This window comes from Nerophis ophidion, linkage group LG03 (assembly GCF_033978795.1).
Source record: "Nerophis ophidion isolate RoL-2023_Sa linkage group LG03, RoL_Noph_v1.0, whole genome shotgun sequence".
In the NCBI taxonomy this organism is placed as follows: domain Eukaryota; kingdom Metazoa; phylum Chordata; class Actinopteri; order Syngnathiformes; family Syngnathidae; genus Nerophis; species Nerophis ophidion.
The window spans coordinates 52,437,117-52,509,205 of NC_084613.1; the positions used below are offsets into that span (position 1 = coordinate 52,437,117).

Below are 72,089 nucleotides of genomic sequence, written 5' to 3' on the forward strand. Positions count from 1 at the left end.
ATTAATGTAGGTTATAGTTTTATTTAGCATGCTGATTGAGTGTTCATTTTTTCATCTAGCCTAGTTCTATTCATTTGTCCATCAGTAAAATATTTTTGAAGACTACTCCAATTGTTTAGCTGACAATATCTGTGTGTGTTGTTACGTTTGTGCGGCATCGCGGATGCGCGGGGAGTGTCGCCTCTCGATGCGCAGGATCCCAGCAGGCAGGAATGTAGGTATGAACAGCTTTTAATGTGAAGTTACAAAAGAACACTGGTACAAAGAGCAAATCAAAGGCGTGTCGTAGCACAAAAAACTAAATGCTAATATAAACAGAAGACAGAGTTAGAAGTCCATAAAGCGCGAGCCAAGCGCGCGGATGCAAGCTACATTCAGCAAGCAGAAAAATAAACAGAGACTACTCACGTAACGGTTGCAGGTGCAAATAAACTGGCGAGACTGAACTAAGGTAGCAGAAGGGCTTAAATACAGAAAACATCATTACAAACCGGTGTGTGAACGAGCCGTGCAGGAGGAGCAAACTAGGTAGTCAATGGTGACGAATGTAAACAAGGAAGTGCGCTATGAAATGGGATCGATAGAGTCCAAAACATGATCAAAACATAATAGGAAAATACCAAAAGGGGACCAAACATACTAGATGTATGATCCGGAAGCCGAATCACAACATTACACCCCCCCTTAAGGGGCAGATCCCAGATGCCCCCCCCAAAAAAACAGCAATGAAGAGAACCCCCTCCCACAAAGAGACAGTCTGAAAATGAAGGGAGGGTGGAGGGAGGACCTGGTGGAGGGTCGATAAGTCCTGTGTCCCCGGACCCACCGAGGACACGCTAGGTGGCGGCCGTGGGTGGATCGTCGCTGCCACAACAGTCCAGGCGGGCGGGCCCGCAGAGGCCACCTTAGTGGCTGACAAAGACCCGGAGGCGTCATATGGGGAGGACGCCCGGGGTAGGGCCACAGCCGTGGTCGTCGTGGAGATGGACGCGCCCGTTGCGGGGGACGCCCGGGGTAGGGCCACAGCCGTGGTCGTCGTGGAGATGGACGCGCCCGTTGCGGGGGACGCCCGTGGTACGGCCATTCCCGTGGCCGACGTGGAGGAGGCTTGACCGCTGCTGGTGCAGAGGCCGGCAGCGGATCAGGAGCTGCAGGTGTCGGCGTCAGCCGCGGGGCAGGAGTCGGCGTCAGCCGCGGGGCAGGAGTCGGCGTCAGCCGCGGGGCAGGAGTCGGCGTCAGCCGCGGGGCAGGAGTCGGCGTCAGCCGCGGGGCAGGAGTCGGCGTCAGCCGCGGGGCAGGTGTCGGCGTCAGCCGCGGGGCAGGTGTCGGCGTCAGCCGCGGGGCAGGAGTCGGCGTCAGCCGCGGGGCAGGAGTCGGCGTCAGCCGCGGGGCAGGAGTCGGCGTCAGCCGCGGGGCAGGAGTCGGCGTCAGCCGCGGGGCAGGAGTCGGCGTCAGCCGCGGGGCAGGAGTCGGCGTCAGCCGCGGGGCAGGAGTCGGCGTCAGCCGCGGGGCAGGAGTCGGCGTCAGCCGCGGGGCAGGAGTCGGCGTCAGCCGCGGGGCAGGAGTCGGCGACAGCCGCGGGGCAGGAGTCGGCGACAGCCGCGGGGCAGGAGTCGGCGACAGCCGCGGGGCAGGAGTCGGCGACAGCCGCGGGGCAGGAGTCGGCGACAGCCGCGGGGCAGGAGTCGGCGTCAGCATCAGCCGAAGGGCAGGAGTCGGCTTCAGCCGAGGGGCAAGAGTCGGCTTCAGCCGAGGGGCAGGCACAGGGGCCTGCCGAGGAGAACTAAGAGACTGGCTGGGAGGAGGACTAGGACTACTCTGAGGATTTAGACTAACACTAGGACTTGGGCAAGGGTTTGTGTAAGGACCAGGACTTACAATCAAACTAGTGCTTTTATAAGGACTTAGGCAAGGACCAGGACTTACAGTCGAACCAGCGCTTGGGCAAGAACTGGGACTATAGGTCAACCTAGGGCTTGGGCAAGGACTGGGACTTATAATCATACTGGTGCTCGGGCAAGGACTAGGACAAAGACTAGGACTTACAGTAACACTGGGGATCGGACAAGGACTTGGGCAAGGACTAGGGTTATTGTGAGGACTAAGACCACGAGGGGAATTAGGACAAGAAAAACGATCAAGACTACACGAAGGTACATATCTGGGACCGGGACTTGGACTACCATTCAGTCTACAAGTGGGTCTAAGACTAGATTTAAGGCTATGAGAAGCTAAAGAACTCAGACTGGGACTTGGACTCCGAATCAGTCTACAAGTGGGTCTGCGAGTGTGACTAGAGTAAATACGAGAACTACGAGAAGACAAGGAACTAGAACCGGGACTTGGACTACGACTTAGTAGGCAAGTGGGTCTAGAATAGAGACTATGGGAAGCTCGACAACTCGGACCGAAACTTGGACTACGCATCAGTCTACAAGCGGGTCCACGAGTGTGACTAGAATTATGGCTACAAGAAAGGCTAGGACTTGAACTCTGAACAGAAGCAGGACTAAAACTAGAACTAGGGCACGGACGGAACACAGGTGGAGGAGGTCTAGGAGGGCGTGACTTGACCGGGGAGAACACCGGTGGAGGAGGTCTAGGAGGCCGTAGTGGCTTAACAGGACGGAAGACTGGAGAAGGAGGTCTAAGTGGCTGTGGTGGCTTAACACGTTGACAGGCAGGTGGTGGAGAACTAGAGGGAAGTGCAGACTTAACCGGGGGAAACTCCGGTGGAGGAGGTCTAATAGGTAGAAGTTTGTTGTGCTGGCAAAAAGGAGGAAGAGGCTGGACCGGATGTCGAGGTGGCTTAGTAGTTGGCCGCTGTGCTACTTTGGTAGCACAGCTGCTAATACTAGCCCTCCCCTCAAGACCCGGATTCCAGACGGGGCCCAGTTGGACAGAGGCTGACTGTAAGGGCGGGCGGTCGGAGGTTTGGAGGAGGGCAGGCTCCTCCCCTCTAAAATGTTCAAAATCTTCACTAAATGAGGTGGAAAAAGGCACGGATTTAGGAGGAGAACGAGACTTGAGAGGCGGGGAAGCAGGTGTGGGGGGTGAAGACGGAGTAGAGTCATAGTAGTGGCGGAAAATGTCCTGGTAATAATTAATTGTATTATTAAAGTCATTGTTGGGAGTGTGACTGGGCTTGGAGGTGCTATAATTACCCTTGAAAATTGTCTTGTATAAAATTAGGTCCTTGGGTGGAATGTGAGAAAATTAATTTTCAAAAAACTCCTTGTCACTACTGTCATAGGAACAACTAGCAGGGGAATCAACTAAGGGGTTAATGGTGACATCATAGAGGGGCGTGAACGGAGTGACGTCACCGTGAGTTACAGGGGAGGCGGAAGCTAGTGGAGTAATGACAGAGTGGTGACTAGAAGTAGGGGAAGTAAACAAACTACCAACCCAAATTTAGGAGTCCTGGGCTGTCGTGGTGGAGTACTTGGTCGGGTATGCTGCTTGTTGGGGACGGAGTCCTGGAGGATCCAGCGCGAGGTGACGCGTTTCTGCTCGCCAGTTTCTGTTACGTTTGCGCGGCATCGCGGATGCGCGGGGAGTGTCGCCTCTCGATGCGCAGGATCCCAGCAGGCAGGAATGAAGGTATGTACAGCTTTTAATGTTCTATGTTGAATCCCATTCATTTATGCTAACAATGTTAGCGATCCAAATATACCTTTTTTGTGATCTGTAAAGTTCTACTAGCAAACACTAAATCAAAACGTGTAGTTTCCTCTGCCTTCTTTTCTGCTACCCATTCTGTTACCCATTCTGTTGTCATACATTAATGTAGGTTATAGTTTTATTTAGCATGCTGATTGAGTGTTCATTTTTTCATCTAGCCTAGTTCTATTCATTTGTCCATCAGTAAAATATTTTTGAAGACTACTCCAATTGTTTAGCTGACTATATCTGTGTGTGTTGTTACGTGTGTGCGGCATCGCGGATGCGCGGGGAGTGTCGCCTCTCGATGCGCAGGATCCCAGCAGGCAGGAATGTAGGTATGAACAGCTTTTAATGTGAAGTTACAAAAGAACACTGGTACAAAGAGCAAATCAAAGGTGTGTCTGAGCACAGAAAACTAAATGCTAATATAAACAGAAGACAGAGTTCGAAGTCCATAAAGCGCGAGCCAAGCGCGCGGAGGCAAGCTACATTCAGCAAGCAGAAAAATAAACAGAGACTACTCACGTAACGGTTGCAGGTGCAAACAAACTGGCGAGACTGAACTAAGGTAGCAGAAGGGCTTAAATACAGAAAACATAATTACAAACCGGTGTGTGAATGAGCCGTGCAGGAGGAGCAAACTAGGTAGTCAATGGTGACGAATGTAAACAAGGAAGTGCGCTATGAAATGGGATCGATAGAGTCCAAAACATGATCAAACATAATAGGAAAATACCAAAAGGGGACAAAACATACTAGATGTGTGATCCGGAAGCCGGATCACAACACTGTGTGTTACGTTCCCTGGTGGCTCAGAGTCTAGGGATCTTAGGGGAATGCAACATAAAAGTGTATAAACCAAATTAGTTGTAAATTAATGATACTGAAGCCAAGAATTGAAAACAAAAACTACTGTTATTGAAAAGTAACCATGAGGGGGGTACAACAAGACACACTAGCCTAGCTTGGGAATACAGGTGCTGTCAAATAAATTAACAAAACATACCAAAAAACACCTCTAGAAAAGAAAGGTAAGCTGACTAACTAAAGCTATTTAATTAGCTCAAACCAAAAACCTACCTACCTACTCCAAACAAAGAGGGGGTCCAAAATCTACGAGGGTGACAGCCACCACTAAGTCTGGTGTCTCTATACACAAACAAATCCCACATGTGTAGTGTATGGAGGCCTCTGTCTAACCTTTCCCAAGATTAAGCTGCAGATACTTACAAAAGTTGAAAGGTAAGGAAGACCAAAAAAACAGGTGGCACAAGTTTAGAAAAGAGCTTAACAAAAATGATTACAAAGACAAAGTAGCGTCTACCAAAGCTACACACAGCATGTCAGAAAAAGAATCCACCCCACCCAGTGGTGAGCAGGTGGTTTTAAGCAGGACAGGAGGATGAATGGTGGACCGGGATTGGCTGGCTGATTAACAGGTGAAACGAGGAACAGCTGGAAACAGGAACCATCCATCCATCCATTTTCTGCCGCTTATTCCCTTTCGGGGTCGCTGGCGCCTATCTCTGCTACAATCGGGCGGAAGGCGGGGTACTCCCTGGACAAGTCGCCACCTCATCGCAGGGCCAACACAGATAGACAGACAACATTCACACTCACATTCACACACTAGGGCCAATTTAGTGTTGCCAATCAACCTATCCCCAGGTGCATGTCTTTGGAAGTGGGAGGAAGCCGGAGTACCCGGAGGAAACCCACGCATTCACGGGGAGAACATGCAAACTCCACACAGAAAGATCCTCAGCCTGGAATTGAACCCAGGACTGCAGGACCTTCGTATTGTGAGGCAGACGCACTAACCCCTCTGCCACCGTGAAGGAACATGAACCAGTTGATTGGCAGTAGAGGTCGTGATTGAGTGTAACCTGTTCAAACAAAAGAAGAAGAAACACAAAAACAAACCACCACTAAGTGGAACGTAACAGTGTGGCATTGCATTAGTGTTTTACAATCTTCTCATCTTATTCTACTGAATAGGATGGACGGTGTCCAACTTTGAATAATCAAAAAATGGTAAAAAATTTCCAAACTTCCCGAGCTTTACTTCCCGTGGTAAATTTCCGGAAAGTTGCCAGTAAATTTCCGGAAACATTTACCTTAATCCGTATCAATCAATCATCATTATTAATCTCATAAAAAATTGTAACATAATTAACCTACTCAAAACTTTTTTGGCATTGAAATTCTACCCCGAATTTCCACTGAATGCGTAACGGCAGCAAAACGTTCTGTCGCGGCGCTGCCGTGCAGTGAAAAAGCACAGACCTTTATGAGATCTTGCTAATTCATGCATGATCACGTGACGAGGGGAGTTGTAGTAAAACAAACCACAAACAGTTCATTCTCTCTTTCTAGAGGAGCAGAAGTAAATGAACTCGGATTTGTCATTCAAGATACAAAACGGCAACACTTCGAGCTTTGCCGTCCATGGCACTGACTTCACTTGAATCGTGGAAAAGACACCTGTTTTGACTTGCAGAACGACAACTTTATTATTTCATTTGTAGCAAACAACTGTAACATCCCTGGCAACTGTTTGATTGTTTTAACTCCTGGTAACCCGGTATCAGCTGGTATTTGACACAGGCCCCCATAGCCCCATGTTGCCCAGGCAATGGCTGTATCCATCCATCCTTTTTTCTACCACTTGTCCCTTTTGGGGTCACGGGGGTGCTGAAGCCTATCTCACCTGCATTTGGATGGAAGGCGGTGTACACCCTGGATAAGTCGCCTCCTCATCGCAGGGCCAACACAGATAGACAGACAACATTCACACTCTCATTCACACACTAGGGCCAATTTAGTGTTGCTAATCAACCTATTCCCAGGTGCATGTCTTTGGAGGTGGGAGTAAGTCAGAGTACCCGGAGGGAACCCACACAGTCACGGGGAGAAAATGCAAACTCCACACAGAAAGATCCCGAGCCCAGGATCCAACCCAGGACCTTCGTATTGTGAGGCACACGTCCAAACTCCTGTTCCACCATGCTGCCCCAATGGCTGTATATAATTCTTTAATTTTGGAGCCCCAGAATCAGCATGTCTTTGTCCACTTGTGTCAATGAGGGGAGATTACGTCTGAAAATCTTTGACAGGTTGACTTCATGTCCATCCTCGCCTATTAGGGTGTTTTAAAGTCTAAAATACGATCCGCCTTGAAAAGGGAATATTTTATATTGAAAGTAAACCAGATAATTTATTTCGTGTTTGTGCATGACTTCTTGCGGTGATCGGCAGATATAGAAGCGCTGCATATATTTAATGCAGGAATACGCAGCGGAAACTGACACACTGACCTGAATAAAAAAGTAAAGAGTGCGCCGCCAGGGGAAATCCGGGGTAAGCATGATACTGCATCCACAAATGTGCTGTCAATATGAAGACGATAAGCAGTACATTTTCCATGGTGAATCTGATTAAAATTGTGGATTGTTTGACAGCACTAAGAAATATAAATAAAGGCTCTAGACCAGGAGTGTCAAACTAATTTTAGATCGAGGGCCACAAGGAAAAAAATCTATTCCCAAGAGGGCTGAACTGGTAAAATCACAGTACGATAACTTAAAAATAAAGACAACTTCAGATTGTTTTTTGTTGAAAAAAAAAAATGTTGTTTTTGTTTTTTTTACACTTACATGTTGCGGTTAATAGTCTCCTATCTTTGTCGTTATTTATACTTTCTGAATAAATTATGTGATAATGTTCATCAGTCAACTCTTTGGTGTTAATTTTGAATCTATCTAGATAAAAAAATTATATCAAGATCAAATTACAGGATGTTTTTTATGTAGCTTGCTCATTTTCCTCGATTGGTGCACTAACATCATGCGGTTTATTTTTTTATTTTTTTACATATGTAGCATCATTTACAAAAATACAAAGAATTGCTCGTGCGACATCTACTGGACACATTTAGAACAGCAGTTTCTTTCATTCAAAAATTTTGGCTCATCCCGTGGGTCGGATAAAACCTGTCCGCCGCCCTGATCCGGTCCACGGGCCGTACGTTTGATACCCCTGCTCTAGACCATGTGAAACGCCACAGCAAATTTTCCTGAAGGAACTCTCCTGAAGGAATCAATAAAGTACTATCCATCTAAATGTATATGTTTCATAAAGATAAAGTTGTTGTGGCACATGCGCAGTCTGCGTCTCCCTCCGCTGCGGGACCACCCAGAGAACCCGCTGACAGCGCACCGGGACGCGCCTCCGCTCACACTGAGCGCAGCACGCTGAAAACAGCATGCCCAAACAGCGACAAGCCTGCACTCATTTACCAATCTGCTCACCTGGTACTGATGAGGGCATGCTCAATAAAGGACCAGTGGACCCAAAGATTGGGCGGGAACTTAGAACTAAGTGAATCGTAAGCAAAGCTCTCTGCACTATTCTTGTTTCCTCTCCGTGGCTTGACTTTTCTCTTGTCTTCTCCGGTGTCCCCGCACTACCCTCCGTCGCCTGCAAAGTGAGCTGTGCGTCTCACTTTCCTCCGGATCTCCTTCTTACTCTGATTGCCTCCTTCGTTCCTCGACTCCTCGCTCGCCCCCGGACAACGACGACTCGCTCCTGCCTTTTGACCCTGCTTCTGCCCCTGAACAATCCTGTCTGCCTCGTCCTTGTCTGACAGCATTGCGTTTTCAACACTTATGGTAAAACGCTTCAATTAAATACTTCACATAGTCTTACACCATACATACTCTTGGGTTTTTTTGTCACACTCCATTATATACTTCAATATTATTGTTTATTATTGTTATATAAACATTGGCTATATACTAGAGATGCGCGGTTTGCGGTCTCATCCGTGTAGTCCGCGGTTTTGCGGGTCGGGCGGTAGACATGACGAAAAAATTGATTTTAATTAGATTTGGGCGGGTGGCGGTTGAACCATCCAGAAATATTTGATATGCATCGTTCTGTGATCGGTATTCTTTACCATTCAAAGTGCCATTTAAGACCCGTGTCATAAAGCAAAGAAGACAATAAGAGACGCTATTTTTCTATTGAATGACCGCCGGTAATCACCCAGAAAATAAGTATTAGGGCGGGCTATGAAGCCATTGGCTTTGTCGCCTACTACAACATGTACGATCTGTTTGTCAGTCCAGCATCATGTTGTGTGTGGCTTCCGCAGCCCAACACGCACACCACTGCAAAGCATACTGGGTGACACAGAGTACACTAATGGTTGTGATATAAACAATTTTAACACTCTTAGTAATATGCGCCACGCTGTGAAGCCACACCAATTAAGAACGACAAACACATTTCGGGAGAACATCCTCACGGTAACACAACATAAACGCAACACAACAAATACCCATAATCCTTTGTATTCATGACACCTCCTAACTATTTTATACACCCCGCTTTCAGCAAACCCCGCCACCTCCCCCCGTGCGTCGGTAAGGTGGGCGGGGTTGGGGTCGCGGGGGTGTAAAATATATTCAGGAAGTGTCATGAATACAAAGGAGTATGGGTATTTGTTGTGTTACTGTGAGGATGTTCTCCCGAAATGTGTTTGTCAATCTTGTTGGGTGTGGCTTCACAGCGTGGTGCATATTAGTAAGTGTTAAAGTTGTTTATATCACAACCATCAGTGTACTCTGTATCACCCAGTATGCCTTTCAATCTTGAACGTGTAATTGCGGAAGCTGCACACAACATGTTGCCGTACCAACAATCGGTTCGTACATGTTGTTGAAGGTGTCTAAGGCAATGGCTTCACAACACGCCCTTATTCTTGTAATCAGGATGAACGCTATTGGATAGCCGCAGGAACGTTAGCGGCTCCAATTGTTATCGTTACTCTGTGAAACGGGTTTAATTAGCTCTGTGAGTTTTAAAGGCGGACAACCTCTGATGTATTACAGCGGGTGGTTGGCGGGCGGGTACGGTCCTGATAAGATGTTGGTTCGGGTGGACGGCGGGTGGATGACGACTTCGGAGATGCGGATGCGGATGATATAATTGCCTATCCGCTCATCTCTACTATATACATATAATACATTTATGAACATTACTGCCATCTGGTGTCCGTTTGCCGTCACTCCCTTTGTTAAACCATAACAAAAGTAAAGTTAAAGTTAAAGTGTTATTCTCTTAACACCACAGTGTGCAGTAGGAGAATATGTGCCAGTCCAAATTAAACACGGAGACCAGTCTCACAAATATTGTTACGGCACTCCATGAGCGCATGCAGAGGGAATATATTGGGCTAATTGTCAAAACAGCTCTTTCAGACAAGGATTGCTAGACTTGAGGGCACTCGTTTGCCTCTTGTGCTTGTATGATCTAATAAGGCCCAACAAATTTACTGGAATGATGGCTCTCATTGCGTGAATTCCATTGGTCACACCGACATGTGCAAAAATGCCAAAGTACAACTGCATCCTAATAGGACTTAAGGACATTTGTACGGTGTCTCAGAAGTAGCAACAAAACAATAAAACGGAATTGAAAAAAGGTGAACTGCTTTGGTTACAGCTTCTCAAAGGAGCCAAACAGGATTGTGCAAATCAAAACTTTTTTGGCAGTTAGCACATGTTGTGCATTTAGGATCACCGTAAGTGCTGAAAATCCATCCATCCATCCATTTCTTACCGCTTGTCCCTTTTTGGGGTGGCGGGGGGGTCGCTGAAGCCTATCTCAGCTGCATTTGGGCAGTAGGCGGGGGGCACCCTGGACAATTCGCCACCTCATCGCAGGGCCAACACGAAAAAGAAAGACAACATTCACACTCACATTCACACACTAGGGCCAATTTAGTGTTGCCAATCAACCTATCCCCAGGCGCATGTTTTTGGAGGTGGGAGGAAGCCGGAGTACCCGGAGGGAACCCACGTAGTCACGTGGAGAACATGCAAACTCTACACAGAAAGATCCCGAGCCCGGGATTGAACTCAGGACTACTTAGGGCCTTCGTTTTGTGAGGCAGATGCACCAACCCCAGTTCCACCGTGCTGCCCAGGTGCTGAAAATGTGAGTTCCAAACATGGAGTCATTGCAGAGATATTTAAAAAAAAAATGTTTGCTTTGTTCCAAGAGTGCAAATTGAGATTTGCCATTATTTGTGACGTGAGTTAAATTGTTGTCAGAAGATATTCCCCATACATGGTAAATATTTTCCGGTTTACACTTTTAAAAGAACGCAATTTTGATTTCCCATACTGGTGTTTCTTCACAGTCCGCTCACTTATGGTCAGCCTTTGGCTTGTACATGTGCGGTTGGATGCTAAAATCCCCTGCTGTTGCCCTTCCTAATAAAAAATAAAAAAAAGTCGCTTATAATTGTATTTTAATTGAATGTTCTTAATTTAATTTTATTCCAAACAAAACATTTAAAAAAATACAAATGAACTAAAAGCAGTCGTTTTTCTCACAATGTGTCAACGTTGTTCTTATAAAATTGGGAACGATATCTCATATTCTTTCTGTTTTTGTAACATTGCAATATTTTCTCGTAATATTATTACTTTTTTAAGTAACGTTATTACTTTTTTTCAAGTAACATTATTACTTTTTAATGCAAAATAGTGACATTAGTCATATACAATTCTGACAATATTGCTAACTTTTTTGTTCTTCTTGTAAAATAGTGAGTTTTTTAGTAAAATTATGGCTTTGGTCATAATTTTCCCAACTAAAATTCAGATTATTATTATAATATTGCCCACATTTTAAAGTTTTCTTATAAACATGTGACTTGTGTCAAGGAAAATTACAACTATTTTCAAAAAACTGCCAAAATTTTAAGGTCTTTATGTATATTTGCGACTGTTTTTTGAGTAAAATTCCAACTTTTATCATAATATTGCAAAAATGTTCCGTTTTTTGTTTTTTTGTAAATTTTTTACCTGCATTGAGTAGAATGACTTTCAAATTCAAATGTTATACACATTACTTAATGTAATATTTAAGTAACATTTTAAACTCACTTAACTGTCCATACGCCACTTAATCGATACTTTTACACTCAGAATTTCCATTCTTCCAATTGTTTACATTTCTAATTTGCAATTATTATTCAAATATATTCAAAGCAAATAGTTGTCTATCGATAACTCATAGTTGTTTTGATTGCCATCTCTCCTTATTTATTCTATGTTATGTTATTATCTTATCTTAGCTCAACACCTAGATGTATGGTGTACTGCAAATGTCTAAAACATAATTTAACCTAAGAATGTTATACTACAGTTTCAAAGTTGAACCTAATTTAAACTAACATGTAATACATTCATTTTCCCACCTCCCCCAATGCACCACAAACACACATGCACACAAAGTTGCATGTGTTGCACAGATAGACAGACCATTATTTAAAAAAAAAAAAAAAAAAAAAAATATATACATATATATATATATATATATATATATATATATATATATATATATATATATATATATATATATATATATAAAATAAAAATAGGTTAATATAAAATAAAAATAGGAGAAAATCTCAAAGTGCTAAAGTGAGATAAAAGTAAAAATAGATGAAGAAATCAATAAGAATTCATGCAAAATGGAATAAACTAATGCGTTTGGCAGAGATAATGTGGGGGTATTGAAATAAGAAATGAAGAAAATATAGACTGAAGATATACTTGTATGTTTTGGTATATAAATAGCGCTTTTATATATACTAGTATATATATATATATATATATATATATATATATATACTAGTACATATAAAAGCGCTATTATATATATATATATATATATATATATATATATATATATATATATATATATATATATATATATATATATATACTAGTATATATAAAAGCGCTATTTATATACCCAAACATACAAGTATATCTTCAGTCTATATTTTCTTCATATCTTATTTCAATACCCCCACATTATCTCCATCCATCCATCCATCCATCATCTTCCGCTTATCCGAGGTCGGGTCGCGGGGGCAGCAGCCTAAGCAGGGAAGCCCAGACTTCCCTATCTCCAGCCACTTCGTCTAGCTCTTCCCGGGGGATCCCGAGGCGTTCCCAGGCCAGCCGGGAGACATAGTCTTTCCAACGTGTCCTGGGTCTTCCCCGTGGCCTCCTACCAGCTGGACGTGCCCTAAACACATCCCTAGGGAGGCGTTCGGGTGGCATCCTGACCAGATGTCCGAACCACCTCATCTGGCTCCTCTCGATGTGGAGGAGCAGCGGCTTTACGTTGAGCTCCTCCCGGATGGCAGAGCTTCTCACCCTATCTCTAAGGGAGAGCCCCGCCACCCGGCGGAGGAAACTCATTTCGGCCGCTTGTACCCGTGATCTTATCCTTTCGGTCATGACCCAAAGCTCATGACCATAGGTGAGGATGGGAACGTAGATCGACCGGTAAATTGAGAGCTTTGCCTTCCGGCTCAGCTCCTTCTTCACCACAACGGATCGATACAACGTCCGCATTACTGAAGACGCCGCACCGATCCGCCTGTCGATCTCACGATCCACTCTTCCCCCACTCGTGAAAAAGACTCCTAGGTACTTGAACTCCTCCACTTGGGGAAGGGTCTCCTCCCCAACCCGGAGATGGCACTCCACCCTTTTCCGGGCGAGAACCATGGACTCGGACTTGGAGGTGCTGATTCTCATTCCGGTCGCTTCACACTCGGCTGCGAACCGATCCAGTGAGAGCTGAAGATCCCGGCCAGATGAAGCCATCAGGACTACATCATCTGCAAAAAGCAGAGACCTAATCCCGTGGCCACCAAACCGGAACCCCTCAACGCCTTGACTGCGCCTAGAAATTCTGTCCATAAAAGTTATGAACAGAATCGGTGACAAAGGACAGCCTTGGCGGAGTCCAACCTTCACTGGAAACGTGTCCGACTTACTGCCAGCAATGCGGACCAAGCTCTGACACTGATCATACAGGGAGCGGACTGCCACAATAAGACATTCCGATACCCCATACTCTCTGAGCACTCCCCACAGGACTTCCCGAGGGACACGGTCGAATGCCTTCTCCAAGTCCACAAAGCACATGTAGACTGGTTGGGCAAACTCCCATGCACCCTCAAGAACCCTGCCGAGAGTATAGAGCTGGTCCACAGTTCCACGACCAGGACGAAAACCACACTGTTCCTCCTGAATCCGAGGTTCGACTATCCGGCGAAGCCTCCTCTCCAGTACACCTGAATAAACCTTACCGGGAAGGCTGAGGAGTGTGATCCCACGATAGTTGGAACACACCCTCCGGTCCCCCTTCTTAAAGAGAGGGAACACCACCCCGGTCTGCCAATCCAGAGGTACCGCCCCCGATGTCCACGCGATGCTGCAGAGTCTTGTCAACCAAGACAGCCCCACAGCATCCAGAGCCTTAAGGAACTCCGGGCGGATCTCATCCACCCCCGGGGCCTTGCCGCCGAGGAGCTTTTTAACTACCTCAGCGACCTCAGCCCCAGAAATAGGAGAGTCCACTACAGATTCCCCAGGCACCGCTTCCTCAAAGAAAGACGTGTTGGTGGGATTGAGGAGGTCTTCGAAGTATTCCCTCCACCGATCCACAACATCCGCAGTCGAAGTCAGCAGAACACCATCCGCACCATACACGGTGTTGATAGTGCACTGCTTCCCCTTCCTGAGGCTCCGTATGGTGGTCCAGAATCGCTTCGAAGCCGTCCGGAAGTCGTTTTCCATGGCTTCCCCGAACTCTTCCCATGTCCGAGTTTTTGCCTCTGCGACCGCTAAAGCTGCACACCGCTTGGCCCGTCGGTACCCGTCCACTGCCTCCGGAGTCCTATGAGCCAAAAGAACCCGATAGGACTCCTTCTTCAGCTTGACGGCATCCCTCACTGCTGGTGTCCACCAACGGGTTCTGGGATTACCGCCACGACAGGCACCAACAACCTTGCGGCCACAGCTCCAATCAGCCGCCTCGACAATAGAGGTTCGGAACATGGTCCACTCGGACTCAATGTCCCGCACCTCCCTCGTGACATGTTCAAAGTTCTCCCGGAGGTGTGAATTGAAACTCTCTCTGACAGGAGACTCTGCCAGACGTTCCCAGCAGACCCTCACAATGCGCTTGGGCCTGCCAGGTCTGTCCGGCATCCTCCCGCACCATCGCAGCCAACTCACCACCAGGTGGTGATCGGTAGAAAGCTCCGCCCCTCTCTTCACCCGAGTGTCCAAAACATAAGGCCGCAGATCCGATGACACAACTACAAAGTCGATCATGGAACTGCGGCCTAGGGTGTCCTGGTGCCAACTGCACATATGGACACCCTTATGTTTGAACATGGTGTTTGTTATCGACAAACTGTGACGAGCATAAAAGTCCAATAACAAAACACCACTCGGGTTTAGATCCGGGCGACCATTCTTCCCAATCACGCCTCTCCAGGTTTCACTGTCGTTGCCAACATGAGCGTTGAAGTCTCCCAGTAGGACAAGGGAATCACCCGGAGGAGCACTTTCCAGTACTCCCTCGAGTGTACCCAAAAAGGGTGGGTATTCTGAACTGCTGTTTGGTGCGTAAGCACAAACAACAGTCAGGACCCGTCCCCCCACCCGAAGGCGAAGGGAAGCTACCCTCTCGTCCACTGGGTTGAACTCAAACGTACAGGCTTTGAGCCGGGGGGCAACCAGAATTGCCACCCCAGCCCGTCGCCTCTCACTGCCGGCAACGCCAGAGTGGAAGAGGGTCCAGTCCCTCTCGAGAGAACTGGTTCCAGAGCCCTTGCTGTGCGTCGAGGTGAGTCCGATTATATCCAGCCGGAACTTCTCTACCTCACGCACTAGCTCAGGCTCCTTCCCCCCCAGTGAGGTGACGTTCCACGTCCCAAGAGCTAGCTTCTGTAGCCGAGGATCGGACCGCCAAGTGCCCTGCCTTCGGCTGCCGCCCAGCTCACAATGCACCCGACCTCTATGGCCCCTCCTATGAGTGGTGAGCCCATTGGAGGGATGACCCACGTTGCCTCTTCGGGCTGTGCCCGGCCGGGCCCCATGGGAACAGGCCCGACCACCAGGCGCTCGCCATCGTGCCCCAACTCCGGGCCTGGCTCCAGAGCGGGGCCCCGGTGACCCACGTCCGGGCGAGGGAAATCTGGGTTCATTTCGTTGTAATTCCATAGAAGTCTTTGAGCTGCTCTTTGTCTGATCACTCACCTAGGACCTGTTTGTCTTGGGAGACCCTACCAGGGGGCATGAAAACCCCCAGACAACATAGCTCCTAGGATCATTGGGACACGCAAACTCCTCTACCACGGTAAGGTAGCAGCTCAGAGAGGAGCCACATTATCTCTGCCAAACGCATTAGTTTATTCCATTTTGCATTAATTCTTATTGATTTCTTCATCTATTTTTACTTTTATCTCACTTTAGCACTTTGAGATTTTCTCCTATTTTTATTTTATATTAACCTATTTTTATTTTTAACCTATTTTTATTTTTATTTGAACCTCTGGGGTTTTTACACAATTTGTACCTGGAAAGATACACACTTAAACACACACTAACAAACAAACAAACAAGTTTGCAGCGATCTTACCACCAATGGCATAAGCTGACAACATGACTAATTGGTGTCGTCTTTTATCAGTCATGCTGAGTTACTTTGATCATTTTTTTCTCTCAGGACAGTCTCTCGCAAAATGTCCTTCTCTGCCACAACGCCAACAAGCAGTAGGGTGTAACTGCTGTTGTTATTGCTGTCTTCTATTTTCTTTTTCCTTTTCACTACTTTTTCCGCATGGAGTGCATGGTTTATATATTCTTCTAATGTACCTTGTTTAACCATCTTATATCTACTTTTGACCTTCTTTTTGCCTTCTGTTACCTCCTTGTTACCTTCTTTTTACCTTTTTATAATCATCTAAAATCTACTTTTTCCCTCTGTCTCTCTCTTCTGCCTGTTGCAGTGCCCTGTCTCATCATCTTCCTTTCTGCAATATAACATCTTCTCACCCCCCTGACTCTCTCTCTCTCCCTTCTCTCTGGCCCTGGCCACTTTTAGCCAAAATTGTAGATCCTCATCTCCTTCTTCCTTCATCTTTTTAAGATTGCCTTTTGTTTTTGCTTTTATGGCGCCTCTAAGTTCTACTAATTTGGTTGTTTTTAATTGTCCCTCAAATTTGTAATCTTTTATCCATTTATTTAAACATTTGATTCTATCAGGATCCTGTTTTTGATTACTGTATTTCCTTGAATTGCCGCCGGGTTTGCTAATTAATTTAAAACCTCTTCTCACTCCTGCGCTTACCAAAGGCATGCGGTAAAATTAAGCATGCGCTATTTATTTTAAAACCTCTTCTCACTCCGGCGCTTACCTAAGGCATGCGGTAAATTTAGGCCTGCGCCTATAAATTTGAGTGTAATGTAAGGATACCATCATGGAAAGCACATTTAATAATAAATGATAATAAATGATGTATAGGTTGTACTTGTATAGAGCTTTTCTACCTTCAAGGTACTCAAAACGCATTGACACTACTTCCACATTTACCCATTCACACACACATTCACATACTGATGGAGGGAGCTGCCATGCAAGGCGCTAACCAGCACCCATCAGGAGCAAGGGTGAAGTGTCTTGCTCAGGATACAACAGACGTGACGAGGTTGGTACTAGGTGGGGATTGAACCAAGGACTCTCGGGTTGCGCACGGCCACTCTTCCACTGCGCCACGCCGCCCCTAATAATAATAATATAATAATATAATATAGTAATATAATAATAATAATAATAATAATACAAACGTTAATGTAGCCTGTAAAGGACTGTATTTTACCTTGGGGGGGATGCTCCAATTATTCACTATTCACCCAATAAATCTAGTCTAAGCGAGAATGAGAGGAGACGGCTTACATAGTTGAACAATTTATTATATGCACCACATAAACATACAATAACCAGACAATAATAAACACACATTAATTACACTCATACACTTGTCCCCACTCACACGTTACCTCCCCAATAGAACCTCCCGCTTTAAACCAATCACACAACACACACACACAGTCCAAACTGGCCCATTGGCTGGGCCAGAAGATTGTCCTTTGTGGTCCTGCTGAATTGGTGGTGCACGTAGGGCTGGGTGAGTTGAAACTGCTGGATACAAAGGGGGCGTTGGAGAGGGGGGACACCTCCCGTTGTAGAAAAGAGAAGTGGGGGCGGGTGGGCTCGGCAGATCTTCCGTTAGCTGCCTCACGAGTCCAGTCTGGAGCGGGAGTAGAACCAGCCTCTTCCTGGGTCACCTCTCTGTCAACTAGTCCGTGAGCGCGTGCAATTAACACTCCAAACTCACGCTGTACACTTCCCTCGCAGCAATGTAGCCACAATAGCACACAACTAAACTCTTTATAATGTTCCACTCTCGCTCTCCGAATAGTAAACATTCACAGCGGAGAGGGTGTCTTTGACTAAACTTAACTAATACGTGACTAAACCTGCTGTTCGTGAAGTCACTGTGCAGCAAACAAACACACGTGCGAGCTGCGGTTAGCACACCCGTCCCATCTGCTGGCATTTTGAGTGCCCAAACATCCTAAACTTTAACGAGTGCAACTTATAAACTGTCACTTATAACACACTGAAATAGGAAGCTTACTGTGGTTATTTCTCTGAACTGCAACCGTGGTGAACTATCTCCCGTGTAATATTACTGACGCTACGTTGCTTGTTAATGCCGCAGCTCTTTCAACACTTTAACTTGCCGGCGGAAACAGAACTGCCCATAACCACAGCAACCGGAAACCATAGCAACTGAAGCCATAGCAACGGTTAAACAACTTAAAGAAACACATTTTACCTTTCCAAAAGATACATAATAAAACAAATAGTAATAATTGAACCCTTAACAGAAACGTTGTATTTGTGGAACTAAAGGAACAATTACATAAATATGCAAATCTTTAGAACAGTTAATGTGTAGCATAAAAAATGCAGATGGCCTTAAAACGCCACAACACTCAGTCAATGTATGTAAGTACCCAAAATAAAGACTCGACATAAATATAAATTCAATCTCATCAGAAACATTGGAGGAAACGGGATTAAAACCCGATGCTAACCGCCCATAGAAAATGCATGGGTACGGCTAGTAGCTACTATTAGCAAACAAATTCACTTACCAACTCGGCTTAATATCTTAACATCGCCACACTCTCTTATCGCAACTCGGCCCTGATGGTCGGCACCTATAAGTTTACAGTTAGTTGTAAAATGTTGGACAGTTGTTTATACCATTTGCAGGCAAACGACAACTTTAAAATGTCCCCAGGCTTAGCCACCGCATCTGGCAACCATCTTGGAACGCTGGATTATATAGAGCACGATAGGCTGCAGCGGGTCACGTGAGTGCCTGTGTTAAACTCGCGAGATTAAACGTGGCAACACCGCAGGTAATATGAGGGGATGCCATGACAGGAAATATGGCTTATTTCCCACCCGTGTTACACACTCGTGACGTGACGAGTTTGACCCAGCGGTAAACCGAGGCATGCGCTAATTATTTTGCTAAACAAGTTTGACCCGGCAATAATTCTAGGCATGCACTAATTCTAAGCATGCCCAAATTATTTTGCAAAATGAGTTTGATCCGGCGGTAAAACGAGGCATGCGGATAACATATACCCAGCGGCAATTCGAAGAAAAACAGTACTTTCCAAACTTTACATTTTAGTTGAGGTCGAAGTTTATTTTTACTCCGTCCTTTTCCCATTTTAATCAAATTGGAGTAATCAGTCATCCCATATATGGCCCCACTTATTAGGTTTACTTTTGTTTTTGTTGTAAGATGGTGGTTTAATTTATTATTGTGGTACACGTCGCTTCTACTTGAGATTGTTCCACAGTGGAGGTGTCTTGAATAATGCTTCCACAATAACCCACTATTTACTTCTCACAACTTTAATATGGAGTGATAGCCTAAAGGCGATTAATCCCACACACTCTCAGAAGTGGGCAACCCCCACCCCCCACCCCCCTCTAGGGGACCGAAAGCAATGGATGTCGAGCGGGTCTAACATGATACTGTGAAAGTTCAATCCATAGTGGCTCCAATACAGATAAACACGCCAAGACAGAATGGCCCAAAGCATCAGAGAAGTTGCAGTAAGGTTGTGTTATGCAGTGATGGCAGAAGTGCAGCACAATCTGGCTAAATGTATGTATTTTCACTGTCATATGTGTACCGATATGAATTTAAAGGGTTCCGTGTTTCAATCATTTGGCCACTTCTGAGGTTTGCATTCTTCGTACGGAGTGCAATCAAATGTTTAAAAAATAAATATGAACGTAGTCACAGTTTGTGTTATTCCCAAGAACAACCTCAGCAGTAAATAAACTCTGGCAGTGAGTAGATTCACGTTGATCCCTTGAATCAATGCTAATGGCTGACCCCGTATTCCCCTGTGAGGGCCAGTGAGCGTGCCACATCCTAGATAACAGCCAGTGTTAATGACAGGGGGGGATATAACCAATCCCCCAGCTGTGTCTTGGGCTAATACGCTTTGATCACCTTTTGTTAACATCTCTATCATCAACAGATTGCATCCATCAACAGTGCATTACATTAATGCCCCTTCCTGTGACTCAGCTACACCGAGCGTCGCTGTGTTTTCTCCCGAGAGGGAAGTGGAAGAAGAGAAACATTTGCAAAAAAACAATAAATTAGGTTTTGTCCTCATTTCCATGACTCGGAAATAGAGTAGAACATGACCGAACCTCCGCAGATAGAGCCCCGACAGCATCAACTCCCTCAGATCATTTAACATTATTTGTACATTCAGGGGAAGATGCAGAGCAGAAAATCTGTGGATGTGTTGCAGGCGGGCACAGACACGTCTCTAGTGGCTGTGGGAGAGCGTACCATGAATAAATTGTAGCGCTGTCCCCAGGAGATTGCCTCCAATCACAAGGCATAAGGTGTCAATGCTGCACCTTGCATGCACGGAGCAGCAAATTATCCTCCACTACACGGCTGAGTTGGAGCAGCTAGGATGGAGAACAGGCAGAAGAGGAGGGACTGCTCATTAATCAGGCCCACATCAAAACCTGGTTCTGCTGACAACTGGCCAAGTTGAAACCAAAGATAGATGTGCTGCCAAATGGACTCAATATACACTGAAAGCATGCAGAAAACATCTTTAGCTGTGACTTGATTGAATCTGGTTGAATTCCTAATTTGGGGCCATTGGTCATGTAGTGTTTCTCATGAATTACTTTTGTACTTAACTTTTTGGCCTCCTCCACTCCACAGTTCATACCTGCCTTGGCCCAAACCTCCAGCCCGCTAAAGTTGGTACCGCTCATGTCCATCCATCCATCCATCCATCATCTTCCGCTTATCCGAGGTCGGGTCGCGGGGGCAACAGCCTAAGCAGGGAAACCCAGACTTCCCTCTCCCCAGCCACTTCGTCTAGCTCTTCCCGGGGGATCCCGAGGCGTTCCCAGGCCAGCCGGGAGACATAGTCTTCCCAACGTGTCCTGGGTCTTCCCCGTGGCCTCCTATCGGTTGGACGTGCCCTAAACACCTCCCTAGGGAGGCGTTCGGGTGGCATCCTGACCAGATGCCCGAACCACCTCATCTGGCTCCTCTCGATGTGAAGGAGCAGCGGCTTTACTTTGAGTTCCTCCCGGATGGCAGAGCTTCTCACCCTATCTCTAATGGAGAGCCCCGCCACACGGCGGAGGAAACTAATTTCGGCCGCTTGTACCCGTGATCTTATCCTTTCGGTCATGACCCAAAGCTCATGACCATAGGTGAGGATGGGAACGTAGATCGACCGGTAAATTGAGAGCTTTGCCTTCCGGCTCAGCTCCTTCTTCACCACAACGGACCGGTACAACGTCCGCATTACTGAAGACGCCGCACCAATCCGCCTGTCGATCTCACGATCCACTCTTCCCTCACTCGTGAACAAGACTCCTAGGTACTTGAACTCCTCCACTTGGGGCAGGGTCTCCTCCCCAACCCGGAGATGGCACTCCACCCTTTTCCGGGCGAGAACCATGGACTCGGACTTGGAGGTGCTGATTCTCATTCCGGTCGCTTCACACTCGGCTGCGAAACGATCCAGCGAGAGCTGAAGATCCCGGTCAGATGAAGCCATCAGGACCACATCATCTGCAAAAAGCTCATTTCAGCAAGTAAATTATCATTAAAAAGTGCCCACTTAAGTTACAGTAAACTCAAATTTAATTTACAAGTTAAATTTCTATGCTGAAGCTCTTAAGTCAAAACACTTGTATCAAATCAACGTCTCCACATTGAAATGTCTTAAAATTAGGGCTGCCAATGTTAATGCAATAAAAATGCGTCAACTACCATATTTTTCGGACTATAAGTCGCAGTTTTTTTCATAGTTTGGCCAGGGGTGCGACTTATATTCAGGAGCGACTTATGTGTGAAATTATTAACACATTACCGTAAAATATCAAATAATATTATTTAGCTCATTCACGTAAGAGACTAGACGTATAAGATTTCATGGGATTTAGCGATTAGGAGCGACAGATTGTTTGGTAAACGTAGCATGTTCTATATGTTATAGTTATTTGAATGACTCTTACCATAATATGTTACGTTAACATAATAGGCATGTTCTCAGTTGGTTATTTATGCCTCATATAACGTACACTTATTCAGCCTGTTTTTCACTATTTTTTATATATTTTATATTGCCTTATAAATGTCTATTCTTGGTGTTGGGTTTTATCAAATTAATTTCCCCAAAAAATACGACTTATACTCCAGTGTGACTTATATATGTTGTTTTCCTTCTTTATTGTGCATTTTCGGCAGGTGCGACTTATACTCCGGAGCGACTTGTACTCCGAAAAATACGGTGTAAATTTTAACAAAGGCACACTGTTTTTTCAAACGGGCGATAAACAACAACAAACTTCAGCCGTGGGAACTTGGTTGAAGTTTGCCTACTACTGGTGAGTCACACACGGTAAAGAAACTGACAGAGAAAAGGGCACATTGTGGGAATATCAGCTTCAAAGCCATGGCAAGTTGTTCTCCTGACAAGAAAGGACAATTGTTTTCCCGTAAGCCAGTACAACATCTCTGCAGCAAACACCTGCTGCGCGCGTCGTTCTAATGGTGGGTGGTGCTTCACTTCCATGTTCAGATTGCGATTAAGGTGCAGTGTTAACATAACATTTAGATTGTTACTGTGACTGATAAGTAAGATGACATAAAATGAGACTTTTGTTTTTTATGTCCAACAGTGGATCAGACATCAAAACATGTGGAGACATTTTCTCAAGGCATACCCAAACTTCTGGCTTCAAAATAAAAGCGCTACGCTATACATCCTGTTTAACTGCATTGATACAATTAAAATGTCTGTTATTCTGAGATATTTGCACCTAAAACAATGCAAGTAAATCTGTTGAGGATTAAGGGGAAGGAACCTTTTTTCGCTGGTTGAAGTATTGTGTACATTTTATTATAATCTGTTCTGGTCGAGTTCTCAATTGCAGAATGTTTAGCGGGCTAAATAGAGAATGTTAAAACACTGTTATGCAATAATATGAAGACTGTTAACTTGTACAACATGTAATGCTCAGAATATCAGAAGCATTTATTCAGATATGAATATCACATTTTACATTACCAAGCATCTTTGACAATCAAAGCTTGATCATAACAATCCACATGTTGTGTTATCAATATGTGAAACTGGTTTCTAAACATGGTGTAGCTCCTCTGAATGCAAGTGTTCTTAAAGCATGAATACAAATGATGTATTTCTACAAAATAGTCAACTCAGACACCAACACATGGAATGTTTATTGTCATGAAATGCGTGTTTGTTCTTTTTGTGTTGACCTGTTTGAAAAAAAAACATAATTTCAGTAAAGCTAATACCTGTCCATTCATAGTGTTAAAACTTAAAAATTGTCTGTGTAGGGTACACCTAATAATTATGTAAAATGATATCTACCTGCGATTAATCACAATATTTTTAGTTAACTATGAAAAAAAATTGATTAATCGTGATGTAATATTTTAATCGTTTGACAGCCCTAAATAAAATCGTTATAATTACACAAACAAAAATATTGTACAAAAACAATACAATACAAACAAGTACAAACAACTACAATAGTTTTATGAAAAAATGTAATAATAATGTATATATACCATAGAGAATTGACTTCTACGATATCTCCTTCGAGGTACAAATATTTTCATCACTAATTGTCCGCTGTTCAGATATTATTTTAATATTCTTGGCCGCCATTAGACTCATTCTGCTTCACTATGGAGCAGACTAGCAGTGATACGCTCAAATTGCTTCGCCAAGTTGACAACATGCTCAGTCATGTATTTGAAGATATCTTTCTTAATTCAATGAACGTCATCCTATTCTTCTTCTCAGCACTGTCCTTCACACTCACTTTCTACCCCCCAATGGTTGGAGAACAGAGTTGTATCGATCTCTAGCTATAAGCTAATGCCAGCAAGTCAGACCAGGGCTCCCACCACAATCCTGGCCATTTGGGCTGGAGCCTATCCATAGCAGGGTTTCACCTTAATGTACATTTTACTATCTGGCATTTTTATTACCACCATACCTTGAAAATAATTGTGGATACTTGAACATGAATTAAAGTAATATAATATACTGTAGCCCCCAGAAGAAATCACACAAAGTTTGATGCTATTTTTAAATTATATTGCCAATCTTATGATAACAAACAACGGCACAATTCCAACTGGTTTTACCCCCCGTGAAATCACTTTCGACTCCTTGATTCTTTGCTTGCCATGGTCACATTATAACCTCTCAATGCAGAATAGTGGGGCAGAGCAGAAAAGAGAAACAGCAGATCAACTAGTCTAAAAGAGGATCTATTTAAAGGCTAGAGTATTCAAATGACTTTTAAGATGGCACTTACCTGCTTCTACTAAGGTAGCATCTTTAACATTAGCATCTCTAATGTAATTAAAATGAGGCAAGATGAGGGTTCACAAATCATCCTTTAATTTCTGTATACTGTGTACTTTACACTGTAAGATAGGCTACACAAGATATGTGTATGCAATTATTTTGACTCGGGGGCCACATTGGTTGGTTAAAACAAATTATACTGGGGCCGTTGTGCGTGTGTGTGTGTTGTGTGTATGTGTGTGTGTACACACACACATATATATATATATATATATATATATATATATATATATATATATATATATATATATATATACTGTATATATATATATGTGTGTGTGTGTGTACACACATATATATATATATATATATATATATATATATATATATATATATATATATATATATATATATTAGGGCTGCGAATCTTTGGGTGTCCCACGATTCGACTCAATATCGATTCTTGGGGTCGCGATTCGATAATATATCGATTTTTTTGATTCAACGCGATTTTCGATTCAAAAATAATATTTTTTCGATTCAAAACGATTCTGTATTCATTCAATACATAGGATTTCAGCAAGATCTACCCCAGTCTGCTGACATGCTAGCAGAGTAGAACATTTTTTTTCAAAAGCTTTTATAATTGTAAAGGACAATGTTTTATCAACTGATTGCAAAAATGTAAATTTGTTTTAACTATTAAATGAACCCAAAATATGACTTTTTTTATCTTTGTGAAAACATTGGACACAGTGTGTTGTCAAGCTTTTGAGATGCAATGCAAGTGTAATCCACTGTGACACTACTGTTCTTTTTTTTTTCTTTTTATAAATGTCTAATGTTAATGTAAATGAGGGATTTTTAATCACTGCTATGCTGAAATTTTAACTAATATTGATACTGTTGTTGATAGTATTAATTTTTTTTTCACTACTTTTGGTTTGTTCTGTGTCGTGTTTGTGTCTTCTCTCAATTGCTCTGTTTATTGCAGTGGGTCAGGTTTGGTTTTGGAATTGGATTGCATTCTTATGGTATTGCTGTGTAGTGGTTTGTTGGATTGATATAAAAAAAAACCATAATAATAATAATAATAAAAACAATTAAAATAGTTTTTTTAAAATGAGAATCGATTCTGAATCGCCACATATTCGATTCGATTCATATTCGAATCGATTTTTCCCCACACTCCTAATATATATCTATATATTTTGTCTGTCAAGCGATTAAAATATTTAAACGCGATTAATCGCATCTTGTTCATAGTTAATGCTACATGTCTGCGATTAATTGGAAATAGGTATAATTTTTCATCATTGATAAGTGAACCCTATATATTTTTTGGGGTGGGGAGAGCTATCCGAGCTGTGATCTGTCATATTTCTACCTCAATAAATGTTTCTGAAATTCTGTACATTACATGTACAAGTTAATGGCCTTTAATGTTTTAACCTTCTCTATTAATTATTAAAATGCAATATTCAGCCTGCTAATCCCTCTGTAATTGAGGTCTCAACATGAACATGTTGAAAAACTAATTACACAATATTTCAGCCAGCCAGAATCCCCACTCCCACATCTCACCTGCCCACATGTTCCTCGACTGATGTACAAGCATTTCTTTAGGTGCAAATGTCACAGAATAACATTACAACACATCTCTGATAAAGCATGATTGTCATGTAAGACATTTTTATTTAGTTTATGTCAGGGTTTCCCCTAATTTGCCAAAATTCCTGTGGCGGTGGGGGTGTGGTCAATATGACATAATTGCATGATTTGCATGATTTGATCTGTTCATAACTTTTATGGACAGAATTTCTAGGCGCAGCAAAGGCGTTGAGGGGTTCCGGTTTGGTGACCGCAGGATTAGGTCTCTGCTTTTTGCAGATGATGTGGTCCTGATGGCTTCATCTAAACGGGATCTTCAGCTCTCACTGGATCGGTTCGCAGCCGAGTGTGAAGCGACTGGAATGAGAATCAGCACCTCCAAGTCCGAGTCCATGGTTCTCGCCCGGAAAAGGGTGGAATGCCATCTCCGGGTTGGGGAGGAGACCCGGCCACAAGTGGAGGAGTTCAAGTACCTAGGAGTCTTGTTCACGAGTGAGGGAAGAGTGGATCGTGAGATCGACAGGCGGATCGGTGCGGCGTCTTCAGTAATGCGGATGTTGTATCGATCCGTTGTGGTGAAGAAGGAGCTGAGCCGGAAGGCAAAGGTCTCAATTTACCGGTCGATCTACGTTCCCATCCTCACCTATGGTCATGAGCTTTGGGTCATGACCGAAAGGATAAGATCACGGGTACAAGCGGCCGAAATGAGTTTCCTCCGCCGTGTGGCGGGGCTCTCCCTTAGAGATAGGGTGAGAAGGTCTGCCATCCGGCAGGAGCTCAAAGTAAAGCCGCTGCTCCTCCACATCAAGAGCAGCCAGATGAGGTGGTTCGGGCATCTGGTCAGGATGCCACCCGAACGCCTCCCTAGGGAGGTGTTTAGGGCACGTCCAACCGGTAGGAGGCCACGGGGAAGACCCAGGATACGTTGGGAAGACTATGTCTCCCGGCTGGCCTGGGAACGCCTCGGGATCCCCCGGGAAGAGCTAGACGAAGTGGCTGGGGAGAGGGAAGTCTGGGTTTCCCTGCTTAGGCTGTTGCCCCCGCGACCCGACCTCGGATAAACGGAAGAAGATGGATGGATGGATGGATGCATGATTTGCTATGATGCATATATTCTTTAAAAAGGAAAAACATGTCCGCATACATTTAAAAAAAGCTGTTATTATTAAGTATAGTATTATGAACAAATACACGTTTTCTTGCAAAATATTGTTTTGTTCAATTTTGAAATTGTTGCTGCTTTTTTTTTTAATGAAAAGGACTGCCAACAAATCTAGTATCTATTTCTGGTGTTATTGGAGACTGTACTCGTGTTAACAGAATCTGTTTGAATACATCTGTCGCACCATGTCCGTGATTGCTGGGAGCCTTTGTCTCATTAAAAGCCACCATTGTCCTCCGCTCAGACAACCCTGTGCGTATGCTACAACATCGGTTTCAGGAGCTCTGAAACACAGATAGACAGACAACATTCACACTCACATTCACACACTAGGGCCAATTTAGTGTTGCTAATCAACCTATCCCCAGGTGCATGTCTTTGGAAGTGGGAGGAAGCCGGAGTACCCAGAGGGAACCCACGCATTCATGGGGAGAACATGCAAACTCCACACAGAAAGATCCCGAGCCTGGATTTGAACCCAGGACTGCAGGACCTTCGTATTGTGAGGCAGACGCACTAACCCCTCTGTCACCGTGAAGCCCATCATTAGTCAATAGTGCGCAAATAATAAACTATGTATAGCCATTTATAGTGTAACTTCTTGCTGGTGTTAATGTGTGTTTTAGTGTGTTATCGTGGTCATTTTTCCCATGGTCTGTGAACACACCGCGTCGACAGAGAATGAACAAGTGTGTCTTGAAGCGAAGTACAGAGGCAGACGTGGGTGCACGCAGGAAATACTTGTTGGAATTGAGCCCTTTGTTGTCTTAAAATAAAAGCTAAAAAGAAGGTCAGACTTTCATTGTTTTCTCCTGGTCGCTACAATACATTTTATTACTTTATTTTGTTAGGTGTGGCGGCTATTATGAAGCCGTATATTAAGGATAAATCCCTAAATGTAGTTAAACCGGATGTATGGCATGGCGCTTTTATTTTGAAGCCGGGAAAGTGTGTGATTGTTTTGAGAATGTGTGTGGACATGTTTTAATGTTGGATCGATTGTTTGTAATAAAAAAAAGTCTCCTTTTGACGGTCGTCTTCCATTTTTGTTGATTTTTTATGTTGTCTTACTTACTAAATCAGTCACAGTAACAATATAAATGTTATGTTATTGCTACACATTAACCGTAATCTGAACACGGAAATGAAGCACATCCACCTCTGAATGACGCGCGCAGCAGGTGTTTGGTGCAAGGATGTTGGTTCTTCTCACGCGAAAAAGTAATAATTTCTTGTTAGGAGAATAACTTGCTTTGTCTTTGAACCTGATATTTCCATAAGGTAAACTTTCCTTTGTCCTTTTCTGCTCGCTTGTGGCTCATCAGTAGCAAGTAAACTAAAGCCTTTTTGCTGAATAAAAGTACATACATTTAAATAAATCATGTGGGATATGCACTATGAAGAATAAAACACTGAATTTTAAGAACATATTGATATCTCTCTTCTTTACTTGCCAGATGACCGTCTCGAGATTGCTCTTATAAAGCAACATGCGGCAATGTCAGGGTCAAACACTGATGATATCTATTAACCAGACAAGAAGCAAGGAATCATGCAGAGACAGAGTTCAATTTGGCTCAATGAGGAGAGATATTTTGGGCGGTATTCTTAGTTACAGATCCAACCTACGCTCTAAGGTACAGCTCACGTGCTTTTGTTACATCACTGAGGCTGCTTCTGAAGGAAGGGGGTAATTTTAGCATCCCCAGTTATACGATTATTCAGAAATGCAAATGTGCTGACACTCGTGATATCGCCCTGTCTCTGCTTTATCTGCGTCACGGTACTCAATGTTCGGCCTTGGCAGTCAGCAGGTTGGGTCTGGACACAAACACTAGTACGAGACGACTTGCAATCTTTGGATTGCAAGTTGTCCCTTTGCGCGCGTAGAAAAGTACAACTTCAGCACAATTGATAATAACTTTAGCAACAGCCTTTAAGCATAAGAGTTGTGTGATATCTTACACATAATTATTCTAGCAGGCAAATATGCAAAAACCAGGGCGAAACACAAAGGACAAAAAAAAACAACCAAAGATACATGTAGTAATCCATCCATTCATGTTTACTGTTCGTCCCTTTCAAGATCATGAGGGTGGCTGGAGCCTATCCCAGCTGCATTCGGGTGGACAAGGCGAACAAAGATGGACAAAAAACATTCACATTTACACACGAGAGACAATTTAGTGTAGCCAATCAACCTATCCCCAGGTGCATGTTTTCGGAAGTGGGAGGAAGCCGGAGAACCCAGAGGGAACCCACGCAATCACGGGGAGAACATGCAAACTACACACAGAACGGCCCTCAGCCCAGGGATCGAACCCAGGACCTTCTTTTTGGTAGTCACTGGCACTAAACCCTGTTGCACTGTGATAGCCCATATAATAATAATCAATATAATTCCATTTTTCTACAGAATAAAACTTTGTTGTAGAACTCTGCTTCTGTGTCCCTCCCTGACACTCACGTCGGTAAAAAAAAAAAAAACACCAATTCCGCTTCCTGCCTAGTCTGCTTGGAGTTGCTGGGATGTAGATTTCCGTAATAACTTCTATATTACTCAAAAGTGTAGATCCCATTCATTGTAATATTGTCTATAGTTCAAGATTTATGCAAATTCGAAAAATGCACCGCACATCATAATGGCAGCTCCATTTTTGATGGTAGAAATAAAAAAAATATCTGGAGATTTCCGCCGGGCCTGTTTGAAAAGCTTAATTGGCCGCATACAGGCCGGCCGCAAGCCATAACTTGTCCATGTCCAAGCTATACAGGCGGCAACGATTAATCGATCAATTCTATCAGAACAAATATTGAATTGGTATTCTGTTGCTTCATTTAATGAATGTAACTATACGCATGGATACAATCCAGACCACATGAAGTGCCTTTAAACACGCGACCATAGTTACAGGGGCGGTATGGCGTAGTGGGTAGAGCGGCCGTGCCAGAAACCTGAGGGTTGCAGGTTCACTCCCTGCCTCTTGACATCCAAATTCTGCCGTTGTGTCCTTGGGCAGGACACTTCACCCTTGCCCCCAGTGCTGCTCACACTGGTGAATGAATGAGAGGTGGTGTTCGGAGGGTTCGTAGGCGCAAACTGGCAGCCTCGCTTCCGTCAGTCGACCCCAGGGCAGCTGTAGCTACGAATGTAACTTACCACCAACAGGTGTGAATGAATGATGGGTTCCCACTTCTCTGTGAGCGCTTTGAGTATCTAATAATAGAAAAGCACGATATAAAATGTAATCTATTTTTATTATTATTATTATTATTATTATTATTACAGCACGACCACTGAAATACAGCGCACATGAGAGCGGTGGTGTGTTGGTGCTCTGATCTCTGTGGCGCCAAACAGCTGAGTGTTTTTTGTTTTTAAAATTTTGTTAATGCAAACATGTTAAAAGTGCAATTTTAATGCTCATTATATACATTTATTCGGAAAAAAAAAGAATGAAGGTTATGGTAAGCAGTAACATTTTTAAATAGTTTTGCTATTTTCCCTAATATAGGCACTGCTACCAAAAAGTGTTTTATCCAGGTACATTTAAATCAAACAAAACTAATCAATAGATTACTGACTTTTTAAAGTAATCAATAGCTGCAGCCCATCTATACAGCGTCTATGTTATGTCGGGGTCACATTTCGCGGTGGTTGTTCCCCAAGATGCAGATGGATGTCTGGAAGCAGTGTGCAGGTAAAAAAGATTATAATTTTTTTCCGTAGTGAAGCCCAAATACAAAATGGTGCTAATAGTACGGGAAGCTAAGGTAAAGCTTACCAACATATTCTCAAATCAAAACAGGAGCAAGAAGAACCAATGTAACTGTTGCGTGTCACAAATTAAACTGCCAGGCAGAGTGTGGCTTGAGGCAGGAATAAATAGCTCTCTGATAATAGTGACCGAGAGCAGGTGAACGTCCCGACCACTAATAAGAGGCAGGTGACGATAATCAGCACCCATGGCAACATAGAAAACAAACAAGGTTGCTGAAGCAGAACTAAACAAGTAAGGAAATAACAAGCTGAACATGACCAGGGCAACGGATCATGACATTCTGGTGCGAATCTTGCTATAATCATTCCACACTTCAACGCCTGAACTTGCAGGCCAATGCTGCTGACGTGCGGTCAGAGTTAGAAAGAGAAAGCAGCACCTCGGAAAAAAATAAAAAGAACAACAATGACATAGAATAAATACTAATATTCAGTCATTGTCACTGTTTTATGAATGTATTTACGCCATGAATACAATTTTTGTCATACTTAATTTTGGATGATATTAAAGCTTTCTATTCTATCTTACAGTTTGTATATATAAATAATTTTTACTAACAGGAAAATAAACAACAAAGAAACGATTTACGGTGAGGCGCACTGTATCCAGTACTCTGGAATGCCCTCCCGGTAACAGTTCGAGATGCTACCTCAGTACAAGCATTTAAGTCTCATATTAAAACTCATTTGTATACTCTAGCCTTTAAAAAGACCCCCTTTTTAGACCAGTTTATCTGCCATTTATTTTCTTTTTCTCCTCTGTCCCCCTTTCCCTTGTGGAGGGGAGGCGGGGGACACACAGGTCCGGTGGCCATGGATGAAGTACTGGCTGTCCAGAGTCGGAACCCAGGGTGGACCGCTCGTCCAGAGTCGGGAACCAGAATGAACCGCTTGCTTGTGTATCGGTTGGGGACATCTCTCCGCTGCTGCTCCGCCTCCGCTTGGGATTGTTTCCTGCTGGCTCCACTATGGACGGAAATCACGCTGCTATATTGGATCCACTTTGGACTGGACTCTCACCATTGGGGCGGCATGGCGTAGTGGGTAGAGCGGCCGTGCCAGAAACCTGAGGGTTGCAGGTTCGCTTCCCACCTATGGACATCAAAGTCGCTGACGTTGTGTCCTTGGGCAGGACACTTCACCCTTTGCCCCCGGTGCCGCTCACACCGGTGAATGAATAATGAATGAATGATTGGTGGTGGTCGGAGGGGCCGTAGGCGCAAACTGGCAGCCACGCTTCCGTCAGTCTACCCCAGGGCAGCTGTGGCTACAGATGTAGCTTACCACCACCAGGTGTGAATGAATGATGGGTTCCCACTTCTCTGTGAGCGCTTTGAGTATATAACAATAGAAAAGCGCGATATAAATCTAATCCATTGTTATTATTATTATCATTATTATTATTATTATTATGTTTGATCCACTATGGATTGAACTTTCACAATATCATGTTAGACCCGCTCGACATCCATTGCTTTTGGTCCCCTGGGGAGGGGGGGGTTGCCCACATATACATTCCTCTCCAAGGTTTCTCATAGTCATTATTGTCACTGTCACCGATGTCCCACTGGGTGTGAGTTTTTCCTTGCCCTTATGTGGGCTCCGTACCGAGGATATCGTTGTGGTTTGTGCAGCCCTTTGAGACACTTGTGATTTAGGGCTGTATAAATAAACATTGATTGATTGATTGATAATGAGCAAGGGTTTGTCGCTGTCATATTTTTACAGAGAGGTAACCACAAATAAAATAAGATACTGTTGAGCATGTAGCGTAAAAGCAAGACAACTTTAAGTATCGTTGACACACAAAAACGTGTGTGTCCTTTATTCACTCAGAACAAATGAGAATGAACCCTTAAACACACAAAAATGGCGGGAACAACATACCCCATCTTTGGGAGAATCTCCTGACGGCCACTTAAAGGGGCCGCACCGAATTACCCACTCTTAACTGCATACATGTATGCGCAACAGAACAACATTGTCATGTGCATAATCGAACGGTACAGTGGATAATAATAACAGTCAAGTAACAGGTGTGGTGAATTATGTCCGTATATCAACAGCTGCACATGTCCCCCCAGAATTCGCCATCACAAAGAAAAATGAACAGTCAATGGACAGGGGCACGAACAGGCCGACCAGACCGAGTGCCCCGTACTGGTACTCACACCGGGGAGTCAGCAGGGGGAACCGGTAGGGTATCTGCACAGTCTAAGGTACACAAGGACTGCTTAGAAGGATGCAAAAACGAATCATGGGGCCTAGGTACAGCGGGCGGACGACCCCGGCGAAGGGGTACAGCGGTGGTAACCGGCTGACTGAGATCCAAGTGGGCCGCTTTCAGCCGGTCCACCGTGATTTTTTCAGACCGACTACCGATATCCAAGAGAAAATGTTTGTCCCCGCTCTCTAGGACGCGATATGGCCCATCGTAAGGAGGCTGAAAGGGGCCGCGGTGGGCGTCGTGGCAGACAAAAACAAATGCTGCTCTCCTTAAATAAGTGGGGATGGGGACAAATCCCTTGGCGGCATCAAGGAGCGCAGCTCGCTTCTCACCAGCGCACCAAGGTGCCGTCGTGCTAGGAATGAAGTCACCTGGCACTCGCAGGGGCTGACCATACACCAACTCTGCCGAAGAAGATTGTAGGTCTTCCTTGGGGGCAGTCCGAAAGTCCAGCATCACCCAAGGGAGCTTGTCTACCCAGGCGCTGTCTTTCAGGGACGCCCTAAGCGCTGCCTTCATGGATCCGTGAAATCGCTCACACATACCATTGGCCTGTGGGTGATACGTCGTTGTGTGGTGGAGTTTCACTCCCAAGCTCTCGGCCACAGCGGCCCAGAGCTCAGAATTGAACTGAGAGCCCCGGTCGGATGATATGTCCGACGGGTTACCAAAACGGGCAACCCACGTACCAATAAATGCGCATGCCACCTCTGCGGAGGTGGCGGACGTCAGAGGTACCACCTCCGGCCAGCGGGTGGTCCTGTCGACCATCGTGAGGAGGTATATGCAGCTGCGTGAGAATTGGAGAAGCCCGACCAAGTCCACATTGACATGGTCAAAACGGCGCTCCAGAACTGTAAAAGATGCCAGTGGAGCCAGCATGTGGCAGTGCACTTTTGAGCGCTGGCATGCCACACAGGTGGAAACCCAGTCCCTAACGTCTTTTTTCAGTCCACGCCAGACAAATTTTACAGCTACTAACTGCTGGGAAGGTTTCCTCCCAGGGTGAGAAAGGCCGTGGTTGGAGTCGAACACGCGCCGCCTCCAACTGGCGGGCACAAAGGGCCGTGGCCGACCGGTAGCGACGTCACAAAGAAGCGTAACCCCTGTGTCCTCAAATGGGACCTCAGACAACCGTAACCCTGTGGCTGCAGCCTTCAGAGCTTTGATGTCTGGGTCGTCGGCCTGGTCAACTGCCATTTGAGCAAAATCGAGCCCCACATGGACAGCGCCAGCGACGGCTCGGGAAAGGCAGTCAGCAACGACATTGCTCTTACCAGCAAGGTGTTGGATGTCCGTCGTGAACTCTGAGACATAGGAGAGGTGCCTCTTTTGCCGAGCCGACCACGGTTCAGCCATTTTGGCCATCGCAAAAGTGAGGGGTTTGTGGTCCACAAAAGCTGTAAAAGGCCGGGCTTCAAGCAACGAACAGAGATGGCGTATGGCCAGATAGAGGCCGAGGAGCTCACGGTCAAATGTGCTATATTTCCGCTCGCAGGGGCGCAACTGCCTGCTAAAGAAAGCCAAAGGTTGCTCATGCACTGCATCTACAGCATAGTCTGACGGGTCCGTGGTTATTGCGATAGGAGCATCGGGTAATGGGTGTGCCACCAGTATAGCGTTAGCGAGAGCAGACTTGACCCCCACAAAAGCACTGTGCTGCGTGTCAGACCAGTCCACCATGTGCTTGGGAGCAGCTCCTTTAAGAGCATCATACTGTACAGCGGCCGCATGAGGTCAGCTGCCCGGGGAATGAAACGATGGTAAAAAATTACCATGCCAAGGAACTCCTGAAGAGCCTTATCCGTGACTGGGCGGGGGAAGTTTGCGATGGCAGCAACCTTCGCTGGGAGGGGAACTGCCCCGCACTCCGTCACACGATGTTCAAGGAAGTCGATTACAGACATCCCGAATTGGCACTTAGCCGGGTTAACAATGAGCCCGTGTTGGCTAAGGCGCTGAAAAAGAGTCCTGAGGTGGGTCACATGCTTGGCTTGAGAGGTGCTCGCTACCAGTGTATCGTCCAAGTAGACAAACAAAAAAGGTAAGTCATATAAAACAGAGTCCATCAACTGCTGGAAAGTCTGTGCGGCACTCATAAGGCCAAAAGGCATACGTAAAAATTCCGAACAGTCCAAATGGGGTGATGACCGCTGTCTTCGGAATATCAGAGGGGTGGACCGGCACTTGATGATAGCCCCGGACGAGATCTACCTTAGAAAACACAGTTTTACCAGCCAGGTTGGCGGGAAAATCTTGTATGTGGGGGACCGGAAAACGGTCCGGGGTAGTCGCCTCTTTGAGTCTGCGGTAATCCCCGCACGGCCGCCAACCACCTCCGGGCTTCTCCACGATGTGGAGCGGCGACGCCCACGGGCTGTCTGAGCGGCGAATTATCCAGAGGCGTTCCATGGTCTCGAATTCAGCTCTAGCGATGGAGAGCTTAGTAGGGTCCAGGCGCCGGGCTTATGCGTGCACAGGGGGGCCCGTGGTGGCGATGTGGTGTTCCACACCATGTTTGGCGGAAGCTGACGAGAACGTAGGCTGCACCAGGGTGGGGAAATCAGCGAGGTGGCGCAGAAAAACGTCTGCGGTGGGTAGCATGCTGGAAAGTTTGATTGAGTCTGTCACGCTGAGACTGCACTTGTACGAGCAGAACCTTATCGTATCCACCAAACGCCTGTTTTTTACATCCACAAGGAGGCCGAAAGCACAGAGAAAATCTGCACCGATTAGCAGCATTGTCACTTTAGCAGTCACAAAGTTACAACTGAAACGCTGTCCACCATAACACAGTTCCACGTACCGTATTCCATAAGTGCGGATAGGGCTGCCGTTCGGGGGGGCCATGTGACTCAGACAGCATGTCCAACGTTGATGCTGGCAGGACGCTCCTGTGCGCGCACGTGTCACACAGGAACCGTCATCCACAGAGGGAGTCTTGGATGAAGAGCAGCCTGCTAGTACTGCCGTCACTCATGGCTACTGCTGAGCGCCGGCCCCGGCGTTTCCCGGCGGCAGGCCAAGAAAACTGCACGGGGGGGCGGCACCGCCTGGCTTTTGTCCTGAACTTTGCATGGAAAAAACATAGTCCAGAATCCGGTTGCCGCCTGGGGGGCGCTGTAGCAGCAGCGGCAGCAGGGATAGTGGCAGAATCTGTCTTAGCCGGAAGTAATGCAGCAACAAAGGTCGGTTGGGAGGCTACAGAGAACTTATCCACTTCCGCAGCTAGTTTGCGGCAGTCCAAAATGGCGGTGTTAGCTGAAGCAGCCCGCACCTGAGAAGGCAGGAGTGTCAGTAAAGGTGCACGAAAAGGAATCCTGGTCTGTGCTCACCTAAGAGGCTTAGCATTTTGTCCATGAGTTCAGAGGGCTTGCAATCGCCAAGCCCCTGCAACAGAAAAAGACGGCGAGCTCGCTCCGCGTCGGAAAGTCCAAATGTCTTTAAGAGGTGAGCCTTCAACGTGAGGTACTTGTTCCTCTCCGGTGGGTGCGTAAGGACGCTAGCCACCCTGGTCTCCGTTTCGCTCCCGAGGGAGGACACGACATAATGAAACTTAGTGTCGTCCTCGGTGATACCTGTGACTCGGCCTGGGCAAACCATACAGTCGCGGAAGATTTCCAGAACTCGGGCAGCTTCAGAGAAACCGCATTCGCCGTCATGGTCGATAAATTTCACTGAATCTGTTCAATGAAGCGTCGGAGTCACCAGTTTTGAAGTGGAAAACAGAAAAGAGGGGCCAAGCCGAGCTGCAAAACAGCATTCCAAGTAAACTGGGATAGGCTCCAGCCCCTGTGTTGACTCCGAATAAATAAACTGGTTTGATAGATGGAATTCTAAAAATAATACAACATTGTGAACAAGAAAACTGTTCAGTAATGTATATTCAAACAAGCACCGGTGCATGTTTTTGATGCAGTTAAATACATAAAACCTTTAAAATGATGTGCAAACACATTAAAGCTGCAATTTTATGCAATATGATGCCCTAAAATGCAGTGTGACCCATAACAATAAAGTCCATATGCAGAATCCAGGTCAGTACAGGCGAACATTTTAACATCTCAATTTACATTCATATTCCTATGCATCTAAAAGCAAAAAGGGCATTTGCGCATTTACAATAATAGGTGTTTTTTCTGAGACTCGATTGATTGACTAAACAGAGACCGGCGCATTAAAGCAATTGTTTATTGCCACTGAATCATGGTAACAAAAAAAGTATAATGCTGCGAAAACATGTGCTTGTACAACAAATGGACTGGGATAGGCTCCAACCCCTGCAAGTTTCAAGAATGTAGATTATGGTATTGAGCAGGTCACTGAAATGTATTTACTTGGGCTGAGTATTTTTTAAAGCATGGCTGTGATGGCATTCTGCTCATATCACCAGGAACGAGCGTGTGCATGTCTGCCCAATCTATAACCTGGTCCCGGTGGGGAGGAATGACTTGCAACAGAAAACCTGCATGAATACTAATTTGCCTACTTGGCTTTAACAGCTTTTGCATGCCTGTCTCATAGGAATATGTAGAACATGATCTCTTTCCGTCTTCTCATATTAATTACCCCAAATGAAAACTGGGACATCAAAAAGATGTGTGTGTGTGTGTGTGTGTGTGTGTGTGTGTGTGTGTGTGTGTGTGTGTGTGTGTGTGTGTGTGTGTGTGTGTGTGTGTGTGTGTGAAGAGAGAGAATTGTGGGAATAGCTCCAACCAGGGACTCTTGGCTCTCCTTTCTAAATGTGGTTAATTATAATGTGATTTGAAGAAAGAATCTGCCACTCTACATTTTGGAGCTCTGTGACCAGAGCACTCTTCATTATGGCTCAGCCTTGTGGCCTCCTTCACCCTCTCACAGAAATGTGGGAATAACAGACAAATATTGACTTATTAGTGTGTCAAACCACCATTTTTGTGTGTAAAAAGATGAGGTTGTGGGACGATCACACATTTCCTTATTCAGTTATTTACTACACTTCTGTGTTGTTTGGACTGTCGAAGGATCATCAGGAGTAAACCCAAACAAGCACTACCTGGCTAATGTGCTAACCACACCTCATTGTCCTGCTCGTAATACAGTGGTACCTCAATTTATGAATACCCTTGACTTACCAGCAGAGGTGGGTAGAGTAGCCAGAAATTGTACTCAAGTATGATTACTGTTACTTTAGAGTTTTGTTACTCAAGTAAAAGTAAAGAGCATTTACCCAAAAATTTACTCGAGTAAAAGTAAAAAGTATGTTGTGAAAAAACTACTGATGAGTAACCTGTTCGTTTAATGATGACTTTGATTGATTGATTGATTGATACTGTTATTAGTAGATTGCACAGTTCAGTCCATATTCCGTACAGTGTAACGGAGTAAATGTAGTGCATTACTACCCACCTTTGCTTACCAGTAATTTGAAATGTGAGCTGTTTCATAGCTTTTTGGTATGGTATGGGCTTTATTGTCATTGCACAAGTACAAAAAACTTTGTTTTCAGCACAAACTCGTTCAAGATTAGACAAACAGTGTACAGGGTTACAGAACAGGAACACTGTTGGGTCGCCACAAGAGGCCCCGTAAAAGATGGGAAAAAGTTAGACACTAGGGGTGGATGAGTAAAAAAAATACAATCTAAAATGGGCTCCTGAGTGGGACCAGTCTGGAGTGGGAATAAAAACTCCTTAGCAAAGCACATATGTTGTATGTTGCAATATGTATATAGCAAAGCACACATTTATATTACAACATACAACTCGAGACTTGCAACAGAGGGGAGGGAGTGGGAGCTACGTTGGAGAACTGCAGCTATTCAAGTGCTGCCCAGCGGTCCATCACCCCTAAAGGATTCAAGCATCAAGGGCGTGGGATAGGGGGTGGGGTATGTGTGTGTGGCGTATTTTTTTTCGTAGAATGTATGTGTGTGCATAAGCCTGAAGCTAGTCTCTTTTCTGCGGCCTTGGTGTTCTGCAGCCGCTAGTCAGTCCAAAGTCAACAACAGTTGTGTGTTAATGAGAGACAAGAAAGGAGTTTGTTGTGTCTTCGCTGCACTGTCCTTCGGGAGAGTCTCGAAGCCAGGGAAATAATCCAAGTTAGAATGTTTTGTATGCGAGTGCAAATAAAATATGCTTTTCAATCTAAATTGTCTAATACTGGTCCTCCAATTCAACCCGCAGGCAGATAAATTTGTCCACTTTATCCTACTCAGTGGACGGTCCTATATATCCTACTGGTTAGAGTGTCTGTCCTGAGATCTATAGGTTGTGAGTTCAAACCCTGGCCGAGTCATACCAAAGACTATAAAAATGGGACCCATTACCCCCCTGCTTTACATTCAGCATCAGGGGTTGGAATTGGGGGTTAAATCTCCATAAATGATTCTAGGGCCGCGGCCACCGCTGCTGCCCACTGCTGCCCTCACCTCCCAGGGGGTGAACAAGGGGATGGGTCAAATGCAGAAGAGAAATGTAACCACACCCAGTGTGTGTGTGACAATCATTGGTACTTTAACTTTTAACTTAACTTATGTTATCCAAATCACAAAGTGTCCACAGTTCTGCCTGCATCCTCCAATCACTTGTGGCAGCTTTGGGTTAGTTTGAAGACTGCCAGCAACTTCCAATTTGGCGAAAAACCAGAGCAACGCTTACTCCAATCAGCAGATGTCCTGTTGTCATAATTCCAAATAGGTGGATATCTCTGCGTCTTCAACTTAAAAGGTCGCCAGGCACGCCGCACTCTTTCTTCTCCTAAGAGTCCGCCGTGTGTCAGCAACAACCGCTTCATCAAGACAAGCAGGTTGCCCCAAACACAAGATCTAGTCAATTTTTTTGAGAGGCCGGTTAATTTGTTCCGATGTTTAGATTTGGAGAGCAGTGCAAAAAGACGAAACAAGAAAGTTAAGACAAGACAAAGAAGCAAGCAGAAGAGATAAGGGAGAGGAAAGGGGCGCATCTGCCCTTGATGAATGCCAGTGAGAAAGTGCCAGTCCTATGCTTTGGGTTACGAGCGTACCTTGAGTTACAAGCATTTTCACTATATGTTGACGTAATATTTGTCACATGGTTGTGTCGTTCCAGCAATAAAAAGTTAACATGTTGTTATGCACTGTTGTTCCTGCTTCGTTTTCACAAGAAACAAACATGCATTTTGATTTAACAGTTGACGACTACTCAGGAATCGACAAAATCCTGCCCACCAACCATCGGAGCTGAAACGTTAGTAGTGTGCAGGAAAACCCATGGATTAAATTGATTTGAGTTCATTTCAATGGTTTAAAAGACGAGTGTTTGGTGTTACGAGCTCGATCGTGGAAGGCAATGTGCTCGTAAGTTGAAGTACAATGTATATGCACATCATCAGCCTCAACTTTTGGTCACGTGTGAATCACGGCCCTAACCTCCATGGGGAACCGCACTTTTTGGAGGGAATTTTGCCTATCATTCACAATCCCTAGGTAAAACCAACATACATATTTTTCTTGTTTTAATGCATTCTAACTCGTAAAAACGTTAAAAAAATATCAGCTAACAAAAGAGCCAATGGGAGTCGTTGTATTACACCTGTAAAGTGCTCTAAAAACATCTAAACTCCCCCATCAACGTTTTATATACACACTGTAGGTATATACTGTATGATAAATTCCGGAATATAAGCCGCTATTTAAAATTTACGCCTCGAACCTTGCAGCTTATAAAACGGTGCGGCTAAATTACGGATATTTTTTGTGATGCGAATAGTTTAAAATGAAAAAAAAAAAAAAAAGAAAATCCAATGAACAGGTGTCTTATTGTTTGGATTATGGCGGCATCTTTTGGATGAGTTTGCTCACTGCAGGTGCTGCAGTGCCCTTCTTTTTGGCGCGTTCAACCGGAAGTAGAAGTGCTGCTCAGTCTTCTTGTCATCCAAAATACCAGTAGAGTGGAAAAATAAGTTGACTTGATATGCTTAATTGTGTTTCATTGTATCAATTAAACCATATCCAATTGTATTTACAGTCGGCAAAGTTTGTGACAAAAAAAGAAAAAGTCAGCTAACAATGGGGTCAATAATGGCTCTCTATATACCACTCCAAAACCCGCAAACAATACTCTATTTACATCTTGTGACCTGAATATTAACCAAATATTAGAAATGTTATTACAAGCGCTAAAAGAGACAAAGTATTTTTAGCATGGAAAACCGAGAGCTAACTATAGATTGTGCAGCACTTTAATGTAATTATAAAATGAAATGGAAGATTGAGTAGTAAGGATCATGAATTGTGCAATCACCCTGTTCTTGGCCAAGTGTTTTCTTCTGAAACCTGTTCCGTAATGAGTCCTCTGCACATGCAAGATGCTTTCAGATTAGGTCATGTATGCACTTATCTCTGCCGCACTGTACAGGTGTGTGTCAAGGACGCAGGGGCAAGCTCCACCTCTCGCGGACAGCCCCATGCTAGGAAACTAATTAGAAAGCCTCGAAACGGATACACCACCCAAGGCCGACCTCCGCACAGACCTCGACTACGATTTAGCGAAAATAAACTGGAAATCCTTGAATTGAACATCCGAGAATTACGCACAAACATTGGGGTCGTCTTCAACCTCAGCTCAGAGAAAAAGCCAGCGATTGTCATCTTAATGGAGACATTCCTGGACTCCACTATTCCAGACGGGGCAAATGAGATACGTATTCCTGGCTACTCACACTCCATTGGGCCGGCCGGAGGCAGTAAAGCAGTATACTGTTTAGAATGTGTTTCCATCTACCACAAAACATCCAAAGACCCTGGAGATTTCGAGCTTATGTGGTTCACTGTTGCATTGAATACAGAATGCTGCTGATGGGTGCTGTTTACCACACACCAAAGTGCCTCTAATGAAGTCTTAGACTATCTCGACAGAAACACCTTCTCTGTGATGGACGAGATCGGGAGCAATGTCACAGATTCTGCTGGACGACAAACCCTGCAACCTGCCAACTGCCTGGGACTGGAGCAGACTGTCACTAAACCAACTAGACACAACAGCATTCTAGATTTTTTTCGATCAGACACTCCAGCAACTACAAAGATCCTTGCAAATGTCAGCTCCTCAGACCATAACCATGTACGTATACAGGTAAAACTACTAGTCTTTAGAGATAAGCCATACAATCGCAGAGTCTGAAGATATGACAAAGCTCAGTTCTGGAAAAAGAGAGAGTACCTTACTTCCATGAATCAGTCCAGTTTTTCAAGGAAGAAACACCTGAGACTATCTGCACCAATCCCACTAAATTATTGCAAAATGTTCTGGTTGCATTTATACCAAGCAAGATCATAACCAAAAAGCCTGGGGATAAAGTTTGGTTTGACGAAAATTGCAGAAGAGCAGCCAAGAAAAAGTGACAGCTCTACCACAGGATGCGGACATCCAGCGACCTGGAATCAATGCAAACGTTTCTGGAAGCAAAGGCAATGTTAAATCAAACGGGGAAACATGCAAAGAGACAATATAACAACTAGTTGAAAAAAGATCAATCGGACAAAGCACCCAGCTAAGAAAAAAATGGTGGGCATTGTGAATTCACTCTCTGGAAAAAGTTGTTCTACAGACATAACCCTCATCGAACATCAGGTTATCCCCCATATCTCAGCAAGTAAAAAGGCTAACATCTTCTGCCAAACCATTGCGGACAAGACACTGCCTGGGGCTGTAGCACAACCTTAGCTTCATAGCCCACCACTATCCACTCACATTGGCGATGTCCACTTCGAACACAAAAGTCCTATGCAACGTAGACCCAGGTAGGGCCTCAGGGCCAGATTAAATCACTACGAGGGTCCTTAAAAGAGTTCGCTGCAGAACTGGCCAGTCCTCTCAGCCATCTCTTTAAACTCCCCTTTTTTCGTGGCTTGTTTCCTGACCAATGGAAAACTGCAAGAGTGATCCCAATTCACAAAAGGGTCTCTAAAGCAGATCCATCCAAGTACTGTCCATATCCCTGCTCAGCGTCATCAGTAGAGTGATAGAATCCCCTGTCAGAGATATCTCCTCCGCCATGACCTTATCTCCATTATACAATATGGTTTCAGAACCAAACCACAGCACAGCAGACCTCCTTACAGTTTTGTCACAGACATGGAATATCATCTTCTACAAAGGTGGCAAAGTGTACGCCGTTGTCCTTATGCTCCCGCATCATCGTGTCTTGGCTTGTCAACGTTATATTAGATTATGCCCCTCATCTGGATATTAGGAGGATATAGCCTGGTATCTAGCAGTTTTTCATCCGTGACATTCAGTTAATACCCGGAGATGGCAACAAACACATTACAACAGAAGACAGTGTCTGACTCAGCAGCAACTTCTTCATGTAAACAAGAAGATATTTATATCCATCACATCAGTCCTCATCACAGTGAGAGAAGACATTGCACAGTAAGCAATCGTTTTATTATGTTTGTAATTTGTATTTCTTGTTTCGCAATTAGCAATGCTGCTACATGATGCTTAGTGTTTCACTAAAGCTGGATTTGTTTAGTAGAGTTTCTAAAACTTGTAGCCCACCCTCTTTATAGTCAAGATAAAAAAATAATATTCTGGACCATAATTTGTTCCAAAGTAATTGTTATTTTGTCCCACAATATCTGCATGATTAGCATTGTTGTTAATGGGGCAGGGATCTGTGATCTCTACCTCTATGTCACGTGACTGGCGAGCTTATTATCTCTCAAAATGGGTCAGGAATCTCTGTGAGATTGATACTAATTTGGTCATATCTATTTTTTTGCAAGTTTTGGGAGTCATTCGGTGTCATAAATCAGATATATATGATAAAAGCTTCAATATAGAGGCATCTTGTTTTTCCAGGACACTGGTACTTTAAAATGTAAACAACCACTTAAAATGTCAGGCTCCACCTCCACAATTGCCAAGTAGATTGCATTTGAATTTCATTTTGTGATATGCAAACTTTTTGTTATTTAGTGTTTTTTTCAATTATTTTAACCCTGCTGAGTCATTCGAGAAAACAGCACAAAGGAATCTATAGTAATCACATAAATAAAGTTTTTTTTTACTTAATCACCTTTAACCAATAAACAATTGTATTCATTGTTGAATATTATTATTTTTTTAGAATTATTTTTACAATTTTGGCTTAATAGTAACACATTTGATTTTTTATTAAACACAATATATATCATGAGGTTCATTGGAGTCGATGAAATAAAAAAATGTCAAAAACCTACACTTACATAATAATAACTTCAATGAATATTATTTTCCGAAGTTCAAATATTTTAATTAGCTCGAACAATGATCAGAATTAGACAAACTTTAATGATCCACAAGGGAAATTGTTCCACACAGTAGCTCAGTTACAAGTGTATCATATTTATGTAGCACTTTTCTCTAGTGACTCAAAGCACTTCACATACTGAAACCCATTATCTAAGTTACATTGAAACCAGTGTGGGTGGCACTGGGAGCAGGTGGGTAAAGTGTCTTGCCTAGTGACTAGGATGGCAGAAGCAGGGATCAAACCCCAAGCCCTTAAGTTGCTGGCATTGCCGCTCTACCGACCGAGCTACAAAAACAGGGCGAAAACAAAAGGTAAAAAGTAGACTAAAAATTGACCATAGAAGCAATAAAAAGTATAACATATATGTAATATTTACATATTACATATATAATAAATAAATGATAAATGGGTTGTACTTGTATAGCGCTTTTCTACCTTCAAGGTACTCAAAGCGCTTTGACGCTACTTCTACATTTACCCATTCACACACACATTCACACACTGATGGAGGGAGCTGCCATGCAAGGCGCTAACCAGCACCCATCAGGAGCAAGGGTGAAGTGTCATGCTCAGGACACAAGGGACGTGACGAGGTTGGTACTAAAAAACAAATCCCAATGACAATTTACAAGATTGCAGCAAAAAAGGGGCAGCATAAAAATGAAGAGTAGATATAGCAAAAAATATCCATTATAAACAAAAAAAGGTTGCTAACTTACAAGCGGCCTGGTAATAGAAATAATAATACAGTTGTGACGTATGTTTTAGAAAGTAAATCTGTCTAGTGATTAAATAAGAAAGTTAATAATTTTCAGTGACAGTTACACAAATAAATGTATGGTAACATGTTTACAGTAAATATTCTACAAAGATTTCTATACTTTTTTTATACACTTGTATCTGTGTCAAGGTGTATAAAAAGAAGTTTACCATCTGTAGAGAGACCTTTTCTATACATCCGTTGAGTCTGTTCCTATAGCATCTACATAATAAGGCTCCATGCTGAACACATTTTCCCCTGGCCTTTTGTTCACCAAAATCTCACCTGGTTTTTAGAGTGGGGGCAGAGAGGAGCCAACCTTCCTGGCCCGACTATGGAGACACAGCCGTCCTCTGTAACCCACTCTCATTCACAGACATCATTCATATGCTAATCATCCTTGGACCTATTGTTCACCCTCTGCACTTTCAGATACTTGCTGAATTAAGTAATAAATGCAATGGCACCATATACCAAATATGCTCCATGCAATGAATAATAGAATAGGACCCGGAACATTCACTAAACAGCAAACACCAACCACCTTACCCAATATACAGTTTTTGTACATCTCAATAAAAGAACAAAACACGTTGACTGATAGATAATCCAAAATGAATAGTTTAAAGTTAGAGACTAGACAGTCAATTTTAAATGGGATCTAGTGTAAGTTATTTCCACACAACCACCACATTAGCTACATCTGATACAATACAAGTTGGTGAGAATTAATAATCAAAAATATCTAAGAATTGCAATGAGAGTAGGAGTAGATATGTTTTGTTTCTTTCCTTTTGCAATCATGCCATGTTCTTTGACGGAGGAACCTAGGATGATTTTATTCATAAACACTTACTTGTGGTTGAGATAATACTGTACGTAATAAATATGCCTTAGTGTAAATGTTGCATACATTTTGCTCTGCAGTCAAATTGCTCTGCTGGGCGCTCCGCAGGACACGCCACTGGTATTCCCTTCCATGGTCGCTCCTCTGCGCAGCTGCAGACAATCAAGAATCAACACATTTGCCCGTGATGAGAGACCTGCTTTCATAAGCCAGCACATCCTGAGATCAAGTGCCAGAACGTAGCTACTCGTACCAGTACAGTAAGCCTACTACGTCTCCAGCTTTCATTACATGTACTTCTTCGCTCTCTGTGTTCTGCCCCGTCGTTCTCATTTTGTTCTGTGTTGTGTCGTCATCCAGCTTCCCGTCTTCCTGACCCGTTGTAGAGCTGTGTGTCTCGTCTTCCCGGATCCCCTCTGGACTCTCTGCTGCCTCTCTGGATCTCGACCTCACACATGCCCTTTGACCATGACACCTCACTCCAGCCCTTGACCTTCCAGCTCAATTCCAACCCGCACTTTCAACACCCTCTTGTAACAATCCACATATACTTACCTCACATAGTCATATTACATTCATTTGGATTACACACCTCACATACATTCTCTTCTGACAATAAACACACTGAAAGCTAATGACGTCATTGTCTCTCTGCCGTCTCTGACCGTACTGTAACGGTATGTTACAGTACGCTCTGGCCATGACAGAACCAGACGGCAGTAACAAGGCGCGACCCACACTCTCTTCTCGAGCCCCAACATCACAGCCATGCACACGGTACTCCAGCAGCATCAAGAGCGTTTTGTTTCGTTGGAGAACAAACTTGAGCCTGCATTCGCCAAGGTGGTGGCTATATTGGAAACCATTATTTTCCCGAGCCACTCCCGTCGCCGCTACTCCCTGGCATTCCCCTCGGGCCCATAAACCTAAGATAGCTAGCCCCAGACCTTTTGAAAGGGATTTTGGACTTTTCTGTGGCTTCCTGGTCCAGTGTGACATGATGTTCCAAAACCAGCCCTGCCAATCCACATCTGACGCGTCCAACATTGCCTTCATCTTTTTGCCCTTGTCCGGAAGGGTGCTTCAGTGGGCCACAGTCTGAGGCCAAACCACACCTTGTTTCGCTCCGAATTCCGAGCTGTCTTTGATCACCCTGTCGATGGACGGGACGCCGCCTTGCGCCTTCACTCCATCCATCAGGGCTCACGCTCATTCGCGGAAAATACCCTGCAGTTCCGCACCCTTGCTGTTGACAGTGGGTGGGGCAACAAGGCCCTGTTGAGTATGTACCGTCGAGGTCTCAACGATGAAGTCAAGGACGGCTTACTTAGAGACCAGCCAGAAATCTACAAAGACTTCATCAAACTGGCCCTTTTCATGGACCTGAGACTCAATGAGCAAGCAGCCGAGCAGAGACAGGCAGTCCGCGACAAACTCAGACCTCCAGTATGGGAGACTCGGACCTGTTCTTACGCCTGTTCTACTCCCAAAGTTCAGGCCAAAGTTGCTTACTTGGCGGACCAACCAGGCTTCCCCTTGACACCTGCTAGACTGGAGGAACCAATGCAGCTAGGCAGGACACGTCTAGCTGTGGAGGAGGAGAGGGAGAGGAAGTTTCGGCAGCACCTCTGTCTCTATTGCAGTTTGGGGGGGCATGTCATCAAAGCATGCCCAACGGGCCAAAAAATCCGGCTAAGGGGAGTACTAGTGAGCCGCACCGCCATTCCCGAGGCCCACAATGTACGCGGCATTCTTTTTCCCGCTACCCTTTCTAGGACCTCGAAAAGTCTGAAGGTGGGGGCATATCTGGACTCGTAAACCCACTTAAGCTTTATGGACCGGGAGTTTGTCGCCAAGCCGGAATTTGACTTTTTCCCCTGGACACCTCCTTGGCCTTAGACAGACATCGCTGGGACCCATCACTCACCACACTGTACCCGTATCTCTAATCCTCTTGGGAAATCATTATCTCTCCCCTAGTCTTCGGCCTCTCTTGGCTACACCAGCACGACCCCCAGATTTCCTGAACTTCGGGGAGGACCTTGGAGCACGGCTTCCAACTGCCCAAGCCCCTGTCACCCCCCACAGACCTTACTGGAGTCCCCGCAGTCTAACATGACCTTGCCACAGTATTCAGCAAGGAGCAAGCACTATTCCTACCCCCGCACATACCTTATCATTGTGCCCTCGTGGTCAGGCCCAATGCTGTCCTTCCCTCGAGCCAGCTGTACAACCTCTCTGTACCCAAAAAACAGGCCATGACAGACTATATCACTGACTCCCTCTTATCTGGCATCATTACTCCCTCTGAATCCCCGGTAGCGGCAGGGTTTTTCTTTGTCAGCAAAAAGTATGGGTTCTTGCAACCCTGCATTTACTACCGGCAACTTAACCTCATCACTGTTAAAAACAAGTACTCTCTACCCCTCATGAGTTCCTCCTTTGAGCTCCTCTCCCCAGCTACAGTATTCGCCAAGCTTGATCTTCGTAATGCCTACAATCTCATTCAAATTAGGGAGGGAGACAAGTGGAAAATGGCCTTCAACACTCATCTAGGGCATTTTGAATACTGGGTCATGCCTTTCGGCCTGACCAACACCTCAGTTGTATCCCAGGCGTTGGTCAATGACATCCTGCGAGACATGCTAGAGATATTTGTAGTGGTATACCTTGACGACATTCTTGTGTTCTCTCGCTGTCAGGATGGGGGGGTCGCAGCTTGCTGCGAGGTCATTCTCCGGAAGGCAGACTACTCAAAACATGACTTTCAGGTAAAAACATGATTTAATTTGAACCAAAAAAAGGTACAAACAAAAAGCGCTCGCAGAGCAGGCACAACTTGGGTAAAGAGACAAAACTAACACTTTAACAAACTATGAACATAACGCAAACAACACTTACTATGGCTGGACAAGGGTAACAAGGACTTTGGCATGAAAAAACCGGCATGGACAGAGCATGAAAACAAACACAATGACGCCAGGACGATCAACATAAAATGACAGGCTTAAATAGAGATGTGGTGATTGAAAACAGGTGTGAGACATGACAAGTGAACTGATTGGTCGTCATGGTGACAAAACAGGGAGTAAAAAAAAGGAACTTAAAGAGTCCAAAGGTCAAACAGCACCTGGTATTCCTAGGCAGTCTCCCATCCAAGTTCTAACCAGGCCAGACACTGCTTAGCTTCGAGAACCAATGAGATTGGGGATGCTCAGGGCAGCACGGTCACATAAAATCATGATCAGACATGACAGTGCCCCCCCATTAGGACAGATACTAGATGTCCAAAAACAAACACTACTAGTATCTGATCCTACATGGGAGGGGCGGGAGGGGGACATGGCGGTAGGTCGCCAGACCACGTGTCCCCTAATCCACTGGGGCAGGGTTAGGTGCCAGCGACGCGTAGAGGCCCGCTGCACCTGACGAGGTGGGCGACCCGGGAAGGGCCACATCCGTGGCCGACAAGAAGGTCGGCGCACCTGGCGTGGTGGACGACAGGTAACGGCCATGTCCGTGGCTGACGAGGAGGTCGGCGCCCTTGGCGTGGTAGATGCGTAGTCATCGTTGCAGGCGGCGAAGCTTGGCGTGGGTGCTGCTACTGGCGGCGCTGGAGCTCGGCGTGGTGCAGGCACTGAAGCTTGGCGTGGAGCATGCACTGGTACCTGACGTGGTGTAGGCACTGAAGCTTGGCGTGGCGCATGCACTGGTACCCGACGTGGTGCAGGCACATGGACCCGGCAAGGTGTAGACACTGGAGCTTGGCATGGTGCAGGCACTGGGACCCGACGTGGTTCAGGCACTGGTACCTCTTGTGGTGCAGGCACTGAAGCTTGGCGTGGAGCATGCACTGGTACCTGTAGTGGTGCAGGCACTGAAGCTTGGCGTGGAGCATGCGCTGGTACTTGTAGTGGTGCAGGCACTGGGGCCCGGCGTGGTGCAGGCACTGGTACCTGTAGTGGTGCAGGCACTGTGGCCCGACGTGGTGCAGGCACTGGGGCCCGACGTGGTGCAGGCACTCGTACCTCTTTTGGTGCAGGCACTGGAGCTTGGCGTGGTGCAGCTACTGGCCGCACTGGAGCTTGGCGTGGTGCAGGCACTGGGGCCCGACGTGGTGCACACAATGGTACATCTTGTGGTGCAGGCACTGGGGCCCGACGTGGACTTGGTGCTAGCCTTGGCCTTGGTTTTGGTCCTAGCATTGGACTTGGTCTTGGTCTTGGACTTGGTGCTAGCCGTGGACTTGGCACTAGCCGTGGAGCAGGTGGAGGTGGCCCAGCTGGAAGCTGCGTCTCAGCAGGCTGAAAGACCGGTGTTGGCGGCCATGTCGGCTTCTGTGGCCTGGCAGGCCGAAGAACCGGTGGTGGCGGACGAGCTGGCGGCGGTGGCCCGGCACCACACTGGGCAGAACCAGGCGAACAACCCCCAGCCCCAGCCCCACCCTCAAAGAGTGGCTCTCAGACACTCTCACCCCGATCTGGAAAAGTCCCTTGGGGTGGGCGGAGGGAGGTGAGGAGGAGGGCAGAATCGTCCTCTTTAAATTGTCCAAATATTTCTTTAACCCCCACCTGTGGTTGTGTGGGCGGATGAAAGGAAACATTTTGTGACGGGGGCGGGGATTGAGTCTTGGGGTGAAAGGACAGTCCTGGTGAGCGGGTCTGTGAAAAAATGTTCTGGAAGTGTCTTATTCTGGCAAAAAAGTCCTTTGGTGCCGGCTGATAGACAAAATTAAAATGTATTAAACAAAAATTCTTGGTCTGTTACCTTAATGTCTGTTGCAGGGGAACTGAATGCTAGCGTCATTCTGACAGGATGAGGGGGGGGTCGCAGCTTGCTACGGGGTCGTTCTCCCAGGAAGGCAGACAGACTACTCAAAACATGACTTTCAAGTAATAACATGATTTAATTTGAACCAAAAAAGGTACAAACAAAAAGCGCTCGCAGCGGAGGCACAACTTGGGTAAAGAGACAAAAATAACACTTTAACAAACTATGAACATAACGCAAACAACACTTACAATGGCTGGACAAGGGTAATAAGGACTTTGGCATGAAAAAACTGGCATGGACAGAGCATGAAAACAAACACAATGACGCCAGGACAACCAACATAAAATGACAGGCTTAAATAGAGATGTGGTGATTGAAAGCAGGTGTGAGACATGACAGGTGAACTGATTGGTCGTCATGGTGACAAAACAGGGAGTAAAAAAAAAGGAACTTAAAGAGTCCAAAGGTCAAACAGCACCTGGTATTCCTAGGCAGTCTCCCATCCAAGTTCTAACCAGGCCAGACACTGCTTAGCTTCGAGAACCAACGAGATTGGGGATGCTCAGGGCAGCACCGTCACACAAAATCATGATCAGACATGACACTCGCAACCTCCAGGAACATCAGCAGCACGTACGCCTGGACTTCCAACGACTTCTCGAGAACCGATTATTCGTCAAGGCCAAGATGTGCAAGTTTCCCTCAGCATCCGTCAGCTTTCTCGGCCACATCATCGAGAGAGGAACATCCCTGCCGAGCCCAAGAAGGTGGAGGCAGTTGTGGAGTGGCCACACACGCATGGAACTAAGGAGATTCCTGGGGTTCTCCGTATTTTATCATCACATCATCAAGGACTTCAACAAGGTAGCCACACCTCTATGCGCTAACTTCAACACTCTCTGCTTTTGTGTGGACCAAGAAAACCAACCATGCCTTCCAAAACCTCAAGAGGAGCTTTAGTTTCACTCCGGTACTACTCCATCCCAAATCAGACAGGCCATTCACGGTGGAGGTGGATGCGTCCGACTCTGGAATTGGGGCAGTGCTGTCCCAACGTTCCAGGTATGACAATGTGTTGCACCCTTGTCCCTTTTTTTCTCGACGCCTCTCCCCGACCGAGCGGAACTACGATGCGGGGAAACAGGGAACTGCTGGCCGTCCACGATGCTCTGGTGGAGTGGAGGCACTGGCTGGAGGGGGCCAAACACCCATTTCAGGGTTTGGCGACTATGGAGGGGATTGGTCTACCTTGTGGACTGGGAGGTCTATGGTCCAGAGGATCGATCCTGGGTTCCGGCTTCATCCATCGCTGACCCCCTCTGCTTGATGACTTCTACTTCTCAACCTGAGGCACCAGACGCTCGTCGGGAGTCTTGCATAAGGGGTGGGGGATGGGGGGGGGGGGGGCTGTTTCTGATCACACTCCTGCCGCCTCTCCTGCTGTGCGCTCTGCCGAGGTAAGTGTTGTTGTTGTTTTAGTAACCAGCAAGCACAGTACAGTTAGTAGAACAACTGTGTTTTTATTACTGTGTATTTGATAGGTGCCGTTGGAAATTCATCTATTTATTTTATTTATATATATAAAATAAAATAAATATATACAGCTAGAATTCACTGAAAGTCAAGTATTTCATACATATATATATACATTTATATATATATATATATATATATATATATATATATATATATATATATATATATATATATATATATATATATGAAATGTATATGAAATACTCGAGTTGGTGAATTATATTGGGTAACTCAAGTATTTCATATACATTTCATATACATATATATATATATATATATATATATATATATATATAAATGTATATATATATATGTATGAAATACTTGACTTTCAGTGAATTCTAGCTATATATATTTATTGTATTGTATATATAAATAAAAGAAATAGATGAATTTCCAACGGCACCTATCAAATACACAGTAATAAAAACACAGTTGTTCTACTAACTGTACTGTGCTTGCTGGTTACTAAAACAACAACAACAACACTTACCTTTCACTATTTGAGTAACCTTTGTTCTGCCATTTGCGTACTGGTGAGCGATCTCCGAATCTGGGAACCTATCCTTAACGGATTTGTTGTAGACATCCGCAAATGAGAACTGGATGTTCAGCATAGCCATCTTTGTCTCAGCATAAGTTGCACCATCGGGTCTCCGTTATGCAAGGTGGCCCATAATACTGGGTTCTGAACGATGCTGCGCTGCGGACGCTTTGTGCTTTCCTGACTTCATGACTGAATATATCCGTTTGGCCACCGTGTTCAATGGAGAAGTCTGTTCTACAAAATTTACAGGGAACATACTCCTTCCCCTTCGAACTCTCCTGGATAAACTGAAATTCTTGTTTCCATTCGTTTTGGAACTTGCAAGCGCATTTCTTCATTTTGTTCGTCGACGGTGTAATATATTGGGTTGGAGTCAATAACCAGGCGACGTGATGAAGTTATGTCTCTTTACTGTGGGCTTCAGAACAGACTCCCTAGTGCATATGTTCCTTGACTGCACTTAAATGTAGAATATATGTAGAATATATTTATATTATTCATATATTATATATATAATATATTATATATATATTATATTATTTATTATTATCATTGGTTATTGTGAGCGAACTGTGGTGCTGAATTTCCCCCAGGGATCAATAAAGTACATTCAATTCTATTCTATGTACAGTAAATGGCAGTATTGTCCTGTTTAAGAGGGTCACAACATTGCTGAGTCAGGTCCGCATGGAGCTGGAGGCCACGCCCCCTCCAGCTACGCCTGAATTTTGGGAGATTTTCGGGAGGAAATTTGTCCCGGGAGGTTTTTGGGATCGGTGCTGAATTTCGGGAGTCTCCCGGAAAATGTAGACGTAAGCCTATTACGTCTACAGTTTTCATTGCATGTGCTTCTTCGCTCTCTGTGTTCTTCCCCCGTCATGCTTATTTTGTCCTGTGTTGTGTCGTCATCCAGCTTCCCATCTTCGTTCCCCGTTGTCGAACAGTGTGTCTCGTCTTGCCAGATCCCCTCTGGACTCTCTACTGCCTCTCTGGATCTTGACCTCACGCCTGCCCTTTGACCACAACGCCTTGCTCCAGCCCTTTACCATCCACCTGTCTTTGGACATTAGAGCCTACCTTTCCCTCTTTGGACTTCCGCCTCAATTCCAACACGCACCTTCAACACCCTCTGGTAACAACCCACGTATACTTATCTCACACAGTCCCACTATATTCATTTGGATTCCACACACACCTCACTTACATTCCTTTCCGTCAATAAACACGCTGACAGCTAACGATGTCACTTTCTCTGCCGTCTCCTTCTAAAGCTGTATCTTTACATCCGGGGATTAATGGGTGCGTGACAGACTAGTGGGGTGGCCAATACAATATAAGATTTTCATTCATTCAATTCTCATTTTTTCAAATAACATCAGTTATGATATACAGCACAAGCATTTTTGGTATAAAATTAGTTTGAACTGAATTTGACCCAAGAATATTGAACACAATAGTTCAGCAAACACAAGCAATGATGGCAAAAATGTTTCACATGCAAAAGTGACAGATACAGTCCTCGTGCACCTGCTAATAACAAGACAATACATTCAAAATCGCCCGGAAAAGGGTGGAGTGCCATCTCCGGGTTGGGGAGGAGACCCGGCCCCAAGTGGAGGAGTTCAAGTACCTAAGAGTCTTGTTCACGAGTGAGGGAAGAGTGGATCGTGAGATCGACAGGCGGATCGGTGCGGCGTCTTCAGTAATGCGGATGCTGTACCGATCCGTTGTGGTGAAGCAGCAGCTGAGCCGGAAGGCAAAGCTCTCAATTTACCGGTCGATCTATGTTCCCATCCTCACCTATGGTCATGAGCTTTGGGTCATGACCGAAAGGATAAGATCACGGGTACAAGCGGCCGAAATGAGTTTCCTCCGCCGTGTGGCGGGGCTCTCCCTTAGAGATAGGGTGAAAAGCTCTGTCATCCGGGAGGAACTCAAAGTAAAGCTGCTGCTCCTCCACATCGAAAGGAGCCAGATGAGGTGGTTCGGGCATCTGGTCAGGATGCCACCCGAACGCCTCCCTAGGGAGGTGTTTAGGGCACGTCCAACCGGTAGGAGGCCACGGGGAAGACCCAGGACACGTTGGGAAGACTATGTCTCCCGGCTGGCCTGGGAACGCCTCGGGATCCCCCGGGAGGAGCTAGACGAAGTGGCTGGGGAGAGGGAAGTCTGGGTTTCCCTGCTTAGGCTGTTGCCCCCGCGACCCGACCTCGGATAAGCGGAAGAAGATGGATGGATGGATGGATACATTCAAAATGCAACAACAAGTTCCACAGTGACGTGCTGTCAGGGGAAGCAAGTGAGGCAGTGCCTCACCTGCCACCAGGTGGCTTAACCATGAGATGTTCCAAAACTAAGTAATAAAATAAAATAAGTTTTAATACATCTCTTTTAGTTTATGCTTTCGATGTGATTTGGGTGTGGTTCCTGTATATTTTGATCATGTTCATGGTCAAAATAGCAGAAATTCCATGTTTCCTGATCAAAACAATGCAGCAGATGAGAAGTGAGGCAGACACAGGCGGTGCCTCCACGGCTACACACATTGTGTATTGGGCGTGTGCGTGCGAGGGGGCGCATGCTTGCTGCCACATGGAAAAGGCCGGTCTTGAGGCAACAAGTACCTCTGCCTCATGGTAGGGGGCGATATATTGTCAACTTGCAGTTCAATGCCTCAACATTACTCTGACTCGCCACACTGGGAGAAGTGGGGGCGCTCAATCTAGCAGACACAGGTCTCTCCAGCGGAAGCCAGCATTTTTTTCTTTTCTTTTTTTTTAACTGTATTTATAACAAACATGGCATTTTTATTAGAGTAAGCCAGCTTTTGTGGGTCTTTTTTGTCAGATGCAAAAATATTGTTTAATTTCTTGAAATGAAATTGAATTAAATGGGTTGTACTTGTATAGCGCTTTTCTACCTTCAAGGTACTCAAAGCGCTTTGACACTACTTCCACATTTACCCATTCACACACTGATGGAGGGAGCTGCCATGCAAGGCGCCAACCAGCACCCATCAGAAGCAAGGGTGAAGTGTCTTGCTCAGGACACAACGGACGTGACGAGGTTGGTACTAGGTGGGATTTGAACCAGGGACCCTCGGGTTGCGCACAGCCACTCTCCCCACTGCGCCACGCCGTCCCTATAATATAATTAAATCAATGTTTTTGCCAATATGGAGGATTATATACTGTATCCAAGATGAAATACTTCTCTAAACTCAACTTTAAGACAAAATGAATGCGATCATACAAAGTACGTTTTAATGGAGGATAGCTATTGCTGCTTCAAATACGAATGCAGAAAGATAAGATACACTCACAATACTTAATTTATTTTGTTAAAAGCAAATGGGACCAAAGAGTATTTAATAACAACTTTATCAAATAGTTTTTAGACCCATTTATCATATCATAATATCATTATGTTAACGTTTTTATGAAAAAGAATAACTCCCTTTTTTTTCTGTTAACTCTAATGTGCAACCTAAATCAAAAATTACTATAGCTGCACATATGAATTCAAGTAAAAAGAAGAAAAAAAAGTATGTACGCCTCACCTGGTGTTTAGTTCACCGCACATCACTAAAGTTCCATATTCATATGCATAATCAATGAAATTTGCAATATTGATTCTGATCATAACAAAATGACTTAAGAAATTATTAATAGTGACATCAATATTAGCCATATAGGCTATATTAAGTGTAAACAGCTTGTGTTTTATGATATGGGTCACAACATAATAACTTCAGAAATAAAATGAATAATTACATCAAGAACATAGGCTAATAATTCGGATCACAAGAGCAAGCTGGGGGAAAACTCGTCTGTATAAGATGGGAAAGAAATTGGGGAAAGGGAAGATGAATTGAACAGAGTTCGAATCCCAGACACAGCTGAGTCATACATAACAGACTTTTCTTTTTGTCCTCTTTTGAGAACAACAACTGTGATGTGTTACAATAGTTGTATCATAAATTGTGGCTAGGTTCATCCATTTTACTGTTGATAATGCCAATTTGTATCAACTGTTATGATCTATAGTGTAAAATATATCTACTAATCTACTCTGTAAAGTAGATTACTCTGTAAGATAAATATATTTATCTAATTGTGTTTTTTTTTTACCTTGCATGCAGCTCTATATAAAAATACGATATGTGCTGTATTTTTTACCATTGAATACTATCGTATCGTCACTTGTTTTTTATTTAATTTTCTATTGAACACAAAAACATATCAGTCCTCAAACCTTGTACTGCAAAGAGAAAATACAAATATTAAATGTGCATGTTTGCTTTCACATACAACAAATTAAACAAAACACAAACTATATACAGTGTATATATATATATATATATATATATATATATATATATATGTATTTACAAAGAACAAGTTACATGACACACACTTTTTACACTGTATTTAAAACCAGAGCCAAGTAATTGGACAAAATGGACTACAGTGGGCTTACAGAGAGCTAAGTACTGTAAGTGAAGTAATAAGGGAGATTTTATGCCTAATAATTATTGTCCCAGAGTTGACTTTTCTATCTGCAACCAGAATACACATCACACTCACATAAATATACACATCCATCCATCCATCCATTTTCTACCGCTTGTCCCTTTTGGGGTCGCGGGGGCTGCTGGAGCCTAACTTGTTAAATTACATTAGATTCATGTTGTACAACACACTACAATTATTACATGATAGTAGGCTATACTTATTAACTATACTAGTTGATTTATGATTTTTAGCGAAAATGTTTTTCAATATACCTTTTGATACAAATTGTACCACTTTTGTCGCCTTGGTTCAAACGCCAGCCGAAAAAGCCATACAATGTCATCAAGTGCTTTTGTGGCTTTTGGGGTGCTTGGACAACATTACTACAGTCCAAATAAGGGCAAAATAACGATACCATATATTAATTAGATGACTACGGAGCAAAGCTAACACATATGGTACTGCCAAGTCCAGCATAACTGATAAATACAAAGGTTAAAGTACCAATGATTGTCACACACACACTAGGTGTGGTGAAATTTGTCCTCTGCATTTGACCCATCCCCTTGTTCACCCCCTGGGAGGTGAGGGGAGCAGTGAGCAGCAGCAGTGGCCGCGCCCGGGAATCATTTTGGTGATTTAACCCCCAATTCCAACCCTTGATGCTGAGTGCCAAGCAGGGAGGTAACGGCTCCCATTTTTATAGTCTCTGGTATGACTCGTCCGGGGTTTGAACTCACGACCTACCGATCTCAGGGCGGACACTTTAACCACAAGGCCACTGAGCAGTTTATGAGTAGCACACGGAAGGGTGGGACAAAAGTTTGCTTTCTCGCTTTGATTGGACAGTCAAAAGCTGGAGCTGGATTTTTTAATAGGTGTTTGGAAAGATACACCCCGTTGTGTGATCGGACACAAAAAGAGTGGTCGGCCAGGAGCGCGTAGGGTGCAACAAAAAAGTTCATTGTTGTGCAACGAATTGGCGAACCAAAAGATGTCTTGGGTCAGCATTGGGATGTCAACAATGGGAGGCAAAATTATTTTATAAGTATCTGCGCCATGCCTCCACAGATTGATAGCAAATGTTCGAGACTAATGCAAATCGCAAATACACAAGAGCAGGTGGGAATAGGTAAGAAAAGTTGGTTCTTCATAATAGGTCCCTAAAATGCTAAGGCTGTGAACTGGGGCTGAACAGATTACTGACAGGTCTATAATGTACGCTGTTTTTAAATGTACATCTTGAAGACCAACGGTGCTGCTATTTTTTATATACACTGTTGTGGGACGGCGTGGCGCAGTGGGAGAGTGGCCGTGCGCAACCCAAGGATCCCTGGTTCAATCCCCACCTAGTACCAACCTCGTCACGTCCGTTGTGTCCTGAGCAAGACACTTCAATCTTGCTCCTGATGGGTGCTGGTTAGCGCCTTGCGTGGCAGCTCCCTCCATCAGTGTGTGAATGTGTGTGTGAATGGGAGAATGTGGAAATAGTGTCAAAGCGCTTTGAGTACCTTGAAGGTAGAAAAGCGCTATACAAGTACAACCCATTTATCATTTATCATTTAAAAATATTTGGCCAAATCAAATATGGATTTGCCTGGTCACAATATTAGGTACCCCTGCACACTCTTCGATTGATACAGACCTCTGCATTTTGTAACATTTACATGGCCGGTGTCAATGCCCAGACAGGATGAAAATAATACTTTGGCCCAGGGGTCGGGAACCTTTTTGGCTGAGAGAGCCAAGAAGCGAAATATTTTAAAATGTATTTCTGTAAGAGCCATATAATATTTTTTTAACACTGAACACAACAAAACGCGTGCATTTTTAAGTAATACCAACATTTCTAGAGTATAATAGGTCTCGTATTCCTCGTAATAACATTGTAATTCTGAAGCTAACTATGGAGGGGGCGTGGCCTGCGGGCCTGCAGTGAAGCGGGGTGTTGCCATGATCGGCCTCAAAATCAGTGACAGGTGCGTAAATGGCCCAGCTGGCCTTGTTATCTAATCACCTGTCGCTTATAAGTAGCAGCCAGGAGGAGAGACGGGGTTGGGGCTGGAGCCAGAGTGCGAGCGAGAACGAAAGAGAAAAAGACAATTGCTGTAAAGCAACTGAGAGATTTATTGAAAAATAAAACAATGTTGTAACCCTGAAACAGGCTCTCATGTCGGTGCTTGGTGGTCTGAAGAACCCCCAGGAGGGTAAGTCCTACACTAACCAATAATAAATAAATTACTTCTTACCCTTAATGTAACTTCTTGAACAAGTGCGGTAGAAAAAGGATGGATGGATTCAAATGCATGAGCATGTTTTATATTTTGAACGTTATTTTTAACACTGTGAGTACAAGTGGAATTACTCATTACTTATTGTGTTAAAGCAGTGTCAGCTCAGATTTATCCGAGAGCCAGATGCAGTCATCAAAAGAGCCACATCTGGCTCGCGAGCCATAGGTTCCCTACCCCTGCTTTAGCCTATCTTTTCGTGTGTTTCCTTCAAATCAGCTGGCCCCTCACAGAGCTCCTTTATATTTGGCTGATAGCATTACATTATGTCCTCCTGACTGTGACATCACAATGTAGCACATCTTAAATTAAAAAAAAACACAGCGAAAAATCGTAATAGTTCCCATTTAATGTAATTTGTCACAGTTTTTTTCCAATTGTTTACGCACTAAATTTTTAATTTTCACACAGTTAACAAAAGTCTACATACAGTAAACAAAACCACTGTGCAGATTTGCCTAATATTAGGCGTAGACTCTGCTTCACAGTTTTCGCGAAATATTACACATAACTCTTTTACAAACACCTCCTGATCTTGCACACATATAAGGATTGTGATACACACATTTTCACACTTTACACACACTAGGATTGTAAATACACACATCTTTATCTCCAGATTTTTTTTCAAACCTTTTTATTTGTGTCAGATTTTAATTTGTACTGAATATCATTGTTGACTACTGAGATAAGTTACTTTACTTAACTGTGGTAAAAATAAATATTTTCAGTTTTCAGCAGCATTGTTGAGCACTTATTGAAAAGATTACAGGATATTTTTTCATTCTCTTTAGGTCCTTACATATAGGCCCACTTCAAAGTAAATAATGACGATTGCTATGGATTTGCCAATATATTTTGTCAAGTTACAGTAATCATTCATTACATATGCAAAATACCCCAAACATGTGATTGCTTATAGTAAAATATGTGACGCTTAGCTGGCATTGTGGTGAGGTTTTGTTCTCTCGTGGATGCAGCGGAATGGAACACAGTGTAATGGTAGGAATGATGATTGTTTTTGAACTACAAAAACAAACTAATAACCGAAATACTGGCACAAAGGCACTAGAGACAAACCAACCGAACTAGCATGGGAGCTAGAAGGAACAAAAAGCGCTAGCATGTAAACTAGGGACAAGCAAACAAAAGAATAGCGTGGAAGCAAATGAACACGAAAAGTCTTTACCACAATGCGGGAAGAGCAACGTCACCTGTTGCATGGGATAGCAAACGAGGATCCGAGAACAAATGAAAAACAAGGGCAGGCTTAAATAAAAGGAATAATCAAAAAGCGGGTGCGTGTGAAAAACAAGGCAGGTGACACAAATGGGTATCTATGGAAACGGAACAAAACAGGAAGTGCCATCGGGAACTAAGGAAGTCAAACAACAAGAAGAGATACAAAACGGAACCAAAACCAGAATATGTCATTATCCGAGGAGCGGATCATGACAAAATAGGTGTTTTTACAAATATGTTTTGTATTTAGCACTGCTCTGGGTAACTCATTCCAGTAGTGTTTAAAATTTTCTTCAGGGAACTCTCCTGAAGGAATCAATAAAGTACTATCTTGTCATTTTAAGTGTTTGTGAGTGAGATGACAATAAAACTGCATTTTTACAAATACTTGCTTTATTTTGATGAAAGGGCAAATGCTTTTTTCCCGGCAGCACGGTGGAACATGTGCCTCACAATAGGAAGGTTCTGAGCAGTACTGAGTTCAATCCCGGGCTCAGGATCTTTCTGTGTGGAGTTTGTATGTTCTCCCCGTGACTTTGTGGGTTCCCTCCGGGTACTCCGGCTTCCTCCCACCTCCAAAGACATGCACCTGGGGATAGGTTGATTGGCAACACTAAATTGGCCCTAGTGTGTGAATGTGTGTGTGACTGTTGTCTGTCTATCTGTGTTGGCCCTGTGACTATGTGGCGATCTGTTCAGGGTGTACACCGCCTTCCGCCCGGATGCAGCTGAGATAGGCTCCAGACCCCCCGCGACCGCGAAAGAGACCAACGGTAGAAAATGGATGGATGGGCATATGTTTTGACCGAAGTGTGTCATTTTGCAAATAATCTAGGAATTAAGAAAATTGAATGTTGGTTTTGGAAAAGTGTGCAAATCCTATTGAAAAAAGACCCACAGTTAGTAAAAGTTTGTGTAAGCAAATGGAAAAAACTTTAAGCACAAAAAAGAAATGGATATATTAACATACCTATCACATAAATTTGATGTCGAGGAAGACATATGCAGTTGGATACATTTGCACGCCATTAAACTGGATGTAGCTGCAATATTCCTGAAAATGAAAACGCAGCAGTGATGAAAATAACTGTTTTGTTTCAACACTCAAGGATAAAAACACTAGACTTTGTTGGAGAAAACATTTTTATGCTCATCAGTGGGCAAGATCGTTTAAGTCTTTATAATGATGTGTTATCTGACGTGTGAAAAAAGCTGAAGCGTGTGTAATCAAAAGCACAGCCTTTTGTCTCTGAAGCACACATACCAAAGAAGCTGCCGAAGAGGCCACATCGCAGTGAATGTATTTTTAATTGAGGCCGATTGAAACAAGAGATCAAAATGACCTTGCTTTAGATGATTACTCGGTGATAATAAATTAACGGTTGTATAAAAGAGAATTGCTGTGATGAGTTGGCGACTTGTCCAGGGTGTACGCCGCCTTCCGCCCGATTGTAGCTGAGATAGGCTCCAGTGCCCCCCGCTACCCCAAAGGGAATAAGCAGTAGAAAATGGATGGATGGATGGATGGTTACAGTAGTAGTAGGGCTGTCAATCTTTGGGTTTCCCATGATTCGATTCAATATCGATTCTTGGGGTCACAATTCGATTCAAAATCGATTTTTTTTATTTTTTATTTAACACGATTCTCGATTAAAAAAATATTTTTTCCGGATTCAAAAGGATTCTCATTTCATTCAATACATAGCATTTCAGCAGGATCTACCCCAGGCTGCTGACATGCAAGCAGAGTACTAGATTTTTGTAAAAAGATTTTACAATTGTAAAGGACAATGTTTTATCAACTGATTGCAATAATGAACATTTGTTTTAACTATTAATTGAACCAAAAATACGACTCATTTTATCTTTCTGAAAATATTGGATGCAAGTGTAAGCCACTGTGACACAATTGTTCTTTTTTTTTTTTATAAATGTCTAATGATAATGTCAATGAGGGATTTTTAATCACTGCTATGTTGAAATTATAACTAATATTGATACTGTTGTTAATAATATTTCATTACTTTTGGTTTGTTTTGTGTCGTGTTTGTGTCTCCTCTCAATTGCTCTGTTTATTGCAGTTCTGAGTGTTGCTGGGTCAGGTTTGGTTTGGGAATTGGATTGCATTGTTATGGTATTGCTGTGTATTGTTTTGTTGAATTGATTAATAAAAAACAAAATAAAAAAAATTATCGATTTTTTAAAAATGAGAATCGATTCTGAGTCGCACAACGTGAGAATCGCGATTCGAATTCGAATTGATTTTTCCCCACACCCCTAATAGTTAGCTTTACGTACACCATCGGGTGTACGTAATGGGTGTAAGAAAGTAACCATTATGTGGGGTCAGGGCCTCAACTGTCAGTTAAAAAAAAATATATAGATTATGTGTTCGTCCAATTAACTGAAATATATATATATATATATATATATATATCAATCAATCAATCAATGTTTACTTATATAGCCCTAAATCACTAGTGTCTCAAAGGGCTGCACAAACCACTACGACATCCTCGGTAGGCCCACATAAGGGCAAGGAAAACTCACACCCAGTGGGACGTCGGTGACAATAATGACCCAGTGGGACGTCGGTGACAATGATGACTATGAGAACCTTAGAGAGGAGGAAAGCAATGGATGTCGAGTGGATCTAACATGATACTGTGAAAGTTCAATCCACAATGGATACAACACAGTCGCGAGAGTCCAGTCCAAAGAGGATCCAAGACACAGCAGCGAGAGTCCCGTTCACAGCGGAGCCAGCAGGAAACCATCCCAAGCGTAGGCGGACCAGCAGCGCAGAGATGTCCCCAGCCGATACACAGGCGAGCAGTACATGGCCACCGGATCGGACCGGACCCCCTCCACACGGGAGAGTGGGACATAGAAGAAAAAGAAAAGAAACGGCAGATCAACTGGTCTAAAAAGGGAGTCTATTTAAAGGCTAGAGTATACAAATGAGTTTTAAGGTGAGACTTAAATGCTTCTACTTATTTATACATATACGTATATACAGTCTTAATCAAATGTTTACATACATTTGTAAAGAACATAATGTCATGGCTGTCTTGAGTTTCCAATCATTTCTACAACTCTTATTTTTTTGTGATAGAGTCATTGGAGCACGTACTTGTTGGTCACAAAAAACATTCATGAAGTTTGGTTCCTTTATGAATTTATTATGGGTCAACTGAAAATGTGACCTAATCTGCTGGGTCAGAATTTTACATACAACAATGTTAATATTTGGTTACATGTCCCTTGTCAAGTTGTCCAGCAATATAACGCTTTTGGTATCCAACCACAAGCTTTTGGCAACCTTCTGGTTGAATTTTTGACCACTCTACTTGACAAAAACGACAGGTAGCAACGACACAAGAACGACAATAATCCAGCCCTGACTGGAGGAACAAAGGAAGTAAAATAGGTGCTGGCTGATTGACATCGGGTGTAGCCAGGTGCCAATCAGCCACAGCTGAGGGGAAACAAAGCACTCTGGGAGACAAACAGGAAGCTGAACCAAAATAAGAGTGCTGACCGGAACTAAGGACAGAAAATACTAAACACACAGAGGAGAAACTAAAACACAAACAAACTGTCAGTGGCAAGCCTGACAGTAGCGCCCCCTCCCATAACGGATACCAGACGTTTCACAACCACCCCTGGACAAAAAAAAACAGTACAAAGTCAAGGGAGGGTGGAGGGAGGACAAGGCGGTGGGCCGCCAGGACAAGTGTCCCCACACCCAGCGGGGAAGACTCAAGTGGCGACGGCGAACAGAACGCGAGGCGGTCGCCCATGAAACGACCACCTCTGTGGCCGACAAGAGTATGGGGGTGCCCTCTGCTGGCCCACCGGACAGGATGGTAGTGGCACCCCCAGCTGCTGGCACACCGGAGAGGATGGTGGTGGTGCCCCCTGCTGCTGGCCCACCGTAGTGCGTGGTGGAGTCTGCTGGCTCACGGGCATGCGTGGTGGAGTCTGCTGGCTCACGGGCGTGCGTGGTGGAGTCTGCTGGCCCACCGGAGTGCGTGGTGGCGCCGTAGGTTGCAGACCCATCGGAGATGATGGTGGCGTCTCCTGGCCCACCGGAGATGATGGTGGCGTCTGTTGCAGACCCAGTCGAGATGATGGCGCCGTCTGTAGCAGGCCCTCTTGAGATGATGGCGCCGTCTGTTGCAGACCCACTCGAGATGATGGCGCCGTCTGTTGCAGACCAACTGGGACGAGAAGTAACTGAGCCTCCCCAGCTGCACAGTTACTCCTAGCCCCCCCCCCAAGGGACGGATCCCAGACGTCCCCCGAGAAGCCAACATAGGATAGGGATGGGTGGGAGGGATTGCAAACCGAGGCAAAGTGTCTTCTTGATTTGTCCATCAATTCCAAAACCTTGTTTAATCTCTCCGACATAAACAACTCTGCGGGGTCCGAATTTGGCTGGATTATTCTGTCAAAGTTTGTTGTTGTCAAACCCCAAAATGCAGAGACGGAGGCAGGCATTGAATGAGAAAACATGGTTTTAATATAAACAACTAAAACAAAAACCAAACAAAGGGTTCAAACCAAAAGCGCGCACACGGGCGGATAACAAACAAAAGGCCTATGGTGGAAGCTAACAGGTATCTAGCAGGAAACAGAACAACTGGAAACAGCTAATGGCTAAAAAGAAAACACGAAACAAAAAAGTTAGGAGAAAACAAACTACATATAGCTAACAGGAACAGCTTACCGCTACGACGACAAGGACAAATAGTAGCACGACAGGTAGTAGCTGTAATGATGACATGGACAAATCACGACAGGTAGCAACGACACAGGAGCGACAATAATCCAGCCCAACTGGAGGAACAAAGGAGGTACAATAGGACTTGGCTGATTGACAATTCAGGTGTGGTCAGGTGCCAATCAGCCACAGCTGAGGGGAAACAAAGCACTCAGGGAGACAAACAGGAAGCTGAACCAAAATAAGGGTGCTGACAGGAACTAAATACAGGAAATACTAAACACACAGAGGAGAAACTAAAACATAAACAGTCAGTGGCAAGCCTAACATTACTTTTCTGACATGGACTTATTTCTTCAGCATTGTCCACATGTTTAAGTCAGGCCATTCGAAAACCTTCATTTTAGCCTGATTTAGCCATTCCTTTACCACTTTTGACTTGTTTTTGGGGTCATTGTCTTGTTGGAACACCCATGCTGCTGTAGCCTATCTCAGCTGCATTCGGGCGGAAAGCGACGTACACCTTGAACAAGTCACCACCTATAAATGTATTTGATTTGTATTATTCTTAAAGGAAACACATTGTTACTACCAAGCTCATTGTATGAAGAAAACATATCGATGTAGGTGAAAAACTAAACAGTATGGCGATACCTATAAGGGTGTGACAAAGTTTTACATTTAGTTTGGGTGTACAATATATATGTGTGTATGATGTGTTTTGGCCTGTTGTTAAAAAATAAATACAATCATTAACCTAACAATTTATTTTTTATTTTTCTACTCTTTTACTGATAATTTGATATTACTGAATAAGCTATAACCACTACTAACTTTTATATTTCACGATTGTCATAATTTTTCAATAATTATATAAGTAATTGCAGAGACATGGAGAAGGGGTAGGATTACATAACCTCTGCTTGGACATATTTTAAAAGTGTAATGGTGTTTTAAGCTTTACCATATCAAAGCCTATTTTTTCTATGATTTTTATTTTTTTACATTCTGTAATCGTATTAAATACTGCAGTTAAAATGCACTCTTGCATTGTTTTGACATATTTTTTATTCATACAGCTCTAAAGTCAACAATTTCCTTCCTCTGACATGTTCAATTTTGTTAAAAAAAAAAAAGCTTTTGAATCACGCACACATGCTAAGGCTTGTAGCTGGTGAGGGAACATCCCTGATTAAAATATGTTTTTGTATTTATAATGTAAATTGTGAAGATCTCTTTGTTTAATCAATTACCATGAATTGATTTACGTGGACCCTGACTTAAAAAAGTTGAAAAGCTTATTCCGGTGTTACCATTTAGTGGTTAATTGTACGGAATACGTACTGTACTGTGCAATCTATTAATAAAAGTTTCAATCAATCTATCAAAAAGTAAATTTCTTAAATGCAATATAAAGCCCTCTCACCTATGACGACATAAAAATAATAGAATTCATGTATTAATCATGAAATTATATATATAAATCAATCAATCAAAAATTTAATTTCTTTAGTGCAATATAATATAGTATATTTCATGATGTAATCATCATGAAATTATATATTTATTAGAGATGCGCGGATAGGCAATTATATCACCCGCAACCACATCACTTAAGTCGTCATCCATCCACCATCCACCCGCAATCCACCCGAACCAACATTTCATCAAAACCACACCCACCCGTTGTTATATATTTAATATAGACGATGCAAGGCATTAGTGAGGTTAGAAAGTGTAACTCCCTCCAAATAGCACAGACACAATGGCTTTCTTGAACTGATTTATTTGAAGGCTTACTTTCCCTTCAAATTCACCGTGAAAACTGTAATAAATAAAGCAGGTTACAAACGTAAAAATAATAACATGCACAGCATGTGGATCAAACATGTTACCAAGTAAAATACCAACAAATGACAAACGAATACCTCGTTGGCCACACCCGGAAGTAGCTTCCTTACATCCGTCGACAGACCAAACGAGACACTTCAAAATAAAAGTATGCCCACATACTGTTTCAAAGAGTGCTGCTCGTTTTTCGTCTGTGGGTAACAACATTTAACTATTTATAAATGGTTGATTTTTATAGGCTAGTAAGGTAAAGTGTTGTACCTGACAAGTTTGGGATACCTTGCTTCTGCAGCCTTCATCAGAGGTGTCACGTGATGTTAGCGTGACGTTGTCTGTGACGTGTTATATGGATTGTACCATCAAGTGTTGTCAGGTACAACACTTTACCTACTAGCCTATATAAATCAACCATTTATAAATACACGTCAGTAGGCTAAATGAACCTCTTCAACATAACATTTAACTATGTATATTGTAGCGGATGGCTACGGGGTGTTAGCCAATGACTTTGGCTGGGGGGCGGGACTTCCGGGACAGATAGGGAAGTGACATTATCGACAGGAAGTGAGCGTTCACGTTGTCCCGGGAAAAGCGTTAGAGACATGAGAGCTGTTGTGTGGTTGTATTACATCTCGTGCAATAAAGACAAGACAAACGAAGAAGTTTTATGAGCCTACATTCCTGGGATTATTACAATATATATTTCCGAATTGGTTCAATCGCCACCCGCCCGAATCTATTTAAAATCTATTTTTTCGTCATGTCACCCGCCCGACCCGCGGACTCCGCGGTTGTGACCGCAAACCGCACATCTCTAATACATATATACTGTATACATATACATATAATTTCATGATGATTACATGAATTATATTATTTGTATGTCGTCATAGGTGAGAGGGCTTTATATTGCACTTAAGGAATTGTATTTATATATAGAGATATAGCGATTATCTCAAATCACTCAAAGCACTTTACATAGTGAAACCTTTTATCCAAGTTAAATTTAAACCAGTGTGGGTGGCACTGGGACCAGGTGGGTAAAGTGTCTTGCCCAAGGACACAACAACTGTGACAAGGATGGCAGAAGCTGGGATCGAACCTGAAACCCTCAAGTTGCTGACACATCCACTGTACCAACTGAGCCACGCCGTCTGAATCGTCATATCTTTGTGTTAAGTAAGTCCAAAACGTTATTTCTAAAAAAGTAAAAATGGTTATTTCAGATTAGTACAATCTAACTCCACTTCCAACATGAGCTATCTGTTGCTTTCAAGTGTCTGTTGACACGCTCCTTAACACGAATATTGTGTTAGGGAGAACTCAAAATTATTCTGCCAAAGTCCCTTTCTCTGTGTCGGGTCAGGGTTGTCTGCTGCCATTATTGGTAATGAATATGGAGTTTTAGATATTTAAAGTCAACTAAAGCTTACTAATGGAATCCTGGGGACATGGAATACTGTTTGCTTTTCTTCCACATCTCACGCCGGCGTGCAGTTAAGAGGTTTAAATTATAGACTTAACTGTATATAAGGCTGGAAAACAAGTTTGCGCATTATAACTGACTTATTGAAATATACACTCTGTTGAGAGGAAAATGTAACACATACATGTACAAACCCCGTTTCCATATGAGTTGGGAAATTGTGTTAGATGTAAATATAAACGGAATACAATGATTTGCAAATCCTTTTCAACCCATATTCAATTGAATGCACTACAAAGACAATATATTTGATGTTCAAACTCATAAACCTTTTTTTTGCAAATAATAATTAACTTAGAATTTCATGGCTGCAACATAAGCCAAAGCAGTTGGGAAAGGGCGTGTTCACCCCTGTGTTACAACACATTTTCTTTTAACAACACTCAATAAACGTTTGGGATTCGAGGAAACTAATTGTTGAAGCTTTGAAAGTGGAATTCTTTCCCATTCTTGTTTTATGTAGAGCTTCAGTCGTTAAACAGTCCGGGGTCTCCGCTGTCGTATTTTACGCTTCATAATGTGCCACACATTTTCAATGGGAGACAGGTCTGGACTGCAGGCAGGCCAGGAAAGTAACCACACTCTTTTTTTACGAAGCCACGCTGTTGTAACACATGCTGAATGTGACTTGGCATTGTCTTGCTGAAAGAAGCAGGGGCATCCATGAAAAAGACGGCGCTCACTGTATATGGCAGTATATGTTGTTCCAAAACCTGTATGTACCTTTCGGCTTTAATGGTGCCCTCACAGATATGTAAGTTACCCATGCCTTGGGCACTAATGCACACCCATACCATCACAGATGCTGGCTTTTGAACTTTGCGTCGATAACAGTCTGGATGGTTCGCTTCCCCTTTGTCCGGATGACACAATGTCCAATATTTCCAAAAACGATTGGAAATGTGGACTCGTCAGACCACAGAACACTTTTCCACTTTGTATCAGTCCATCTTAGATGATCTCTGGCCCAGAGAAGCCGGCGGCGTTTCTGGATGTTGTTGATAAATGCCTTTAGCTATGCATAGTAGAGCTTTAACTTGTACTTACAGATGTAGCGACAAACTCTTTTTTGTGACAGTGGTTTTCTGAAGTGTTCCTGAGCCCATGTGGTGATATCCTTTATCGATTGATTGATTGATTAATTGAAACTTTTATTAGTAGATTGCACAGTTCAGTACATATTCCGTACAATTGACCACTAAAATTTAACACCCAAATACGTTTTTCAACTTGTCCAGGTAAATCAATTCATGGTTTAGAGATTGATGTTGGTTTTTGATACAGTGCCATCCGAGGGATCGAAGGTCACGGTCATTTAATGTTGGTTTCCGGCCATGCTGCTTACGTGGAGTGATTTCTCCAGATTCTCTAAACCTTTTGATGATTTTATGGACTGTAGATGTTGAAATTGTCTTGCAATTGCACTTTGAGAAACGTTGTTCTTAAACTGTTTGACTATTTGCTCACACAGTTGTGGACAAAGCGGTTTACCTTGCCCCATCCTTTCTTGTGAAAGACTGAGCATTTTTTGGGAAGCTGTTTTTATACCCAATCATGACACCCACCTGTTCCCAATTAGCCTGCACACCCATGGGATGTTCCAAATAAGTGTTTGATGAGCATTCCTCAACTTTATCAGTATTTATTGCCACCTTTCCCAACTTTTTTGTCACGGCTTGCTGGCATCAAATTCTAAAGTTAATGATTATTTGCAACAACAAAAAATGTTTATCAATTTGAACATCAAATATGTTGTTTTTGTAGCATATTCAACTGAATATGGGTTGAAAATGATTTGCAAATCATTGTATTCCATTTATATTTACATCTGACAAAATTCCCCAACTCATATGGCAACAGGGTTTGTAAATGTATGATGTAACAACGCAAAAAATTTGAATCATACTGTAGCTGCATCACAGAATATAACAATCCCAAGATAGCACACAAATATCCATCCATCCATCTTCTACCGCTTGTCCCTTAGGGGGTCGCGGAGGGTGCTGGAGCCTATCTCAGCTGCAAAAGGGCGGAAGACGATGTACACAATATGCCAAGCACAAAAAGGATGCAATACTGCCATGGTATCATGATTTAACAGCCTGGATAGTATCCTGTTCTAGAAGCAAGTCCAAGTTTCATACTAATATTCACAAATGTTTGTTTTAAAGTTTTTGTGCCTTTTAGTTTTAGATTTTCAAGCGTTCAATGAATATAGATGACACTTACACCACAGTATTTATGTTTGAAAAACTGAATTGTCCTTAAATTAGCTTGCAATTGCTACCCTACAAAAATGACAAAAAAAAAAAAAAAACTATTGAAAGTATAGAAAACGTTACTTAGCTGTAGGTATAAACATAAAATGTTTTATGATGGTGACAATTTGGAACTCTGGCAAACCTTAGCATTTCCACAAAATCCATATTAATCGTTATTTTTATTTTTTTTTAATAAAACCAAAACCAAAAAAGCAAATAACTTGTTTTTTTTAAATATTGGTTTCCATTTAATTTTTTCCCCATATGTTTTATATTTCAAGTCGCACTGTTGATGAGCAGGTTTATTTTCATACAAAAGGCACACTGATTTATGAGACGCATAAGGGGTCGTATTGTGATTATTTTTTTCTACATTTAAAACACTTCTTGTGGTCTACATAACATGTAATGGTGGTTCTTTGGTCAAATTGTTGCATAATTTATGTTTTACAGACCATCTTCAAGTCGCTTTCTGGCCGTCGCTTCAGGATGCATGGATTTGTGGGTGGTCTTATCCACGTGGCTCAAATTCAACAGCGTCTTCTCCCTGTCATCTTTGTTGTACCGGTAGTTTTTATCCTTTCCATAGTGAGTCTACTTATAGATATGAGTTGGAATTGTACGCTACTTTATATTAGAAATGACAGGAGAGGATGAA

General features: G+C 43.8%; 1 long non-coding RNA gene across 2 annotated transcripts; it reads left to right on the forward strand.

The window, feature by feature from the left end:
• The first annotated feature begins 3,342 nt into the window (after window positions 1–3,342).
• On the forward strand, window positions 3,343–46,839 carry LOC133548785 (uncharacterized). 2 transcript variants are annotated; one of them, XR_009805964.1, is made up of 3 exons: window positions 3,343–3,603; window positions 46,285–46,464; window positions 46,565–46,839. It is a non-coding gene; the product is annotated as an uncharacterized LOC133548785 (long non-coding RNA). The 2 variants fall into 2 exon arrangements; XR_009805965.1 differs by having other exon boundaries at window positions 46,313–46,464.
• Window positions 46,840–72,089: the final 25,250 nt, after the last annotated feature.